The 72,089-nt window shown below is 32.3% G+C and overlaps 2 protein-coding genes and 1 pseudogene across 2 annotated transcripts; all 3 read left to right on the top strand.

Moving 5' to 3' along the window:
• Nucleotides 1-7,439: 7,439 nt before the first annotated feature.
• On the top strand, nucleotides 7,440-8,849 carry LOC102615134 ((-)-germacrene D synthase-like; annotated as a pseudogene).
• A 13,785-nt stretch (nucleotides 8,850-22,634) lies between these two features.
• LOC102614827 ((-)-germacrene D synthase-like) lies at nucleotides 22,635-25,483 on the top strand. Its single transcript, XM_015529363.3, has 7 exons — nucleotides 22,635-22,851; nucleotides 22,995-23,271; nucleotides 23,642-24,017; nucleotides 24,124-24,342; nucleotides 24,449-24,587; nucleotides 24,674-24,922; nucleotides 25,026-25,483. Exons 1-7 carry the CDS (start codon nucleotides 22,717-22,719, stop codon nucleotides 25,317-25,319), a joined length of 1,689 nt encoding a protein of 562 aa, XP_015384849.3. The 5' UTR covers nucleotides 22,635-22,716; the 3' UTR covers nucleotides 25,320-25,483.
• Nucleotides 25,484-35,679: 10,196 nt separating this feature from the next.
• On the top strand, nucleotides 35,680-38,466 carry LOC102631048 (alpha-copaene synthase-like). Its single transcript, XM_052434542.1, is given in 8 exon segments — nucleotides 35,680-35,855; nucleotides 35,969-36,099; nucleotides 36,144-36,277; nucleotides 36,647-37,022; nucleotides 37,106-37,324; nucleotides 37,444-37,582; nucleotides 37,677-37,925; nucleotides 38,005-38,466. Coding segments are annotated over 8 exon segments (1,671 nt in total). The 5' UTR covers nucleotides 35,680-35,723; the 3' UTR covers nucleotides 38,296-38,466.
• The last annotated feature ends 33,623 nt before the right edge of the window (nucleotides 38,467-72,089 follow it).

Below are 72,089 nucleotides of genomic sequence, written 5' to 3'. Positions count from 1 at the left end.
ATAACTTACCTCCCCGGCAATGGTGCCAAAAACTTATTGTGCACATTTTATTGAACTCGCAAGTGCACGAATCTATTGTAGAATAAATCAATGGTGACGAGTGTCGATCCCACGAGGAGGTAGATTTTAATTGTGTAGAATTAATTTTCGATGAAGATGGTTGGATTTGTTGTGGAAGTAATTTAAATTATCCTAAAATTCAACTTAAAATGTCAGGAATAAATTGAAGAGAAAACTATTATAATTGAAGCGCTTGGGTATCTGGATCCGGATCAACATGCACCATGGGCTAAATATTCTTTATTAGTGCCAATTAAATCATGACAGGGGAATCCACACCTCATGAACTACACTCTAATCAATATGGTGCTAAGGGCTTATCGTGCCAAATAATAATAACCTTATACTGGGGAGCCGGTGAAACCAGTGCGGTATCTAGACAAGATTATTATTATTTATCAACGAAAAGTCAAAACATCGACAAAAATTAAAGGGGAAGAGAAAATAAATTTACCAAATAAAGCCTATGGCACATGTTGAGACTTTACCTTCAACCTAAGCTTTAAAGAAAATTAGCTACTCATAATTGAATTAGGGACAAAATATAAATTTATTAAAATACGTAGAAAATACAAGATAGAGAATGAATTATAAAAAAATGGAGTCCAAAAATAGATTCAGAGAAATCAAATTAGGGGGGAGAGGTCCCCTTTTTATCGATATATTGAGTAAATCATGGCCATCAGATTAAAAACAGTTTGGACGCTCAGTGATTGCGCCACGTCATCAGTCAACAGTACACGGTTTGACCACGCGTCTTAAATAGTGACACGGTTTGACCATGTGGTTTGAACAGTCAACCGGTTTGAACAGTTACGCGGTTTGGTTGAAAATAATCCTATGTATATGCATGTACCGTATGCGTAATTTTTAGTCCACTAGCATGCTGCCACGTCACCGATCAACAATGCATAAGAATTCTCTCCAATGAAATTGTGACACCTCATTAGTCAATGCCACATTATCGGTCAATGACATGTCATCGATCTGTCTATGTGAATAGTGTTGTAAACAGTAACGTTGATAATACCGTACATGTAAATAGTACCGTACATGTGAATAGTATCGTATATGTGAACAATGACATTTTTCCTTTTATACTCCTCCTAAGGTTTTCGACTATCCTGAGTTCAAAAGTGATGTCCGTTTTGCCGTCTGATTTCTCGTTCATTGTGAAATGACTATGATGCCCCTAAAATACATAAAATACTTAATTAAAATAAAACACATGTGATTAAATCACAAGAATGTTAAATACATAAAAGTAAGGGTGTTAGTAAGCCTTGAAATGTAAAATAACGATTTTCTCCTTTATAAATATACATTTTCTAACACTCAATAGTATACCGTGCAAAATCTATATAGAATACACTGTCTGTCGATAATGAGCCAAAACAATCACATAAAATAGAGAAGAAAAGAAACTAAACTTACCTAATTAAGCCCATGGGTCATGTTGAGACTTCACATTCAACCCAAGCTTGAAACTAAACTAGCCACTCATAATTGAACTATGGTTAAAATGATATGTGAGGTATAATTTTCTTAAATCTAGCAGAATTTATTTTTAAGCTAACAAGCCCCTTGAGTTTATAATATTTAATTTTAAGAAATGATGACATAAGCAATGACATAAGGAATGATGACGTAAGCATTGACATAAGCGATGATGTAAGAAGAAGTGTAGAGAAAGTTAAGGAATTCTAGAATTTAACAAGACATTTATGAAGGATAATCTCATATTTACTTAGATATTTAATTCTAAGTAAAGATGATATAATCAATGATATAAGTGATGATGTAAGAGAAGGTTATAGAGAAAAGATAAGAATTCTAGAATTTAGTAAGGTATTTATGAAGGTTAACCTCAACCATTGATCAAGAGTTATGGTGGCAAAATCCTAGCCATCCATTAGCCTTAAAAAATCCTATAAATAACCCCCACCACCTTTCATTTTGAATGCAACTTAGAAATTTCATTCTCTTCCATTCTAAGTCATAATAACAAGAGTAGAGAAATATTTAATTTAGAAAGGTCTAGAGAAATCAAGATCAGGAGGTAAGTAACACTTCAACTGCAATTTAAGGAAAAAATTACTTTTATACTTAAGATCAGTTTTCATAATCCCTTTATATTATGATGGTTGTTAGAGTGTGATTAGTTATATTATAAATCTTTATATGGTCGGCCCTGCCGCCTAATATGTGATGCTATGGTCGGCTCTGCCGCCTAATATGTGATGATATGGTCGGCTCTGCCGCCTAATATGTGATATTTATACTTAATTATGCTATGGTTGACTATACTGCCTATACTAAAGACTCTTGTCTTTAAATAATGTTGTATGTTGATTTTGTTATGCATCGAGGTTATAAGTTGCATTGGATGTATTCATATCATGAACTACATTATGAAAAAGACATTTCAGAAAATGAATTTATTAAAAATAGGTGGTTGTACTATTAAATGGCAAAGTTCTAAGGAGGGCAAGCCCTCAAAGCTAAGTTGTAAGAAATCTTTTGGGGACAGCGATACGTAACGCCCAAAAGTTCAACTAATGAGGCCTAAAGGAATAATGTTTAAAGAGTAAAAGTGCCAGCCTTGTAGTGCAATGTACCTAGGGCCCAAATAAAGTTGTTTTGTATTTTCTAAGTTTATTTTAAGAATGGTCATTCATATGCATCATAATTTATACATGCTCACTAGGTCTTTACATTGCAGGTAACGATGAGTAGGGCAAGCTGGCGCCAAATCCTAACCAAGACGAAGTGCATATGGGCATAACCGACCTTGGGATTTTATGATGGGCTCAAGCTTTGTGTTAATAAAAAAATAAGTATCTTGACTTTATGTAATAATTAAGTTTTTAAATAAACTAAAAAATTTCTATATGACTTTTACTTTTCTGTAAGAAAGTTTTTATTGGATTGTACTAAACTTTTAAAATTCGTATTTATATTAAGAGTACTGTGTTTTTAAGAATTTTTAAGTAAATAATATAGTGGAGTGTTACATGATAAATTTACTAAAATATGTACAAAACACAAGATGAGGAGAGGATTATAGAAAATGGGGCTAAAAAATGGATTTATAGGTGTCTAATTAAGGGGGGAGCGCTCTATTTTTAGATACAATAGGTTAATCATGGCCATCGGATCAAAATAATTCAGACTCTTAGGATTGCGCCACGTGTCAAGTTTTGATTAGCTGGAATACATCACCAGTCAACACCACATCAAAATTTCAGTCTAATAAGATGCTGCCACATCATCGATTAATGTCATATCAGTATTTTGGTCTAATAGCATCCTGTCATATAATTGGACAATGCCACATCATTAGTCCAATAGGATGCTACCACGTCGTTAGTCAATGCCATGTCATTATACCATATATGTGAACAATGCCTACTTGTGAATAGTATCGTATACGTGAACAGTGTCGAACACCTGTTGTTAATTTTACTTTAATTGCTATGGTATCAATGTGCAAGTGTACACAACAAGTAATAAAATAATGAGTATTCAAGATCGTCTCCACAGGGATTGATGCTATCAAACTTGCTATAGCAATTTCAACAGTGCAATCTATGTTCTAAATTAAATCAATACAACTAAGACTACCAAATAACTTAATAAAATAAAATCTCAATAATTAAAAAAAATATAGTGAATAGAGTTTGCACGTTAAACACAAAGGTTAAATCAATATGAATGGAGTAGTTGAGTGATTAAAATCTTTTGATGGTGTTGGCTGTTTTATTCATGTCAAGTTCGGTTGCTGCGGTATTTACTATAGCACTGGGCAAAAACCAAGTTTATCCTCAGAGGTAGCATGTTAGATGTCTTATATCTTAATCCACCATAACAGTGACCAGTTGCTATGGTAACATAAGATATAACATTACAGATTTAGGTTATCTTTACCCTACAAGGTGAATCTCTATATCTAGTTCGTCACAAATCTTAGATTAAGCATGCCCTTTTTAGGACTCAAGTTAAACTCAATTCAAGACCAAGTATTGTTCTGATATGTTCACTAGGATAGGCCATTTTGTGGTTCTTTCCTAGTTTGTACCATTAAATGGGTGGTCAACCGAAATAATGACTTTTAATGAATACTATCAAAGCAAAATACTATAGTAAATATGTAGCAACATTTATATTCAGTCAATTAACCATCAAACTAGTTTAACATTCAACAACAAATAAATTTAGTTCATAATATGTGAAAGGTAAATAAACAACCAAGTTCTAGCCATTGAACACATCTTCAATGATCAATGAATATCAAATAAACAAGAAAAGAAAGAGAAATAACAGATTCCAATCAATTTTGCAAGTTCCTCTACTGGTGCAGCATTAAATTCTGATCAGGAATTTTGTATCTTTGTTGTCTCTTTTCTGTTTTGATCTTGCTTGACGGCCTCCCCTTTTATTTTCATGTATGCCTCCTTTTATATTCGCAAATTAAGGTAATTGAAAACTTTTAGGACACGCATATTCAAATTAAGAAACTGCAGATCACAATATTCTGAATATGTTTCCCGAATTTTCTGTCAATAGTTGAGAGTTACTACAATAATGGTTAATAGAGCAATGACTACAACATTTTCATTGTTCCAGACTTGCTCTAATTTTTCTATAGCTATGCTCATTTGTCTTTACAAGTCCATTGCAACAACATCCTTTTCATAAAATTCAAGTTTCCAATTACCTACAATTAAGCATATGTTTTAGGCATACAATTATTCAAGAATTTCATAAACTTTATCAAACTCAAAATAAAATGAATGTAATGCAAATTATCATTAAAGTGCACTAAAAACACATCAATTACTCTCTAAGTAGTCTTGATTTAAGCCTAAAAGTCTCATGATAACTCTCATTTCATAGAGTTATCAATACTCTTTTATGTTCTTCCTAAGTTTTTTTACTATTTCGAGTTCAAAATATCCCTAAAATACATAAACTACTTAAATTATAGTAAAAACACTTAATAAAAACTTAGAGGATTTAAACACGTAAAACTGAAAATATTAGTGAGACTTGACGTATAAAATGACACTTGCATAAATATGTATTCTCCGGTACTCAATAGTGATCATATAAATGCAGCTACAGAAGATGAGAATTCTCCAATTCTAGCTCAAGTTTTTTATGGTAATAAGTACGAACAAAAACCATTAGTTTACAACTCCATTAAAAAACTATTAAGACATAGAAACCACATCTCATATTTAAAATCTTGTAGACCAATCTTGAAATTTTTGTCCCCAGACTTGGCTGAGTGATTTTCAAGTACTTGACTTGGGTTTAAGTTCCTAAGAGAGGTAAGGTGTTAAAAAATTGATTTAGATTTCTAAAACAAGCTAAGACATAAAATTCATAAGAAATGAGAATCAGGGAGTATTAAGTTGCAAAAATAACTCAACCCAACAACTAGCTCAATAGTTTAGAGTTGTCCTAGTCTTACATACTTAACCTAAGTTCAATAATCAGTCGATATGGATATTTTTCCTGACACATACCATCTTAATCCTCAATGTTCAAAGAGTTTCAATGTTTCAAACATATGCAATGTGAGAATAATGTTGTCTTTTACTATTAGGGTGTCTTTTCTCAGTCAAGTCTATGTAATGCACAAGCATGAAGGCACCAAAAACACATCATGTAGCTTTTACAGCACAAGAACCTACGCCAAGAATTAAACAACCATTTTATCTCAAAACTAAATAGTTGTCAGAAAGCAATAGAAAATAAGTATGTCTCTTCAAGTTTCATCCTCTTTTACTCAAATTATCCAATGAGATTATGAGAAAGATGATACTCGTCGCTTTGCAAATTTTTATCCTAGCATTTAGGGGATCACTTCATTTCATATCCTAGTGATTCCATGGTAAAATGTGTACAATAATAGTAGTATTGCATACGTTAATTTGTGATAACTCTACGAAATGAGAGTTATCATGATACTTTTAGACTTGAATCAATCATACTTAGAGAGTAAATGACATGTTTTTATTGCATTTTAGTAATGTTTTGCAAGAACATCCATTTTACTTTAATTTTAATAAGCTTTGTTTGATTTAGAATAAATTGTGTGCTTAGATCATATGCATAATTGTAAGTGACCGGAAGCTCATGAATCAAAGAAAGAATGCTACTACAATAGGCTTGTAAGGATAAGGAAAGAACGTGGTGTAAGAAGAATTGTAACAAGTCTGAAACAGTGCAAATGTTGTAGCAATTACTGCAGCAATCATGGAACATTGACAGAGAAAAATTTCACGCGAGATACTTAAAAGATTCTGATCTGTAGTTTCCTAATCTGGAAGATACGCGCCCTAGGCTTCCATTTACCCTAATTTCCAGCCATAAAAGAAGTACACACATTATGGAAAAAAAAAAAGAGCCGTCGACCAAGGAGCAAAACCGAAAATAAACAAGAGTAAAACAGAATTCAAGAGCAAGATTTAAGGCTGCATCGGAGGAGAAAATTGTAGAGATCAATCAGCAAACCAGTCTTTCTTATTCTTTTTTTGTTTTCTCACCTACTCTTTAATCTTGGGGATGTGTTTGATGGTTGTAACTGTTTTATTTATTTTTCGTTTGCAAACAATAAGCTAAATTTATTTATGGTTGAGTGATAAACAATCTTAATGGTTCATTGATTGATTATATGTGTTGCTGCATGTTTGCTATAGCACTTTGTCTTAATAATACTTATTTCTACTCAATCATTTCGGCCAACCACCTATTTAATGATACTAGCTAAAAAAGAGGCACAAAAAGTATCTATCTTAGTGGAACATATCAAAGTAATACTTAGTTTTAGATTGAGTTTCTTGAATTAAGTTTTACTTGATTCCATAAAAGTCATGCTTAATCCAAAATTAGTAATGAACAAGATATAAGGATTCATCTTGTATGAAAAATAAAACATCGATTGTTTAATGTTATATTTAATATTCGTGTAGCAATTGGTCACTGTTAGGTTGCATTAGATATAAGATATCCAATAGGCCATGGCTGAGGATGGATGACAGATTCTGCCCAGTGTTGTAGTAAATGTTGTATCAACGGTTCTGTAATTGAAATAATAGTCAATGCAATTAAGTGAGTTTATCCACTCAACTACTTTATATTCCCACTGGTTTAATCCTTAAGTTTCACGCGATATTTTTCTTACTACTTTTTACTTATTGCATTTTTATTTTGTCTTAAGTTAGAATAAAATTGTACTGTTAAGATTATTGTAGCAAGTCTGATAACATCAATCCATGTGGAAACGATCTTGAATACTCATAATTATATTACTTGTTGTGTATACCTGCACATTGACACCAACAACATTTGAATTTATCACAACAATTTGTATGCCCAAATGTAAGAAAATATATAATGAAACTCTGTTAACCTTCGCAAAGTTAGCTTCTAATAAATTGCAAAATCTTTACCAGAAGGAACTCGATGATATTTCAAGGTAAATAACTAAGCTCTAAAAATGATTTCCATTCCGCTACGAGCACATTTCATAAAGCTTTTGAACTTTGAAGGAATATTAATTTCTAAATGGTTGTGGTTGTCTCATTTAGGTGGTGAAAAGGATTAGACTTTTGTACAAGCTACCTTTCATAAGAGAGAGAATTGCAAAATGCTACTTTTGGATATTATGAGTGTATTTCAAGCACCAATAATTGTTTACTAGAAGAATATTAAAAAAGTGGTTTCCATGACTTCTGCTATTGATGACATCTATGATGTGTATGGAAAAATTAAAGAACTTGAGCCTTTTACTTCAGCTATTGAAAGGTTTGAATAGCTCATCATTAATTTGGATCTAGTCCTCAAGATTTATTAACATTTTTGCTATCAGAATTCCCATTATTGAAATGGGCTAGCAATTTCTTTCTCAGGTGAGATATCAGTGCCATAGATAAACTTCCAAAGTATATGAAACTATGTCATCGAGGCCTTCTTGAGGTTTACAGTCAACCAAATAAAGAATTGGCCCCTTAGGGAAAATTATACCACCTCCATTATGCAAAAGAAGTGGTGAGTAGTCTTCAATATTTCATTAAAGATTGATACTCGGAATTACTTCCTTTTTAATTACTAACAAATACGTGATATATTTGGTTTCTGATGATTAGATGAAGAATGTTGTAAAGATTTACTTCTTTGAAGCTAAATGGTATCATCAAAATTATGTATCGTCAATGAAAGAGTACATGACAGTTGCATTAGTTACTAAAGAATCATGTGACGGTTGCATTGTCAACCACATTTTTTTGTCGGCATGAGAAACGTTGTAACTGAAGAATCATTTGAATGGTTATTAGCAATCTTAGATTTATTAAGGCTTCTTCTATACTTTGGAGACTCATGGATGACATAGTGTCATACAAGGTAAATATATAATAATATTGCCTCCATAATTAATAGTGTGATCTTTAACTTTCTCTTTAACTAAAAATATATTATATGTATGCATCTTTGTATATGCATATAGTTTGAACAAAGTAGAGGGCATGTTGCCTTATGCATTGAGTGTCACATGAAACAATAAGGTGCAATAGAAGAGGAACCATGCAATGAGTTACGCAAACACGTTTGAAATGCCTGGAATGATATTAGAGGACTGCCTACACCCAATTCTTATGGGAATTCTTAATCTTACACACGCCATAGATGTTATTTACAAGTACGAAGATGGCTATACTCATGTTGGCATTGTGCTGAAAGATTTTGTTGTTTCTCTACTTGTTAATCCTATGCCATTATGAGCTTGGATTTGGGATTTTGTTAATCTAAACATTTAATATATAAGGGCAAAAATTTTCACAAAATTTATTTAACTTCGCCAATGTCTTTTTTTTTTCTTTTACATTTGGATACAATTATTCACTTTAATATATATTAACTGTAATTATCAATATATGATAATTGTTTGGGAAATTATCCACCGACCACCAATTTTTTCAGACTTTTTAAAAAATACACATATCTTTTTTTTTTTTTGGCTGATTTACACTAGAAGTTACATTTTCTTGCGTTTTTCCACTTCTGTTTGCATGTTGTTGTAACCCTGTTGATGTCATAGGGGTAAAATCATCATTTCACCTATATACTAAAAATCAACGTCATTTAAATGTGGTAGAAAGAGAAAAAAAAGCACAAAAATATTCCAGATTATTTTTTTAACTTATTATCTAATGTCTAAATTGCAAAGAAAAATTGAAGTAATTTTTTTCATTTAGTTAGGGTGAAATAGTAATTTTACATTAAGGGGTAAAATAGTTATTTTATTAATATTCTATTAACTTCTCTCACGGATTTAGACGACAGTGTAAAAATGATACGTTTTATAACTTAAAATGGAAATCAGCAAAATAAAAAAGATATGTGTATTTTTGTAAAAGTCCAAAATAATAGGTGGTTGTTGGATAATTGCCCCAATTATTTTTACAACATGCTTGATAGGTTTAGAAAATTTGACAAGTAAAGCATGGAACACTCACTTATAAACCAGGAACACTCATGTTGCATCACTTATAAACCAGGAACACTCATGTTGCATAACCAAGAATCAATAACAAATTATGCGGAAGCGTATCTGAACCCATAATGCTTAATTATTCTCTAGAGTTGTATGATTGACCTTTCAAATCAACACATTCTTCAAGAGAATCTTTGAAATTTTTCTATGCTCTCCCTCTGATGATAAGATGTCAAAAAGAATAATAAGATACGTATGACATGGGGACAATAACCTCTTATATAGACAACTTTTTTAGTTCTCTTTAGGTATTTCTATTTCAACCCATCATAGAAATAATAATTACCCTTAAGTATCTACACATTAGAGGCTCATATCCTATTAGATACATTAAAGCTCATATTACTGAAAATCTTAATAGATCACTTTTAATTGGGCTTACTCTTGTATGACAATCCATAACACATAATTATTTACATACATGCCCAAAGTTGGATTAAAGATTCAACAATGCTTGATCAAAAGTCTAACAATCTCCCACTTGGGCTATAAGTGTAACATTATAATTATGCTTTGTAAAAATAATCGTATGCTCTCAACCTTACTGTCATTACCGAGATGTATTTGTAGAACTATATTAAGGATATACACTGCAATCTTAAATGTTTTTCCCCAGAATTATTCTGGCAAGGTGGAATGACAAATCATACTCCTCACCATATTCTTAAGCGTTCTATTTCGTCTTTCAAGAACACTTTCATAATGGACAAACTCAGCATAGTGTACTGTGAGACAATACTACATTCCTCTAGGAATTTAGCAAATGATCCTAGACGTTGTTCACTTAAACCATCATATCTGCTATAGTATTCACCATCTCGATCAGATATGATACTTTTGACTCTTTTGTTGAGTTAGTTCTCAACTTCAACCTTAAAATTTTTAAACATATCCAAGGACTGTGACTTTTCATGGAGGAGGTATATGTAGTCATATTGAAAAAAATCATCTATGAACGTTATGAAATATTATTGACCATTCCAAACAACCGTAGAGAATGGCGTATAAATATTCGTATGTATAAGTTCTAAGACATCCAAAGTCACATTGATTTCAAATCTCCTTTTATTGGTTTCTTTCCCTTTGATATAGTTAACACAAATATTAAAATTTGTAAAATCTTAGAGGTTAAGAATTTCATTTGACATAAGTCTCTATATTTTTCGTCTGAAGATATAACCTAATCTCATGTGCCATAATGCAGCCGAATTCTCATTAGTTAATTTTCTTCATAAACCTCGTGTACTTAATTACAAGGATTCATTAAATGAAGAAATTATATTAAACATATAAAGATTATCATTGCCTGCCTACAAATTAGGACTAACCAATTTTGAATAATGAAATAAGTTGAATTTTTCCTTTCCAAACAAACAAGAATAACTAGATTTGTTCAAAGCAGAAATAGAAATTAAATTTCATCTAAAATACAAAACAATAAATGAAATAAGTTGCCTGACAACAAATTATGACTAACCAATTTTGAATAATGAAATAAGTTGAATTTTTCATTTCCAAACAAACAAGAATAACCTGATTTGTTGAAAGCAGAAATAGAAATTAAATTTCATCTAAAATATGAAACAATAAATGTTTCATCAAGATCCAAATAAAATCCAGTCTCTCACATACATGTATCTTTCATCACTAATTGGCTTTCGGCAACTCGGACAACCTTGTATAGACACAGTGATACGAGTAGTTGCACCAAAATCTATCTACCATGCATGTCTAGTTACCAAAGTTAAGTTAATCTCAAAACAAACCAAACTAAGAAGCATACCTTTCTTAGCACCCTCTACATGATAATCAGTGCAATGCTTCTTCCTAGGCCCTTCAGCTCCACAGAAGAAACAACTAGTACTTTCTAAATCGCCCAATTTCTTTTGTTGTTTTCTTTTTAGGTGTTGTCTGTAGCTTCCTTATTCTTATTCCTTTTCTTACCCTTGTCCTTGCCCTTAGAGGTAGAGGCTAGGTGAGCATTTTTTGTCTTATCTTTCTTTAGCCTATCCTCCTCCTAAACGCAATGTGATATGATTCAGAGACCATGTCTCGTTTTGACAGTTATAGCTCACCTTAAACTACTTAAATTGTGTTAGTAAGGATATCAAAACCAAATACACTAATAAGTCCTCAGAGAGTTCAAACTTAAGTGCTCTTAACTTAAAAGCAAGAGAATACATCTCCATGATATACTCCTAGATATTACCTTTACCCATATACCTCATTGGAATTAGGTTCGTTAAGAGCCTACTAATTTCAATCTTTTCGTTCTTGACAAACCTCTGTTCAATTTCTACAAGAAACTCCTTAGCCATAGTTGCCGTTTCAAACATTAAGCCCCTGAATGCTTTCAAAATGGCCTTCTTCATGATCATAATATATGTTTGATTTGATCTCTCCCATCTTTCTATTTCCATTTTATCATCAGGCGTACTCTCATCTGTAAAGGTAGAGGAGAATTAACCCTTAACGCAAAGTCAAGATCTATGACTGCGAGAACTTTTAAGTGGTTCTCTTACCATAACTTGAAGTTAGAGCCATTCAACATATGAATAAAATTGATGCTGACAGTCATATTACTAGTAAACACAATTGAACAAAGAACAACAAATAAAACAAGCTCATATTAGTCATAAAACAAAAATAAATTCAAATAAAGGTAAAATCTCATCTCAAGATGTCGGACACTCTATTAATATTATATCTCTGAACAAAATATTAACTTGTAAGTGATATCTTGGTGTAGTAATCAAACACTGATAATAAAAACATCTCAAACAATGATTATTTCTTAGGCCGATTTATTACTCACATATAAAACCAAATAATTATCATGTGTTTGTTACCACATGTGCATATGTAATTCTATCAAATATAGACCTTCCTTTAGGTCAATCAATATCCACAAAAATTACATGTACACAATTGTTTATATTCCAAAATAAATTAATTTCCACAATCGATATCACTTTGACGACATGTTGTTTCAATTAATTCATCTCAAAATATATATATATATATATATATATATATATATATATATATATATATATATATATATATATATATATATATATACACATAGCAATATTTGAATTCAAAATTACACCAAAAATTACCAAAAAAATAAAAAAATTCGTGTCAAAGTACGGTCAACGATTAAAGTCAACAATCAACTTTGATCATTAATAATAAATTGTTGACCTGTTCAAGACTGGACCTATTCGATTGACCCGAACCAGACTTAAACCAACCCTCAAATTAAAAATTCAAAAATCCTATTTTTTTTTCTTTGTGCTATAGCCATGGCCACGCCTTCTTCCTTCTTGGTCATTGTTTCACCTAACTAGACTGCAGCTTCCTGCTGGTGTAATTGTCTCCCTTTTCTTCTTTTTAAAGGTTCTGTAACTAAATCTATTGTGGTCGATCGTGCCTATTCCGAATACTAGTTACCATCGGCTTCAAAATCATAAGAGCTGATTTTTTTTAATTAAAAAAAAATTTTAATCCTTTTAAAAAAAATACAATGTTTTTCAATTTCAATGATACCAGATTCAAGAAAACTCAAAAATTTAATTAGTAATAAAAAAAATAAAATTGATTCTCAATGATTTAAAATGAAAAGGCTCTCATACGACTTGTTTGAACAAAAAATTCCTTTGGTGAAAACCATTACCTATAAACCACGAACACTCATATTGTATTACCAAGAATCAATAACAAATTGTTCTCTAGAGTTGTATCGTTGGCATTTTAGATCAACACGTTCTCTTGAAGAATCCTTTAAATTTTCTCCATACTCCCTCTCTGATGATGGGATGTCAGAAAGAATAGAAAAATACGTGTGAACTTGGGACCATAACTACTTATATAGACAACTTTTTTTTATTGTCTTTAGGTATTCTTATTTCAACCTATCATAAAAATAAAAATTACATTTAAATCTCTACACATAAAGGTCTACATCCTATTAGATATATTAAACCTCATATTACCAAAAATCTTAATAGATCACTTTTAATTGAGTTTACCCTTATATGGCAATGCACAACACATCATTATTCATATATAAGTCCAATGTTGGATTAAGAATCCAACAATAGTGGGTTAAAAATCTAATAATTTGTACTAATTTATCTAAAATTCATCTTTAAATAAACTAAAGAAATGTAATTCTCATAGTAATATATAATCCAATGTACTATTGAAATTATTGTGTTCTTTGGAAAATGTTGGATCATATATATGTGTCATAAGCAAAATAGTTGAAATTGTTTTATCTTAACGATCTTAGTGGTCATTGTTTTAATTAATTTATTAATTATTTATTAGGGGTGGATAATACATTCTATAAAATCAAAATTACTCATTCAATTATAAACAATTGGGCTTTTAGTGGATATATTAATAATTATATGGTCTATAAGGTTGAAACTTTTGGAAATCAACTTAAACGTTTCCATAATTTCAAACAAAATACGGTCTATTCTAAAATCTTGTTTTGAAATTTCTAAAAGTAAACCGGGCCGTACCCCACCTATCCTATACTTACTACGCCTGATCCTACGATCACCGGATTAGAGTTTAAAAAATTATTAGGTTTTTTATTTGAAAAAAGGAAGTAAAAATAAAATTAAATAACAGACAAAAATGTGGGAGATAAAGAGTAATGGCAATTATTGACTGACCCAGTTGGCTAATCACTTTTCAAGCCCCAAACGCCTGTAGACTGACTAGACATCATCCTTGGACATCCGAAAATTTCTCACTCGCGTGATAGGCTATAATTACCTGACAATTATTGGATTTCGTTGCACACTTTTTGTTGTTCCTTTTGGACCGCAAGGATCGATTGCACCGTCCATGTTAGATGGGAAAGAATGAAAGGAGAGAAGAGGAGAGGACAGAAAAGAAAATGACAGGATTTAATTTTCTTTTATTGTTTGATTTAAAATAGAATTTATTGATTATTCTCTTTTTTTTCTTCCTTTTCTCTCTTCGTTCTTTTTTTTTTTTTTCCCAAACCAAACATAACATTAAGAGAATATCACACAGAGAGAATAATATTCACTCAACTGTATATCTTTAAACTTTATGAATTATTAACAGATTTTTTTATTATTATATCTTTTGACTATACTAAGCAATCTTAAAGTTTTTAATAAATACAAATAGAATATTAAAAAATAAAATAAAAACGTAATTTAAAATTTTCAATAATTTTGATAAAGTCATTTGTTTTCATCTATTATCAAATGGTATATGTAGTGGTTAAAATAAAAGTTTGTACAATCATTTTTAAAATTTTAGGGATGGATCGGCACATGCACTTGAACAAATCTTGTAAATGCATCTATTTTGTTTAAATTATAAGAATGGTTGTCGTTTTTTTTTTCTAAAGCTTTTATTAAAGAACCATTTTTATTGCCAAGACCAGAGTCATTCTAAAATTATAAAAATTATTTTTATACTCTAGTAGCAAAAATTTTAATTAGGGAACTTAAACTCAGTTCTTTTTTTTTGGGGGGGGGGGGGGGGTAAATAGTTGTTTATTTATTGAGATTTGTTAAAATCTACAGATATTACATTGAAGCCTTTTGCAAATTTAAATGCATGCAGTTATAATATGCATTGTTGTTGGGCTTTATACCATGTGTTGTGCTTTTAGTGGTTTTAAAAAAAAATTACATGCAGCTATAATACAATTTAAAGTTCTACCGAATCATGATGGCTAGTTCAACAATCATCCACTAATATTTTAGGATTATATGTGGAAAGAGAATTGTAAAAATTTTATAGAAATTCAAACTTGCGCCCTTAATAAGTCTACCACTATACCGAGACTATAATAGCGTCACAGTTAGCTCATTAGTGTAAAATCTTCTTTTGTAGTGTATCTTTTTTTTTCCTTACAAATGAATAAAGCTTTTCCTCGTACGGCTGAAGCTTGCCCCAGAAAATAAAAATAAAAATTTCCGTTGTGGTTCCAAAAATTTATGCTCTATGATGTGTTTTTAGATAAAAATAGGCGGGACCTTGCTACGTTACAGACTCTGTATGTAACGTAGCAAATGGGAGCATCCACACGTTGCAGGAGAGAGGAAAATTTGTTGGAACTTAGCTGATACAAGGCCTGTTTGCATTGAGTTGTTACATACAGAGGGTGCGTTTGGGATTGAGGTTGGGCAGCTGTAGCTTAAAAGCTACAGCACTAAAGTGTTTGGTAAACACTAACTGCTGTAACTTTTAAGCTATGTTGATATGATTTTTCACTTGTATAATATAAAATTTATTATATCTTTAATAATTTTATCAAAATTATAATTTAAAATTTATATTTACTATATATTATTAACTTTTGTTTCATAATTACAGTTTTTTTTTCACAACAACTGTAACTTAAAAGCTACGTCACCTCAATCCCAAACGCGCCTAGAGTCTATAACGTAGTTTTGTCCAAATAGGCGTCTCGTCAAATCACACACTTATTAATCATTCTCAGATATTATTTGTTGTCCCTTCAAACAATGGGAGGATGCTGGGGACCGTGGCCGATAGGACCAGGGCTTGTACAAGCCTTTAATTTTAGGGAGTAGGTAGGCAAATCCTTAACATCAAAACAAAAAATGCTCACACACGTGAAAATTATGCACGAAATGGTCTCCACCGCACATGGTCGGTAGGGGCAGACTAGCGTGCAGACTGCCAGGGCCGTGAACCTTTAAAAAAAAATTTAAAAGAAAAAATTAATATGCAAATGTTATGTATTAAATTACAATAAATGTTGAAAAATATTCTTAAATTTATTAGTATTTTGAATATTTTTATTCTTTTGTATTCTAATATTTATTGTAAATGGTTTAACCACTAATACCTCAAAAATCTTACAAATTTATTATAATTTTTTACAATTGATTTTTCCTCATAAGTAATAATAAATCATAATTCTCTTTTAATATTCAGTTCGCAAATACATTTTTTTCTGCTTATTTTTAAATTTGTTATCATTCCAATCTTTGACAATGTTAGCTTATTATGTCATTTCTTTCTTGAATTTCTCAACTAATACTTTATTATTTTTTATGGTTTAGATGGGGAGAAGAAACCTCATCCATTGAACACTAACATTTGCTCATATTCTAACTTAGGATTTATTTGTCTTAAAATTGTAAGTCTTTAAAACCGTACGGTTTTAAAGTTTTCTCGGACTTTCCCGCACTTTAAAATTCCTGACCAGATAACTACTATACGACTTTAAAGGCTTACAGTTTTAAACCTTTAAAACTATGCAGTTTTAAAACTTTATGGGATTTTAAAACTTTATCGTACTTTCTCACACTTTAAAATTTTGGACTGGAACATTTATATATATATATATATACACACACACACACATTACCAATTATATGACAAGCATTGGTTTTCGTTGCCCACTTTTTGTTGCTCCTTTTACCACAGTCCACAAGGATCGATTACCCACCCATGTTTCATAGGAAATAATGAAAGGAGACCGAGACAAGCGAAAAGGAGAGGAAGGAAATGAAAATGACAGGAAAAAAGATCAAATTTTTATTTTATTGTTTGATTTGAATTTGGAACACAGTCCACAAGGATCGATCACACCACCCATGTTTCATAGGAAATAATGAAAGGAGACCGAGACAAGCGAAAAGGAGAGGACGGAAATAAAAATGACAGAAAAAAAGATCAAATTTTTATTTTATTGTTTGATTTGAAATAGAAGTCATCCATTATTCTCTTATTTTTCTTTTCTCCTTTTCCTCTTTTCGTTTGCTCTTTTCTTCTTTTATTTCTTTAAACCAAATATGACACTAAAAGAATATCACATAGAGGTAATAATATTTACTCAAATCTATATTGATGGTTGTCGAAGCCAACAAAAATAAATTCCTACTCTAAATAAATTGTGTATAGTGATTGAGCAGGGTCGTGTCCACAGAGATCGGTAATTATTTAAATCCTTTTAAAACGTAAAACATAAAATGGGGGTTTTGTTGACAATAATAAAAATCAAATTAAAATAACAAGAATGCAAATTAAAGTTGTAATTCAAATTGGAGAAGGCTCTGGTTGAAGGAATTAATTCAGCTTGATTCGACTACTGATCATTGATTCAAATATAGATTATTATTACTTATGAATAGACCGATTATAGCTATTGAGACCCTCTAATAGCCAATCTCTCCTTAACTAGTCGATAACCAAGGTACGACCGTTGGTTATTTCCCTAATCAATAGATAACCCTAGATACGATCATAGGATTTAATCAATTGACAGCCTGAAAAACCAGAGAGACCAAAATCCTAATCAACACATATGATAATTCATTTAAATTAGATTGTTTATTCTCATAACACAACTCACTGCTATGTTATTTGTCACAAACATTAAAATCTTCATACGATGAATCCTTTAATTGACAATAGATTAAGTTGATAATTAAATAGTGGCCAATTACCTAATTAACAAACATAATCATGAAACTAATTCAGAGAATAAACAAATACTCAAAAAGTAATAAAACAATTAAAACATAAGAAAGATCTCACAGTAGTGATGAATCAAAGCTTCATTATCCTTCAACCAGAAAAATAAGTTTAGTTCTTCATAGAGAGAAGAGAAAAATTAGATCTAGGGTTTCTTTCTTTTTTCTCCAATCAAAATCCCTTTCTCACAATAGATTCCTCCCTTAAATACTCTCTCTCTCTTCTCTTTTAGAATTCTATTTAAAATAAAATACTAATATCTGAAATATTAAATTCGTAATTAAAAAAATAACTAAAAATACAAAACACGTTAAACTAAAAACTGCAGGTCCGCAGTTGACAGCACGCGCCCACGCCTTATCAACAAAGTTCTTCTGACTCTCTAAATTTCTCCAAGAGAACAATCATCTTTAAACATCATCTTATAACTCAATTTTATCACGAATCAATAGAATTGCACCTACAAAAGTAAAACACAAGTAAATCACTATTATTAAGTGCAAAACATCGATATTAAGAGAAGTAAATAATGCAAAACTAGTGCATAAATTGCACTCTAACATATATCCTTGAACTTCATGAATTATAAGTAGACCTTTTTAGATTATTATTATTGTACCTTTTGACTATACTAATTAATTTAAAAGTTTTTAATAAATACAAATAGAATATTAAAAAATAAAGTAAATAACATAATTTTCAATTTTCAATAATTTTGATAAAGGCATTTTTTTCTTAATACAATCAAAGGGTATATGTAGTAGTTAAAATAAAAATTTGTAAGATCATTTATAAAATTTTAGGGAAGGATCAACACATGCACTTGAGCAACACGTGAGCAAATCTTGTAAGTGTAGTTATTTTTTTTTTTCACGCGTTCATATTTTGGTTAAATTAAAAGAATTGTTGTCGCTTCTTGTAGTAGAGCTTTTATTAAAGAACCATTTTTTTTTTACCAGGACCAGAGTCATTCTAAAACTGTAAAAATTATGTTTATATTCTAGCAGTAAAAGTTTTAATTAGGGGACCTAAATTTAGTTTTTTGTTTTTTACGGTTTAGTTGTTTATTCATTGAAATTTGTTAAAATCGATATATTACAATTGAAGCCTTTTGCAAATTTAAATGCATGCAGTTATACTCTGGATTGTATGTTGGGCCTTATACTATGTGTTGTGTTTTAAGTTGTTCAAAAAAAAAAAAATGCAGCTACAATAAATCTTCCACTAAATTTAGGATTATCTACCTCATTCGTTTATGAGGAAAGAGAATTGTAAAAATTTTATAGAAATTTAAATGTGTGCCCTCAATAAATCCACCGCTAAATTAAGACTATAAAAGCATCACAGTTAGTTCATTAGTATAAAATCAGTCTTTTGTAGTGTATCTTTGTTATTACCAATCAATAACGCGTTTCCCGGTGCCGTTCAAGTTTGCCTATTAAAAAACAAATTATCTTTTTGTGGTTCACAAAATTTAGGGTCTTGCTGCAGTGCAACGGCGGTACTGTACCATAATTGCATCCAGCCGTTGAATCCACTTGGATGGATGGATCCATTGGAATTCAACGGCTGAGTGCAACGGTGCCACCATTGCACCATAATTTTCTCCTAAAATTTAAGCTCTATGATGTGTTTTTATAATAAATTATTCTTTTAGATAATATTTATTCCTCTCAAAACAATGGGAGGATGATGGGGACCATGGCGGATAGGACTAGAGCTTATACAAGCCTTTAATTTTAAACTTAATATAAAAAAAATGCTGGCTTGCACGTGAAAATTATGCACGAAATGGTCTCCACTACATATGGCCCGCAGGTGCAGATTAGCATGGAAACCAGCAGGGCGGCCGTGGCACCTTTAAGAAATTTGAAAAAAAAAATAATGATATGCAAATATTATAAATTAAATTATAATAAAAATCGAAAAATATCAGTAAATTAATTAGCATTTTGAAATCTTTAAAATTTTGTATCTTAATTTTTATTTTAAATTATGGTTTAATCACTCATACTTATAAAAATCTACAAATTTATTATACTTTTCTTATAATATATTTTTCCTCATAGATAATAATAAATCATAATTACTTCTCTAATTTAATATCCAATTAAAAAATATATTTTTTAAGTTTCTAAATTTGTGACAATGTTAGCTTATTATCTATATGCAGTTTCTTTCTTTAATACTTTATTTATTTATTTATTTTTAATGGTCTGGATGGGAATAAAAAACCTCATCCACTAAACACCAACATTTGCTCGTTTTCCAACTTGGGCTAGCGGGAACAATTCGCTTTCACTGTTAAGCTTTTTGCTGGAATTGTATGTACTTTGGCTACTGGAATATTATCAGTATTTGTTTAGTTGGTTTCACTTTTTGTTGTGTTTGGGATATCTTGTATGCTGGCTTTGCTTTGAGAGTATGGTTTCATGTTTCATTATTACTTCCCTTAAATACTTGTATTTTTATTTTTTTTTGGGGGGTTCTTAAAAAGAAAAAGGAAAGCAAACCACTCTTTAGCTTAACTTAGTTGGTTGATACTTGTCTTTTTTTTTTTTTTTTTTGAATAGTGAGATTGAGTCTATATAAAGTTATATATAATTGTGGGAGTCAAATTTAAAAAAAAAAAAAAAGAGATAAAATATCATGTTGATTAACACTTAACAATTTGTTGCGGCGTGAATTAACGTCCCGACGGGTTCAAATTTGACTCTATAGTTCCTGGCTTTGGGCTTAAGAATTTGTTGTGCAACGGAAGAGGAATCATGCAATGAATTCTGGAAAATGAAAGGCTTAAAAGGTCCAACTCTTGTTGATTTCCATTCCGCGGCCTGTCAAAGTTGAAATATTCTGTTGCTTGTTTCTTTAACCTCCAAGACTGCAGTGACAACTTTTGAGAAAGATAGTAATGAACGGTATAAAAGGAAATTAATCAATTAAACAAATTGATGAGTCATTTTTTATTTAATTAAGTTAAATAAATAAATTTAAGTTTGATGTTGATTTATAAGTTTCAAGTTATTTTCACAAGTGTTTTATTTGCTTGCAATTATAAAACACTAATTTATCATTCTTATATTAGTTTATTTGTTTCACCTTCTGTTCATTGGTTTTATATGTAAATTGTAAAATTTATATTTATCATGGTATTGATACGGTATTTTTAATCACGACATCATAGAATGTTCCTCCTTTTAATCCTGGTTTTATTTTTGGCTATTAAATTTTTTATGTGAAGATAAAGTTAATTTGACCATTTTACCCTTCTTATGGAAAAGGATCAAATTGGCCAATAAATGTGTGGTATTGCTATTGCATGCGCCATAATATTTCAACCATTTCGTTTGTAACATATATCATGCAAATTTGTTGAAAGAAGCCTAGTAGTTTCAATAGTTATATTTCACCAAATATTGCTATTATGCTATAAGAGTTACGTTTTATTTATTTTAAGTGGAGAGAACTTGACCCAATAAAGATGAAATAACTTGAAAAAAAATTCATCATTAACTCTCTAACTAATATTAGTTTAGATCTAGAAATATTATGATAACTCTCATTTCATAAAGCTATTAACTCTCAATTCTAGAAATGTGTGATGTATTTAATGCCATAAAAGGTTTTCAATTGATAAAGATAAATAGAAGCTTCCCAGAGCAAACTATGGAACTCTTTACTTTAAGCTCAACTTTGGATCCAACTGATGGGTTTAAATTATTTGATATAGATCGTATTTGTTGTCATACTGAGAAATTTTATCATCATAATTCCACTGCAAATGAGATTCTTGTTTTGAGAAGAGAACTGGGACATTATAAATTCGATGCACATTCTCATCCACTTTTTCATAAAGTTATTTCACTTTTTGATTTATGTTGACAATTAATTGAAACAAATAAGTCATAACACTATTTCTTGATTGATGGACTAATTTATCTAGTGTTGACTCTTCTCATTTCTACAGCCATAACAAAGTGTGCATTTTCAGCCATGAGCCTTATGAAGACATCACTTTACAGTAAGATGGAAAATTAGTCTCTTTTGGATTGTATGATTATCAATGCCGAAAGAGAAATTACAAATATTATTGATTCAGATTCTATAATTGATGAGTTTCATTATTTGAAGCTGCGAAAAATACAACTTTAATAGTATTTTTATTTTGAATTACGTTTTTATTTTCAACTTTTTTTATATAATTATTTTGTTTAGAATAAATATTATTTGGAGTAAGGCTTCTAATGTCCCCCTCTTATTAGGTATTTTATTTTCTTCTACTTACAAAATTTTATGTTCACTTAATTTTAAATATAATTTAAAAAAATTAGCCTGGATACTTTGAAGCCTGTGTCCGCCTTGACGTTGAAAGAGTTTCAATGTTTCAAACATGTGCAATGTGAGATTAAGGTTGTTGCTTAATCTTAGGGTGTCTTTAGCAGTCAAGTCTATAAAATGCACGAGCTTGAAGGCTCTAAAGACTCACACCATCCAGCTTTTGAAGCACAAGAAGCTACGCCAAGAATTGATCAACCTTTTTACCACAAAACTGAAAAGCCTTCAGAAAGCAATAGAAAATAAGTATGTCTCTTCAAGTTTCAGCCTCTCCTACTAAAATTATCCAACGAAACGCTGAGAAAGATTCTACTCGTCGCTCTGCAAATTTTCATCCTAGCATTTGGGGAGACCGTTTCCTTTCATATACTAGTGACTCGATGGTACAATGTATACCATAATGGTCGTATTGCATACGTTAATTTGTATGCGGAGATGTAGGCATGCAATACACACACACACACATATACGGTCTAAAACGTATTAATTCCTCTACTAATATTTCTCAATTTATTTTCTTCCTCAGGAAAAAGATGATGGCAGTGCAAAGCATCAAGAGCTGAAGGAGGAAATTAGAAGGATGCTAAAAATCAACAAGCCTTCACAGAATAATCTGGACTTGATTGATGCAATTCAGCGTTTAGGAGTGTCTTACCATTTTGAAAGTGAGATTGATGAAATCTTGGGAAAACTGCATGAGGCTCACCAAGACTGTGGTCTTGGGGATAATGAAAATGATGAGCTCTACTATATCTCTCTTCAGTTTCGATTGCTTAGACAACATGGCTATAAAATTTCTGCTGGTATTTCTTTTTCTCACTTATTCCCCTTGTTAAATATCTTGTAAAAAACACATTCATCTTTAATTACAACCAACTTTTTGGAGCAAGAAACTCAAGCGTTCAGCTCTCAATTGAGATGCTGCCTCGCTCTTCACGCGTATATAAATGCATTTGTTATTTTTGTTTAGTCTTTTGTATGATGATCATCATGCTTTTACTATAAGTTAAGCCTTATTTTGTCCTCTAGCCAGCGGTTCTATTTTACAATTTATGTAAACATCTCTCGAGTTTGTTGAGGCTTTTCTCAAGATGAAAAAATAAAAATAAATTAGTACTACAGTCGGTACAACCAGTTTTTGTCCAACCACTAAAAATTTAAGTGGTGTAGCAGATGTGTTCAAAAGGTTCAAAGACAGCGATGGAAACTTTAAGACATCTCTTGCTAAAGATGTTCGAGGAATGTTAAGCTTGTTTGAAGCCACGCATCTCGGGGTACATGAGGAAAATATACTGGATGAAGCGCTTGCTTTCACCACTAGTCAGCTTGAGTCAATAGCGGCTCATCAAATCAGCTCCCCACTTGCCGAGCAAGTAAAACATGCCTTAATTCAGCCTATCCACAGGGGTTTACAAAGGCTTGAGGCAACACATTACATTCCTATCTATCAAGAACAATCTTCCCACAATGAAGCTCTATTGACCTTCGCAAAACTAGATTTTAACAAATTGCAAAAGCTTCACCAGAAGGAACTCGGTGATATTTCAAGGTAAATAACTAAGTTCTAAAAATAATTTCAATTCCACTATGAGAATATTTAACTAAGCTTTCCAGTTTTGAAGAAATATTAATATGTAAATGGGTGTCTCATTTAGGTGGTGGAAAGAATTAGACTTTGCGCATAAGCTACCTTTTATTAGAGACAGAATTGCAGAGTGCTACTTTTGGATATTAGGAGTGTATTTCGAGCCCCAATATTCATTTACTAGAAGAATATTGACAAAAGTGATTTCCATGACTTCTACTATTGATGACATCTATGATGTGTGTGGAAAAATTGAAGAACTTGAGCTCTTTACTTCAGCTATTAAAAGGTTTGGATCGCTCATCATTAATTTGGGATCTCATGCTCAAGATCTAATATCGTTTTTGTTATCAAAATTCCCCCTATTGAAATGGGCTAGAAATTTTCTTTCGCAGGTGGGATATCAGTGCCATAGATCAACTTCCTGAGTATATGAAACTGTGTTATCGGGCCCTCCTTGATGTTTACAGTGAAGCAGAGAAAGATTTGGCCCCTCAGGGAAAATTATACCGCCTCCATTATGCAAAAAAAGCGGTGGAGTACTCTTCAGTATTTCATTAAAGATTCATTCTTAATTGCTAACAAAGATCTGATATATTTGGTTTAATTCTCATGATCAGATGAAGAATATTGTTAAGAATTACTTCTTTGAAGCTAAATGGTGTCATCAGAATTATATACCAACAATGGATGAGTACATGACGGTTGCATTAGTTACCTCTGCGTACCCAATGTTGTCAACCACATCTTTTGTTGGCATGGGAGACATTGTAACTAAAGAATCTTTTGAATGGTTATTCAGCAACCCTAGATTTATTAGGGCTTCTTCTGTAGTTTGCAGACTCATGGATGACATGGCGTCACACGAGGTAAATATATATGATAATATTGCCTCCGTAACGAATGGTGTGATCTTTAATTTTCTCTTTAACCAAAATGTATTATATCTATGTGTTTTGTATTTGCATATAGTTTGAACAAAGCAGAGGACACGTTGCCTCAAGCGTTGAGTGTTACATGAAACAACATGGAGCGACAGAAGAGGAAGCATGCAATGAGTTTCGGAAACAAGTTTCAAATGCCTGGAAGGATATAAATGAGGACTGCCTACGCCCAACAGTTCTGCCAATGCCACTTCTGATGCGAATTCTCAATCTTACACGCGTTATAGATGTCATTTACAAGTATGAAGATGGCTACACTCATTCCGCAGTTGTGCTGAAAGATTTTGTTGCTTCTTTGCTTATTAATCCTGTGCCGATATGAGTATGATATTAAGCCTATGTTTTCAACTACTCTGCTGCCAAATAATTAATCCTGTGCCGTTTGAGCTTGGATTTTAAAAATAAATTGAAGGGTGTGATCCCCCGTTGTAATCACACTACACTTAAATAGACAAGTTATACTAAAGTTTTTATTGTTGTTTTTTAATTTAAATTATCAACCAGTTTGCACGATTAATAAATTAAGTCCTAGGAAGATATTAATTATTATTGTTGTTAATTATTGCTGTTTCCCATTCTGGTGTGATTATTCTTTTCCATTCTGGTATGATTATTGAATTCAAAATTATTTATAATAATTTTGGTATGACTATTAAATTCAACAGTAACTATAATTATTGTTTTTTCAACTATAATTTAGATTTTGTCAAACTTATAGAGAGAATAATTATGTAGATAATAGCTTGACTAATTTGAGGCTTCAGTATGATACTTTTTTTTTTTTTTTTTTTTTTGTGAAGTGATCCGCCTGCTGAGATTCAGAAGTTTCTTTATTAAGATTCCAATGGTTTTCCTAAGTATAGATTTAGTTAGAGATGATATGTGGTTTCTCTATCTTTTGTTTTTTGCCGCTCTCTTTATGAGCTTTTGTGTTATGATTGTGCTGAAAGATTTTGTTGCTTCTCTGCTCATTAATCCTGTCCCATTATGAGCCTGGATTTGAGCTTTTGTTAATTTAAACATGTAATATATAAGGGCAAAAATTTTCACAAAATTTATTTAACTTCCACGAAGTCTTTATTGTTCCTTTACATTCGGATACAAGTATTGACTTTAATATATATCAGCTATAATCATCAATATATGATCATGTTTTACAACGTGTTTGATAGGTTCAGAAATTTTGACGGCTACAAAGCTCGGTAAATCCGCTAAATAAAGAACATGAGTTATTTGTACTAGTTTATCTTTTAAATGTAATTCTCATAGCAATTCTCATAGCAATATCCAATGAAATGTACTATTGAAATTATTGTTTTCCTTTGGGGATATATAGGTCATAAAAAAATAGTTGAAATATTCAAATTAACTTTATCTTGACTGCCTTAATGGTCCTTCTTTTAATTTATTTAATGCTTGTGAGTTATTAGTTTTTTATTAGGGGTGGATAGTACAGTTTATAAAATCAAAATTACACATTCAATTATAGAGAATCGGGCTTCTAGTAGATATATTAATAATTAATAGGTCTATAAGGTCGAAACTTTTCAAAATCAACTTCAGCATTTTCATAATTTCAAATAAAATAAGGTCTATTCTAAAATCATGCTTTGAATTTTTCGAAAGTACGGTGGGCCCTACCCCACCTATCCTATACTTACTGGACCTAATCCTATGATCACCGGATTAGAGTTAAAAATTGAATACTTTTTATATAAAAAATTGTACATTTTAAGTAAATTAATGCAAGCTCTGGTAGACACCTGGGCGGATTAGTTTTCACCAGAGGGGAACACTGCATAAAGGAAGTAGAAATAAAATTAAACAACAAACAAAACGTGAGAGAAAAGCGTGACGGCAAGGACTGGCCTGGCCCAGTCGGCAAATCCCTTTTCAAGCCTGAGATGCCACTAGACTGACTAGACGACACATTAGCTGCAGATTGAAATGGTGAGGACCAATTGTGCATATCCTTGGACATCCGAAAACTTCTCACTCACATGATAGGCTACAATTATATGACAATTATTGGCTTTCGTTGCCCACAAGGATCGATTACACCGTCCATGAAATAATGAAAGGAGACCGAGAGAAGTGAAAAGGAGAGGAAGGAAATGGAAAATGACAGTAAAAGAGTTAGAATTTTAATTTTATTGTTTTATTTGAAATAGAATTCATCCATTATTCTCTGGTTTTTTTTCTCCTTTTTCTCTTTTGGTTTCCTCTCTTTTTTTTTTTTTAATTTCTTTAATCCAAAAATGACATTAAAAGAATATCAAATAGAGGTAATAATATTTACTCAATATCCTTAAGCTTTATGAATTATTAATAGACCTTTTATTGTTATTATTATTATTATTATTATTATTATTATTATACCTTTGACTAAACTAATTAATTTTAAAGTTTTTAATAAATACAAATAAAATTTTTAAAAATAAGTAGTTAAAATAAAAAATTTTACGATCATTTATAAAATTCTAGGGATGAATCACCACATGCACATGAGCAAACCTTGTAAGTGTAGCTATTTTTGTGTCGTGCATTGATATTTTGTTTAAATTAAAAGGATGGTCGTCGCTTTTATTAAAGAACCATTTTTATTACTAAGACCAGAGTCGTTATAAAATTATTAAAATTATGTTTATACTCTAGCATTAAAATTTTTATTAGGGGACTTAATTTTTTTTTTCTTTTTGCGGTTATAGCTATTTATTTATTGAAATCTGTTAAAATCGGTATATTACAATTGAAGCCTTTTGCAAAGTAAAATGCATGCACTTATACTATGGATTGTATGCTGGGCTTTATACCAGGTGTTGTGTTTTTAGTTGTAAAAAAAAAAAAAAAAAATACACGCAGCTAATATTTTAGGATTATCTATCGAATCACAATGACTACTTCAAAAATCATCTTCCACTAATAGTTTAGGATTATCTACCTCATTCGTGTATATGGAAAGAGAATTGTAAAAATTTTATGGAAATTTAAATTTGTCCACTCAATAAGTCCACCGCTAAACTAAGACTATCACAGTTAGTTCATTAGAGAAAAAAAACAAAATCAGTGTCTTTGTTCTTACTAACCAATAAAGCTTTTCCTCGTACGGCTGAAGTTTGCCTTAAAGAAAAAAAAATGTCCCTTTGTCGTTCACAAAGTTTTAGCTCTATGATACGTTTTCATGAGCAAAGCTTATGTTACAAAAACTGTAACAAACAGCCGGTACATATGGGTAGTTAGATTTTGATATTTCTTAATTTTTTCAAATCAGTCCTCATTAATTTTGTATAAACCAATGATTTTGTCGTTCATTTCTTCTACATCTATTTTAAAACTTTTTAAAATTTTTACTATATTTTTATAAAGATCTAAATGATTTTCATATTAATAAAGATGTACAAGTTTTGAATATATTTTGCATCTATATTTATAATTTCTTATCTCTCTTAAAACATAAACTAGATTTTTCTTTCTTTATATATATATATATTGTAATCTAAATTTAGTATCTTGAATTATAAGAGATATTATATGTCATAAAACCTTATAAATCTAATGAATTATTAGAAAGATGGTACAATGACTAAATGACCAGAACCTGTAATAATTTCACAAAATATAAAAATAATAAGTTACCACATTCTAGCTATATGCAAAAATGATTTTTTTAAATGAAAGATTCCAATCCTTTGATCCGATCAATGACTCAGACATGCGGGGAAGTAATCAATTAAATTAAATTTCACTAATTTATTAAATAAATCAGGAAACCTTAATTTATCTATAAATGATATAGAAAATGCAATTAAATATTAGAACTAATAATTTCAAAGAAGAAAACATAAAACGAATTAAAAAGTTAGGAAATCAAATGAGTAAAGAATTTAATAAAGTTAAACAATTAATAAAAGACTTCAACAATGAAGATCATGATATATTAAAGTAAAAAATCATTAATATAATGAATGCAAACTCAATAAATATAAGATTAAACAAGTTGGAGATTCAATTAGATAAAAATAGAAATTTATTACTAAATTTGGTATAAAAATAAATGGAAAACTCCAAAAAAATTGAAGTCCTTACAGTGTTGCCTGGTTGTAGCCTGGAGTTTAAAATAACACTTTAAAAGTTTTGACTTTTTTATAATTATCAACTTTTATGAGGATTTAAAAGTTTGGGTAATTTTTAAAAACCTCCCTTGAGGTTTGGGCTTGTTGTAAGTAGATAACGAGAATTTGTTTATTTGTAAAACAACCCCTACCGTCAGTTAGTTTTTACATTGTTAATGACTGTGCAAAGACAATATTGTCCCTAATGACAGTTTATAGACTAACATAACTAAAAAAATGCTGAGATTGTTGGCACGAAAATCACAAATCATTTTTGTTCCCTAAGGATAAACACTCGCATGAAGATACAACAGTCACTTGGCACTCGAAAAAAAAGAACCTGCACCACCAAGACCATATATTTCATTTTTGCAAAATAATCATTTTTGGTTGCTTAATTTTGGAAGTATAATAATAATAATAATAATAATAATAATAATAATAATAATAATAATAATAATAATAATAATAATAATAATAATAATAATCACAAAAATTAATTGAAAACTTGACTAATTATCTTTGGTGGAGAATTTTAAACCAAAACCGACTCAGGAACTTACAATTGATCAAAAGGAAGCTAATACTAATAAAAAAGTAACTGATCAAAAATCATTACGCATAAAAAAATATTGAATTTAAACAACTAAAAATGCCATCGGAAATTGAAATTAATTATTTAACATATAGCATGAAACAAATCTTCACTATTGGTGCTAGGCGGCTGTCGTTCAGCTTGGATCTAAGAGGTGGCTGTCGGTCAGCTTCGAGACGGCGCGTTTGAAGTCAAATAAGCTGCAGTAGAGGCTGCAGGGGGGCATATTGCAACGAGGTTGCGGTGGAGCAAAGGTCGTGTCGCGGTGGTGAAGAGGTCGCGTTGTGGTGGCTTGGCTTCACAGTTATGGGATAGCTGGGCTGGCTAGCCACCTGGGCGGCTGTGTGTGCGCTGTATTTGATTGTGTTTTCACTTTTTTGATCTTTTCTTGTGTGTTAATTTAGATTAGATTAGTGAGTTTGTGTGTGTGTTGTGTGTTTGCAATTGATTTGAATAGATATTTAGGTTAAAACAATTTATTGCAAACTTCTCTTTGTAAGTTTGGCTTTTATTTGTGTCCGAATAAAGTAACTGAAATGACTAGCTACTGTTCTCAAGGCAACGAAAGTTGCAAAAAAATTGTTTTATTGCAAAATGTCAATAATGCCCACAACTACCCAAACGGCAACCAAGCGGAGCAAAAACGTAGGGGGTTTGTTTATAAATAAACGAATTCTCACTATCTACTTGCAACAAGCCCAAACCTCAGGGAAAGTTTTTAAAAATTACCCTTAAAAGTTTATAGCTGTAACGTACAGCTGATGTAAGGTAAACTTTGTCGTTGTTTATGAGGGAGCCTCTAAGTTACAATAATTGTAACATACATCTCTCATGTGAACCACACAAAATTATAAGATCTATAATTTGTGTGGTTCACATAAGAGATGTATGTTACAATTATTATAATTTAGCATTTGACTGTTTATGATAGATCATTCGCTTGGATAATATTCATTGTCCTGTCAAAACAATGGGAGGATGATGGGGACAATCGCCAATAGGACTAGAGCTTATACAAGCCTTTAGATCATTCGCTTGGATCATATTAATTGTCCTGTCAAAACAATGGGAGGTGATGGGGACAGTGGCCGATAGCATTCGAGCTTATACAAGCCTTTCATTTTAAACTTATTAACAAAAAAAAAAAAAAGGCCGCTCGCACGTGAAAATAATGCACGAAATGGTATCCACTAAACATAGCCGGCAGGTGCAGATTAGCATGGAGACCAGCAGGGCGTCCTGGCACCTTTAAGATATTTTAAAATAATGATAATAATAAAGTCAGTGCTGAGTTACGTTTAGACCACACACATCAACAATAACAGATTCTATCAATGTGATACTGTTGTTATGTGTAGTGTAAGTTACATTAAACGTAATTTAAGGGGCTCCTAATAATAAAATATAAATATTTATGTATTAAATTATAATAAAAGTTGAAAAATATCATTAAATTAATTAGTATTTTGAATATCTTTAAAATTTTGTATCTTAATTTTTATTCTAAATTATGGTTTAATCACTAATATTTCTAAAATCCTACAAATTTATTATATTTTTCTTACAATTTATTTTCCCTTGTAGATAATAATAAATCATAATTCCTTCTCTAATTTAATATTCAATTCAAAAATATATTTTTTAACTCAGCTTCTAAATTTGTGACAATGTTAGCTTATTATCTAATTTTTTTCTTTAATTTCTCCACTAATACTTTATTCTTTTTTATGGTTTGGAGGGGAATAAGAAACCTCATCCATTAAACACCAACATTTGCTCATTTTCCAACTTAAACTAATGGCGACAATGCGCATTAACGGCTAAGCTTTTTGGTTTGCTGGAATTGTAAGTACTTTGGCTAATGGAATATTATCAATATTTGTTTAGTTGGTTTCACTTTTTGTTGTTTTTGGGATATCTTGTATGGTGGCTTTGCTTTGAGAGTATGGTTCCATGTTTCATTTAAGGCTAATGCTAAAATACATGCATGTAACTTACAACATTTTCATATGAATAGTGAATGGTGTAGGTCCACTCACTATTCATATGAGAGGGTTGTAAGTTACATGCATGTAACTTAGGGGGACTTCATTTAAAGGATAAGGCTCATTATTACATCCGCTAACTACTTGCACGTTTTTTTTTTCTTCCAATTTCCCTGTGGTTCTTAAAAAGAAAAAAGAAGCAAACCACTCGTCAGCTTAATTTAGTTGGTTGATACTTGTCTTTTTTTTTTTTTAATATCGACTTTGAGTCTTCTTATAAAGTTGTATATAATTGTGGGAGTAAATTTTTTTTTTCAAAAAAACAGATAAAATAATGTCCGTTTCGGCGTGACTTAATGTCCCGACGTGCTAAAATTTGATTCTATAGTTCCTGGCTTTAGGCTTAAGAATTTATTGGCACAACGGAAGAGGAATAGTGCAATAAATTTCGGAAAATGAAAGGCTTCAAAAAGCTTATTCTAGTTGATTTTATGAGGAATTTTGACTTTTGAGGGGTATCAAAAGGCTTACTGTAGTCGATTTCCAATCTGTGGCCTGCCAAAGTTGAAACATTTTGTTGCTTGTTTCTTTGACCTCCAAAACTACAGTGACAACTTTTCAGAAAGATAGTAATGAATCATGTAAAAGGAAATTAATCAATTACATTTATTTGGCCTGGACTCATGTTTCAATATCAATTAATTAAAACTTTCTATATCAATCAATTTATGATTCAATGTCAATCAATTAAAAGTAAATTGATGAGTAATTTTTTATTTAATTAAATCAAATAAATAAATAAATAATTATTTATTTAATTAAAGTTTGATGTCTATTTATAAGTTTCTTGTAATTTTCACAAGCATTTATTTTGCTTGTAATTATAAAACACCAATTTACCATTCTTATATTAGTTTCTTTGTTTTACCTTCCATTCATTGGTCTTATGTGTAATTTATAAAATTTATACTTATCATGGTATTGATACCGTAATTTTAATCACGACATCATAAAATTTTCATCCTTTTAATCTTGATTTTGTTCTTAGCTCTTAATTTTTTCATGTGAAGATAAATTTTAATTTAACTATTTTACCCTTCCTATGGAAAAGGATCAAATTGCCCAACAAATGTGTGCTATTGCTATTGCATGCGCCATAATATTTCAACTATTTTGTTTGTGACATATATCATGCAAGTTTGTTGAAAGAAGCCCAATAGTTTCAATATTTCTGTTTCACAAAATATTGCTATAAGAATTACGTTTTATTTATTTTAATTAAAGACTACAAATTAAAATAGATAAATTACGTAGTACCAATAACTCTATTATTTATTGTAAGTTTATAACTTAGCTATTTATGGTGTGCTTACAATGTGGGATGACCACCTTTCAATTTTTAGAAACAAAAACCCAAATCCAAGCTCATAATGGCATCAGGGTTATTAAGCAGGGACGAAGTCGAAAAACACTAAGCTTGAGTCTATTATGCTCTGTAGGCACAGGATTAATGAGCAGAGAAGCAACAAAATCTTTCAGTATTAGTGTAGCCATCTTAAAAGTGAGAATTGGCATAATTAAGGAGTGACATTGGCACTGCATTTTGGCGGAGGCACTGTTCGTTTATATCCTTCCAGGCATTTGAAACTGCTGATTACAATTCATCAAGGAATACTATCAAAGAAAAAAAAAATGTAAAAGACCTTTGTATGATTTCAGGCTATTACAAGAATCCATGACCGAAGATTTTAAGAGTGGAAACCGAGTCACAACTGATACAAGCTCGAGCAATTATATATGCTTAAAATGTATGAATTTAAAAGGTGAATGCACAATTTTTTTATTTGCATATACTCATTATTGAATGACTGATGCAAGCCTTATAATTATTTACTTTTTTGGATAAGAAGAATTTTGCGTTCTTCAAAACACAGCCTGGCTGCACAATTAAACCTACTGGTTGGACAGCTTCAATAGCAAAAGTTTAATGATCACAGAAAAATTATCTAAAATTTCTTCATGATTTAGCCACCAACTAATCCAGAAAAAGTATTAGGATTGACTTTTATGAAATCAACAAAATAAGACAGAAAAAGAAAAGGTGTTAGAAACTTGAATTTTATTAGGTTTTAGTGAATCTTTACCATACAAAAGTTCATAAGTCGACCTAAATTAATAAGGTACGTGGAATGGATGTGAGCCACCAAAAAACTAATCTTCTAGAAGGCAACCACGTTTTTGAAGTTCTTGCCGCATTTTCCAAATAAAAACAATATTTTGAGAGAAAAGACGCTATTATCTATTGAAGTTTGTCTTTTATTAATGATTGCCGATAGATTATACCTCAAATAATATATATTGAATTATTTTTTGTTGGCATTGAATAATTTGTTGGTAAGGCGTCCTTTACTAAAAATTTTTGAAATTATCTAATTATTTTTTGAAAGTTTAAGGTTGCAATTATTTATTCTTTAAAAATAAAAACTTTAAAATATTTGTCATTATCTATATAATAAGGGCCGGCCTAAGTTACATTTAATGTAACAAACGGCTGGCCTGTAAACTTTCGTACAGCCCCCTATACTCTATATTATTTATAATTTATTTATAAATATTATAAAAGTTTTTAGATTGTAAAATTTTGTTTAGCCCCTTACATTCAATTTTATTTTATTGGAATCCTAGAGTACGGTTTCGCCCCCTATAATTTTAAATTTCTAAAATAACCTCCATTTAATTAAAAATATAATAATTATTAAATGAATTATTATTATTATTATTTTATTATAAGCATAAATATAATTATATTTTTAAATAGATTATTATTGTTATTATTAATAACAAGAATAAAAAGTATTATAATTAATTAATCTATTAACAACAATTAATAATAATTTTTCATTAAGTTATTAATAATATTTATTATTATTAATAATTAATTTTTGAATAATAATAAGAATAACAATAATAATAATTAAAATACAAAATAATAATTATGATAAAAATTAACTAAGGATTTTATAGCAGTTTGTTACAATTTAAGTCATTCTGATTTTGATTTTAAGACAAAATAAACACATAAATAATAATACAGCTCATTCTAATTATAATTCCTGCAGTTCAAGTAAATAAATTATTCTGATTTCAATTCCTCATTTTGATTCTTTTTTTTTATTACATAAGACTATTGCTCAGATTACAACTCATATTACATGAGAGTATAACTGATATTTACCAATCAGACTATTACTGGGACCAACTTACATCAATGCTAATGGAGCTCTGCCCAGATTTTAACCCTCACAAATATTCGAAGGATGTCCACTCCTCACTCATGGGTAAGGAAGAGTACTGCCTTCACTCAATTTTTAATTGAGGAAGGAAATACCCCCACAATGCTTTTGTGGGGGTTCGAACTGCTGCCCTCCAACTTGGAGGGCAGCAGCCCTGACCACTCGGCCAAAGGCCGAGTGGCCTCATTTTGATTCTAGCTATTCTGTTTCTAACTCATTATGTTTCCAGCTAAATTTGATTCTTGTTTTGTGAATGCATTATAAAATTCATAATACTTATGAATAAATTGTAAATTATATAGAGTGGTCTAATTAAATATAAAGTGGTTTACAATTTTATTGTAAATTGTAAATAATACTTATGAAGAATTGAAATCATAATAATTTATTTGCTTGAACTGCAGGAATAATAATTAAAATGAGTTGTATTACTATTTATGTGTTTACTTTGTCTTAAAATCAAAATCAGAATGAGTTAAATTTATATGATAGGTGTATAAAAAATAGTTGATCAGTAACGCATGCATGCCCCACATTTTACATAATTACAACATGGATTATAATCTTTTCACCGGTGAGATATTGCTGTCCCTTCAATTTAAAATTAATTTCCTACGCAACTCCAATTATCAGAATCTCCTATAAATACCAAAGCTCAGACAAGTCCTTGAAGCACACCAAGCCCAAAGGAATTATATCATCATTTAGCTAGCTAGGCCTAATTAACCAGAGAATAAGATAATGGCACTTCAAGATTCAGAAGTTCCTTCTTCCATTCTGAATGCTACAGCCGGCAACCGTCCCACAGCTAGTTATCATCCCACCCTCTGGGGGGAAAAATTCCTTGACCATTCTTCTGTTGACGACTCTGTGGTAATTAATAATGTTCATATTCGAGTACTTTCTTGGCGTGTATTTTCATAGCAAAAGTATCTAACTTACACTTTTGTCAATGAACATGTCAACTTTCTCTCTTGCGTATGTAGGCAATGGATGCCACAATTGATCAAGACGAATTTGAAGCACTTAAGCAAAAAATAAAGAACATGTTAATCTCACCAACCGATAAGTCTTTCCAAAAATTGAGCTTGATTGATGCCGTCCAACGCTTGGGAGTGGCTTACCATTTTGAGAGGGAGATAGAAGATGAACTAGAAAAACGGCTTACCATTTTGAGAGGGAGATAGAAGATGAACTAGAAAAACTATCTCATGATGAGTATGATGGCAACGATGTACACACCGTTGCTCTTCGATTTCGGTTACTCAGACAACAAGGATATCGCATATCATGCGGTAATAAAATCTTTATCATAGCTTATAACTCTTCTTTAATCTCTATGTATTTCAGACCAAAACATTTATATAGTATATTTGTCTCTATTAAAAATCTAACAAATTATTCTTTACTTTTCAATTGTTATCCATGTCAGTTTTACATAAAAAAACAAATAGAATTTAATCTTAAAGGGTAAGATCCAACGTTTTAAAAAAGTTCTGAAAATTCAAAAAGATTAATTGGCCAATTGGCTAAACAAATCTAGAGACTAGCTAAATGGGAGTTTGCCCTTTTATACATATCGCTACCTGAACTATATGGTTTAAATCAATTAAGACCATTATGTGAGATTGATATCAGTCGAATTACTCTGACTGGGAAAGCAGATATTTTTGGCGGTTTCAAAGATGATCGAGGAAAGTTCAAGGTATCCTTAATTAATGATTTGACCGGCATGCTAAGTTTGTATGAGGCTGCACATCTTCGCATTCGCGGGGAAGATATCCTGGATGAAGCCGTAGCTTTCACTACTTCTCACCTGGAATCAATGGTTACTCAAGTAAGCCCTCAGCTTTCTGATGAAATACTTCATGCGTTGAATAGGCCCATCCGCAGAGGCTTACCAAGGCTAGAGGCAATCTATTACATCGACCTCTACTCGCAAGATGATTCAAAGGATAAAGCAATATTACTAAAGTTTGCAAAACTAGATTTTTCCATGCTTCAAGTAATTCACCGCAAGGAGTTAAGTATCATCACAGAGTAAGTTCAAAATTTTTAGACGATAACTTCAAATTTAACTGAATAAATATTTACGACTAGACTGACACTACTTGAATTTTTAGGTGGTGGAAAATTTTAGATGTTGAAATAAATCTGCCATATGCTAGAAACAGAGTTGTAGAATGCTATTTTTGGGCAATGGGAGTGTATTTTGAGCCTCGATACTCCTTTGCAAGAAAGATATTGTCCAAAGTAATTGCAATGGCATCCATTTTAGATGATACCTACGACGCCTATGGCACACTTGAAGAACTTGAGCTCTTTACAAATGCTATCAAAAGGTCAAGTTCACGAAATCTACTCAACCTATTCAGCTCAGTTAATTGTATGTATCTTTAGTTAAAATTAAATTTCCTATTTATATTTTCTAAGATGGGAGGTTTTGTCACTTGATTTTCAGGTGGGATATTAGCAATATAGATGTACTTCCGAAGTACATTAAACTGATTTATCAAGAACTCTTGGATGTTTTTGGTGAAGCTGAGGAGCAAATCTCAAAGGAAGGACGGACATATTGCATGTCATATGTCATACAAGCGGTAAATTATATATATATATATATTGGGGCTGGTGCCAAAAATGGCTTTCAACCTTGCTCTTATTACTATTAAAGTTATAATATTTGTTTACCAGGTGAAGAAAGTAGTCCAAGCCTACTTTGAGGAAGCCAAGTGGTGCAATGAAGGTTATTTTCCAAAAGTAGAGGAGTATATGCAAGTTTCACTCGTGACAACTTGCTATCATATGCTGGCAACGGCTTCTTTTCTTGGTATGGGAAAGATTGCTGATAAGCTGGCCTTTGAAAGGATCTCCAATTACCCTGAAATTGTGAAAGCCTCCGAAGTTATTTGCAGACTTATGGATGATATAGTGTCTCATGAGGTACAGTATATATTAATATTGATGCATGGTTATAAATTCATCGTCTTATTATTATTATTGTTAACTTCTGTGTTTGTAGTTTGAACAAAAAAGAAAGCATGTTGCCTCGGGTATTGAATGTTACATGAAGCAGCATGGCGTCTCTGATGAAGAGGTAATTAAAGTATTCCGCAAAGAAATATCAAATGGATGAAAAGATATAAATGAAGGATTCCTGAAACCAACAGAAGTGGCAATGCCTCTCCTTGAGCGCATTCTCAATCTTGCACGGGTGATGGATGTTATTTACAAGGATGATGATGGCTACACCAACTCTTATGTGATCAAAGACTACATCACCACATTGCTTGAGAAGCCTGTTCCCTTCTGAGTAGTTTCTGCGATGCAGATTACATCCTATATAAACTACTAGTGTTGTCTTTTGGAATAAGCTCTGCAATTTATTCCTCAAGAGTACTTATGTGCTGCTGTCATCACAATTATCAAATTCTGCCCTACAATTAATAAAGGTTTACTTGTATTCCTGTACTACAATTAATAAAGTTTTACCTGCATATTTTCATTGATTTGCACCATAACACTGTAAATCTTACCACACTGGATTTCAACATCTACCAAATATCTATTCTTAATTCTATCTCCATTTTAATCTCGGTTATCACCTGTGCTAAGGTTCTTGACCCTCCGGAATCCAAAAATAACATTCTTTTACTCATCTGGAAATGCGAAAATACTAAAATGACCATTTTCCCCTTAAATCTATTGCTAATAATTTTTTACACCAGGTTTTGACAAATCTTAATAAATTGGGCGTTTCAACTAGAAAAATTAATATTTTATCATCCAATAGATACATGGCGCATCAATTAAGAGTCCAATTGGGACTCAACTATTGAGATCCCCAACATTACTCTTTGGTAAAGCACTCGTAACTTTGTTCCTGAAGCTAAATAGATTTTCCCTCCCAACAAATGGTAAAAGAGCATTATATCCACTCAATTGATACAGTAAAACCTTTTCATAGTTATAATGTTGTGATCAACTAATTTTATTTCTATGAGAAGGTTATAACTAGGGGTGGGCATCGGATCGGATTTGGATTTGAAGGCAAATCCGATTGGATGAAGTTTGAGCGATCTGATCGGATTTGGTTCGGATCGGATCGGATTCGGATCAATCCGAATCATCCGATCGGATCTGCACTATAAACAAAAAAAAATAAAATTAAATAAATAAGCTAAAGTGCTAAAAAAATAAGTTTAACTCATGTTCGGATTTGGACTTCGGACTTCGGAATTCGGATCACCAGTGCAGTCACCACTCACCAGTTCACACTTAATATTGTTCACTCACTCTCAGATCTTACATCTCACTCTCAGTCACAGACTCACAACACACTGAGCACAGGTCACAGCCAACTGAGCCAAGTACCAACTCAAAGTCTCAAACTGTCAAACACTCAAACTGACATTAACAAAAGACACAGGACTCAGCGAGCACGAGCAGCAGAGCAAAAGCAAAATGCCAAAACCAGCTTCATCCCGTCATCTGTCTTCAACCCATTAACGAGTAACGACCACGCCAAAACTCAGCTCCCGCCGGCCCACTGACACCAATCGACTGGAAGCTAGCCGATTTCGACTGAAACCCAGGCGAACGGAACCTAATTAATCGACTTAAAACCAGCTGAAACCCAGCTGACAGCTGCCTCTTCAACCACCCAAACTGATCACATCCAGCGCCGGCCAGTTGCCACGCCAAACGCTGATAATCCACTTCCACTATTTCTCGAGCACCTAGCAACTTTATTCATGGTAAGCAATTAAACCCGACCCATGACAATTGAAACTTTGAAAGTTAACACAACTCACTTAGAATTTCATGCTTCTTTTCGACTTTTAGGGATTTTTTTGTTGCCTTGCGGGTAAGTTGGTAAGTGGTAACTGTTTGGAAAATGAAAATCCGAAAATGCCACCAAATGGTTTGGGCCAAACCCGAGAGCAAGCGGCTAGCCGCTTGCAAACTGTCCCCAAACCCGTGAGCAAGACATGAATTATTATGTTTTTCCTTTTATTTTTTCTAATGTATGATTATTCATTTGTAATATTAGTTGAGAAAGACATGAATATGTATTGATGTAAAATTCAAATTTATTAATTATTAAATAATCATCATTATTTAATGTATGATTATTCATTTATAACATTAGTTTATTAATTATTAATAAACTAAGGAACAATATCAATTCTTTAAAATTAAAAATTCAACTTCATACCGTACATTGTGGTAGTAGAATTATTTTATGATAAGTTAATGTCATTAATTGCTTTATTTCCAAATAATAATTTGATAAATGAATTTGTATAGCTAGTAAGCTAGGCTGAAGAGATTATATATAGTCAAAAGTTATATTTATTTTTTAGTTGAAAATTCATAAACGGAAGTTACAGAACAATGATGATTGATATGATTTTTGTATTTTCAGATGACTGGACATTCAAAATCAAATTCCAATGATGATGATGAAGTTGAAAGTGTACAAGTACCCACAAAAAAGACAAATACAAAGCGGAAGAATCCAACTCAGAGACGACCAATGAAGAAAAGATCTGAGACATGGAATCATTACACTGTACTTGAGGACAATCAATATAAAGCAAAGTGCAACTATTGTGGCAAGATATATCAGTGTCATCCTAGGTTTGATGGGATTAGCAATATGGGAACTCATTTAAAAGTATGTGAAACATACTTGAACGTGAAGCGAGAGCAAGATGAAAGACAACAAAAATTGGCAGCCGAGAGTGGTGAAGGAAATGCAAGTAATATGGTTTTGGCCAAAGGATGGAGTCAAGAAGCTTGTAGAAGGGCAGTTAGTAAAATGATTATCTTGGGCGAGTTGCCGCTTAATTTTGTTGACAACAAAGGGTTTAGGCATTTTTGCAATGTAGCTGTTCCTCAGTTTATTATGCCATCTCGGAGAACTATTAGTAGAGATGTTATGGATATGTTCTTGGAAGAAAAAGGAATTTTGAAGAGTTTGATATGTAAGAATAAGCATAGAGTGTCTCTTACAACTGACATATGGACTTCAGTTCAAAACATGAGTTATATGGTAATCACAGCTCACTTTATTGATAGTGATTGGTGTTTACATAGGAAGATTATTAGTTTCAGCGTGATTGAAGACCATAAAGGGAAGTCCATTGGCAAAAAGATTGAGTCTTGTTTGCTTGAATGGGGAATAGAGAGGGTGTGTGCAATAACTGTTGATAATGCGTCGGGCAATGATGTTGCTATTGATTATGTGAAGAACCAAATGCTTATGTGGAAGAATGTTGATGCACTTGTGTTGCGGGGTGATTACATGCATGTGCGTTGTTGTGCACATATCTTAAATTTGATTGTCACTGGGGGGTTAAAAGAGTTGCATGCCTCAGTTGCCGGTATTCGGAATGTTGTGAAGTATGTAAGATCATCCTCTTCGAGATTAAAAGCATTTAAACAGTGTGTAGATCATGTGAAAGGCCCGAATGGGACTGTGGTTTTAGATTGTATCACTAGGTGGAATTCCACCTATTTGATGTTGATGACTGCCTTGAAATTTCGGGAAGCATTTGAGAGGATGGCGGAAGTGGATAAACCGTATGAAGCATACTTTAGAGAGGAAGAAAACGGGAAAAAAGGGTGAGGCCATCTGAGCTTGAAGATTGGGAACATGCCGAAAGAATTGTGAGGTTTTTAAAGATCTTTTATGATGCTACATTGACTTTTTCAGCCTCTTTGAGTGTCACTTCTAATCTTTGTTACGATACAATTGGCTTAATCGAGAATTCATTGAGTGCATTAGAAAAAAGCAAAGATGTTTATGTGCATTTGATGGCTTCTAGTACGAGGGAAAAATATGACAAATATTGGGAGTGCACGGAGAAAATCAACGAAATCTTGATTATTGCCTCAATACTTGATCCGCGCTGCAAAATGGATTTTACTAAACATATTTTTAGTATGATTTTTTCCAATGATAGTGCAAAGATTGAAGAAATGGTCGCAGTGATGAAAGGCTTGTTGAATTCACTTTTTGATGCATATAGTGGATGGAACTCCTCACCACCATTGCCTAGTGAGAGTTTTCGTAGTGGCAGTGCCAGTGGTGGTGGTGGCGGTTCTAGTTCTTCTCCGCACCTTATAGATGACACGGATCGGCAACAAGGGTACATAATGGAACATGGTGATGAAACTTTACGAGTTGCTCGTCCTTTTCTTGGATATGCTAAGAAAGTTTTAATTCAAAACGAGGGTAAGCTTGTGACGACCGAGGTGGAAAGATACTTACTTAACCCGATTGAAGATCCTAGTAATGATAAACTAAATGTTTTATTATGGTGGAAGGTGAACGGGTCGAAGTATCCGATATTGCAGAAAATAGCAAGGGATATCCTTGCAATTCCGGTATCCACTGTGGCTTCGGAGTCCGCCTTCAGCACTGGGGGTCGTATCATTGATGAATATAGGAGTTCTTTAACTCCCACTATGATTGAAGCATTGATTTGCACTGAAAATTGGTTGCAGTCTAAACTTTTTGCCACTCCTATCTACGACCTTAATCAAGAGTTGAAAGATCATATATATCAAATGGAGTTACAAGAGGGTAACTTTTTTATATTACATTTTATATAGAATACCTTTTAAATTTATTATAACACATTTTTTATATTATTCATGCACTAATTATAAGTTATTATGTTTTTTTTTTCATTTTAAAGAGTATGTACAATCACAAGCTTCAACAATTACAAGTTACAACGATGGGTGCTAGTATTCGTCATGATATTTGAATAGGTAAGGTAACTCTTAAATTTAATAAATCTTTTGGTTTCAAGGTATTATATTTATAATTGTTTTACTTTTGGTTTTAAGTCAATTGTAACATGATAATTGTTTGTGATCTTATGTTAGGAAAATTGAAGTTGGTAGTTGGAAAGCAAAAGTTAAGGACTCATCAAAGTGTGTTGTGAGTTTAATTTGATGTTATTGTACTTTTGGTTTGAGGAACTTGTAGTCTATCTAAATGTTTTTAGATGATAATTTTTATTTTGGTTTATTTTATTGTTGGATGATATAATGATAATATTTATTTTTTGATTTTGTGTTGTTTATTTATTTGGAGACTTGGAGTAATGTTTAATTGTTTATTTTGTGTTGTTTGTTGGGAGACTTGGAGTAATGTTTATTTTGTGTTGTTTACTTGGAGACTTAGAGTTGGAGCAAAGTTTATTTTGTGTTGTTTATTTAGAGACTTGGAGCAATGTTTATTTTATGTTGCTTATTTGGAGTCTTGGACTTGGAGTAATGTTTATGCACCTAACTTGTAAGAGCATTACTAATTAAATGAAATGGGAGTGTTTGTACAAAATGAATGCATATGAGAATATAAATGGGTCGTTGATTATAAATTATTAGATTATTAGATTTGATTACTTAAATGTTTTCATTTTAATGGTTTATAACTTTATATTTTTTTTATTTTTGTGAATGGAAACTTTGCATCGGCTTGTTTTCTTGGTATATGTCAATGCCATATTGTCAAGGAAACAATACAATATAGATTATTAGATTGTCATTTGTTAGCTTGTTTTCATTTTCTTTTTTTTTTAATGGTTAATAAGTTTTCATTAATTATAGATTTCATAATTTTTTTGTGAGAATTGTGACAAAGGTCCAAATCCGATTTCAATCCGAATTAATCCGAATCCAAAATATAATCCGAATCCGAAATCCAAACTCATCCGATCCGAATTATTCGCATCCGATCCGAATTATTCGGATCGGATGAAAATTCGGATGAATTTTTTTTCAATCCGAATTATCCGAAATCCGATCGGATTCATCCGAATCCGAAATTGCCCACCCCTAGTTATAACTTAAAAGAGGTATAGTTAAAAAAATTATTGTTTTTATTAGCTACCTTTAGTACAAGTGATATAGAGGTAAAATATGCATTATATTAATAATTTAATAATAGAGCAAGTCAAATAATATGGATAGGCATTGACAATAGGGATAGATATAATTTTAAAAAACACGCATATATTTTTTGTAACATACAGATAATTATTACTATATGGAGGCAAGTTCCTTAAAATGAAATCTAAAAAAATTATAATTTATTATAATATGGAATTTATTCTTATTTATAACTAGTTCAAGTTGGGATTAAGATTTTTATAACTAGAGATGGTTTGCCAAAGGTGTATGTTGACCAGCTTGAAACCTCTTCAGTATGGAAATAATTGAACTACCTAAAATTTCTTCTATTTCCCAACCGTTGTGGATGGAGTCCATATGCATAATTCAACATAATTAATTTAGTATATCTCATAAAAAATTCCTTGGAAATTATAATTTCGCCCGTCAATCTTGACTAAATTTCTCTTTAGATTGTTTGAATAATTATATTAATATGCTTTTACTTGATCACAAATTTAATTAATTATATATTATAAAATTAATTAATGGTTGTTTGTGCTAACAAGTTAATGTCATGTCTCTTTTAGCGGGAATAGGCTCCTCATTATTTTAGGAAAATTTATAAAAATAGCCATAAAACTTTTGCATTTTTCAATTTTGACCTCCCAAAGTTTTTTCTATCATAACTAGCCAAACATCCTATTTTTGGACTAAATTACCTTCATCACTTTCATCAAATTTACAAAGGCATGCCACTTTTTCAATTCCAACACAACTAAATACGGATCTTCCTTAACAACTTAACAAACTTCATCACTCTCAACAAACTCCATCACTCTCAATAAATCAACAAATTCCATCAAACAAGCATTGCATAATTGAAGATATAATTATCAATTTGAGAGCTTCTTAAGGTTAGTTTATGCTCTTACCATAACCTAAACTTTTAATCTATTGATTTTATCATTTAAGTTCGAAATTAAAGTGGGTTTTTGTTGCAAAAGTTGTTATTTTTCATTAATAAAACAAAGTGATTTGTTAAAGTACTTAGTTTGAGTTGAGAAATGAAGATAAATAATTGAAACCCTTAAAAAATCAAGCAAAAAAAAAAACCCAGAACAAGTGAGATAGGCGCCTGTCGCACATAAACCCACTGGTTTTTTGTGAGATAGGCGCCTGTCCCACTGCCTGTCTCACTTGTTTCCACTGGTTTTATGTGAGACAAGCACTTGTCCCACTGCTTGTCCCACTAAATTTAAGCTATTTTCTGAAAATCATTACTTGGGCTACATGTGTCCATTTTTGGCGTATAATATACCGTTTCGAAGCTTACGACGAGACAAATTAAATCTAAAATCATATACTTCATTTCAGCTATATAAATGTAGTGCATATTCACTTTATCTATTTTGTAGCATGTAATCTTATATCTTTTGTTTTTTTATATAATTTTTAGGTTTAATGGATTTCGTTGTGCTTCAATTATGTTACCACGGTTGATGAGAGACGTTAATAGATGGTCGTACGGAGTACGTGAATGCCAAGAATACAACATTTTTAGTTCGAAAAGATTGTAAGTTTGAGCAATATCTGGCAAGGGTATATGAAGTTTTACAGATAAATTCTAACGAATATAGTATGACGATGAAGACAATTTTGAGGTCTAGTAACACAATGTATCGTGCATGTTCACTACCTATGGACATATTTAATGATGAAATGGTTAAGGTTGTGCTACACATGGGCTCTGATGTGGTCAATTATGGATGCATCCCTATATTTGTCACCACATCTCCTCGAGTTCCGACCGAAAATCTTGAACCACTTGTGGAAAGTGAAACTTCGTTTAGAGCAAATGAGTCTGTCCTCGATATTAAGGAAGAGGTATTACCACAGCAAATGTCGTTCTAACAACGTTACTATCCACTCAACGAAAACAATGACATCATTGATGAGAACGACATTACGTTAGTGGATGTTGAAGAAGATGTGTTACCATTAGGGACATTGTTAGGGCAACATTACTCTCCATTTCACAATAATGATTATCCGCAGTTATGACGTCCGCAGTTATGATAATGCTTGTTTGGAACCATTCAATAGTATGCAAGGCATGAACTCCAATATTGAAGTTGATGATAAGGGTATTGGTCATTCCAATATTCTTATCAATGATGAGGATGAGCATCGGTATGATATTCCTATTAATAATAGAGACAACCAACCTATTCTTCCAATGGCCCGTTCGAGGAGGAGGATAACAGTTAATCCCCTCGTGAGTCTTGCTCCAATTTTGCCTTTAAACTTGGTTGCTCCAAACTTAGTTAGAAGTTGTAATTTAGCTGACATTGGTGTGGGTAAGTTGTTCGCTGAGAAGAATGAGTTAATACTGGAATTGGGCAAAGTGGCCTTGCGGGAAAAGTTTGATTTCAAGATTGCACGATCCATAACGACACACTTTGAGGCCCACTGTTCTTCGGAATCATGTAAATAACATCTTCGTGCAATGAGAGATTCAAATGAGCAGAATGTCCCTTGGGTAGTGAGAAGAGTTGACAATGTTCACACGTGCTCTAATGAGATATTGCCTAGTGGTCTCCTTCAAGTAAGGAGTCGGGTTGTTGGCCATCTTATCGCAGATAAATTTATTTAGGACAAACGGATATACACGCCGAATGACATTAGAGCAGACATGCAGGATGAATACGATGTCCAGTTAACATATCAGCAAGCATACCGAGCTAAAATAGTCGGTCTTGAAATAGTACGAGGGAGCCCTGCTGAGTCATACAATTTACTTCCCAAATACTCTCACGTTTTGACCAAAACGAATGAGGGTACAGTCACACACCTCGAGCGGGATGGAAGCGGGATGGAAATGATAATTTCTTATAATACATTATAGCACTTGGATCTTCTATCAAGGGCTTCACGTAGTACAGTAGGTCTGTGATCGTTGTAGATGACACTCATCTAAAGGGGCTATATCGTGGAAGCATGTTTGTAGCAACATATCTGGATGGTAATAATCAACTGTATCCGTTAGCTATTGGGGTCATGGATTCAGAAAATAATGATGCTTGAGAATGGTTTATGATAAAGTTACACGGAAAGATTAAGAGAGCCATTTTGAAAGCATTTCACACTGCTGCTTATGGAATTTATTTTTACCATGTCAAAGGCAACTTTAAGTCAAAATTCAGGATGTCCAAAGCTCTTTGGGATCAATTTGAGCCAACCTTTATTAATGCAGCAAAGGCATATGGACATGAAGAATTTAAAAGGCAACTTGAAGGGTTGTGGATGCTTCACTTAGGCGCAACTGATTACTTAGAGAATAATGTGGGTACGCGTAATTAGGCAAGGTTTGAATTTGAAGGTAGGAGATATAGTATACTTACCGTCAACATTGCGGAAAGCGTGAATTCTTTAATGAAGGAACTGCGAAAATTTCCTGGTACTCACCTTGTTGCTCACTTTAGAAAAACATTACAACAATGGTTTTATGATAGGAAAATTATGGCTGAATCGATGAGCACTCGTCTAACGACGTGAGCAGATGAGATAGTCAGCGAAAGGAGAATTTTGGCCGAAAGAATGACTGTTCATCCTGTGTCTCAGCATTGATTCCATGTTTTGGGTGGTGGTATAAAGAAATGGATAATTGACATTTATGAAAAGACTTACTCTTGTAGATTATTCCAACTCGATTAGCTTGTTTGTGCGCATGCAATTGCTGCTTGTCTGACCATCCTCGTGGATTACATAAGTCTTTGCTTTGATTATTACTCTAAAGATTCATTGGTCATGGCATATGCAGAACCAGTAGAGCCGGTTGGCGACATGACAGATTGAGACATACCAGAAGAAATCCAGGAAATCAGAGTTAGCCCACTGATCAAAGCATCACCACTTCATCTTTTTCCAAAGTTAAGAATACCTTCTATCGGTGAGGATGTTAACCGAAGAACTGTGAGATGCGGGCGATGCAGCCAACTAGGTCATGACCGTAAGAGATGTAAAAATTTCATTGTGTCGAATCCAAACTAACTGTATCATTCTAACTAATTATGGACTTTGAACTCTTATTTTGGTGTATTTTACAATTATATATAATGAGGTATTTTATTTTATGTTCATTTGCATAATAAGTACTAAAATAGATCAATAATTACTTATGGCTAAACATATGAATTTAAAAAAAATTTGTATCCATTAAAATAATCTACATCGATACATCAAGTCTCAACACAGTACAATGACTTACAAGGCAATATCGCTTGTAAATATATCTACAGCAATTTTATTCCTGAAGTAATGCCCATGGCTACCATCGAAATCAAGTTTAAGCCCAAACATCAAATACATTGTAAACATCAACATAAAAACACCACAATCACCATTTCCAGGTTCTTGTTGGGGCACATCCTTAACGATTCTTACTTTCCAAAGGTTAGCACTCTGCAACTCTGGTAAGATGTTCTAGAATCCAACATCTTGAAGCTATTGAGTGAAGACGACCTGAAAAGGCTTGAATTTATGCAAATATATTTTTTCGTCGCGAAAGCTAACCAACAAGTCATAAATCCGCACCCTCTTCGTGCGAAGGTTCGCTCGAGCAAGTACCCAATGATTGTCGCCGAAATTCACATGGATGAATATCTACATACATAAAATATTAAATTATCATATTTTATACATAGCTACCATAAGATTGAGTGACAATACAAACCACATCGACGTCCGTAAATGGTTTCGACATGATATCTTCCTGCCCATCCATATAGATGTTTAAGTTGTTGCCATATTGTAATGAATGGACATCACAGCTACCATTGTTACATAATTACTTTAGGAACACCTATTGCACGATGAGTAAGAAATTAATAAGATTTTGAGATATTGTAAGCATCGACATTATAGTTAATGATTATAGAGTTCGTAAACTCATTACCCAAAAATATGTATCTGTACGCGTGATGCGTTGCGGTAATGCATTTGGAAATTGTCGTTGCTTCTCACTGATCAAGAGGTAAAATGTGTGAATATGCTGTGGAGGGATTAAACCAAGTAAATTTAGAACATAATTTAGGCCAGCGAAAAGATGAACAATATTGTAATGTGTTGACCATTAAGCACACTTACCTCGTTACTAAGTCACCCCATCGAAGCATTGCCCACGAGTATTTCAAAGAAATTTCGGGACTGTTGGACGAGCCGATCCAGGAAAATTCTACCGGCAAACCACTGATCAAACTCCTCACATAGCCTTGAATCTTCTAGTCCCCTAAACGGATTTATATCCACACTCGATCTGTCATCAAACTCATAGTCCGTAATTTTGAGTGCTGGTAGACGCCTGACATCCTAACACTCTTGAAAGGAGGAATCAAGTAAGGACTGCCAAAGATATACGACGGTCTGTATGGTTGTCCAAACTTACACCAGGAGGTACCTCCGTGAATATCTGTACACTGTCACCACTTATGTCCCCATAAAGACTGTACAACTACATAGGGGTGTGATCATCATCATTACTAGCATCAGTGTTCGTACCGTAGCCAGTATCAGCGTTCGGACCATAGCCATCTAGGGCCTGTCGATTCGATTCGATGAATATATTAAACTAATTTCGATTTTGAAAGCAAAATAACATAACCGAAGCGTGTGAAACTTGCTCACCGTGTACAAGCGCCCAAACGGAGAATCACCGTACGCGCCCTTAGAAGAACCCGCGCCAAATGAAGTCATAAACCCCATGACCGCTTCTTTATACCTTTGTGCGTCTCTGTGTTCTGCCTGAAGTTATGACCTCAGATCTTTAATGGAATTGTGTTATGCCTGAAGTTCCGACCTCAGTTCGTGAATGGAACACTCTATTCTGTCCAACCGTTGAGTAAAATAATCATTGCAGAACTTTGTCCTTGCCTATTATCACGAAATAAGAAAGTAATGAGAAAGCACTAAAGTTAGTTAGATTTGATGAAACAAAATGATCATTTAAGTTCGGAAGTAACCTCCGGCTCATGTGTGTCATCTGAATCGTGTGCGGATTCGTAATGGTCGTCGAAAGCAAAGTCATCCTCAATGGGACTCTGCTGCAGTTGTGTTTGGCTCGTGGTGTCATGATCTACCTCTTTTGTCCCTGTAATGGATGGCGCGTTAATTAAAGGCTGGTGCTATACCAAGTAAAACAAAAAAACAGTAAATAAAAAAAAATTTCAATTTTGTTTATCTTTTAAATGATGCTGTAAAGGATACCCACATTACGAACCCAACTTGGCATATATGGCACGTAATCCTCGACACTCTTCCAATAATTTGTGACTCTCTCCTTTTCATCAGGTTCGATGGTTTGTAAAATGTTGTCATCCTATCGTAAAGCATACCAAATTTTCAATTAGTATAATCATCTAGTATTTAATAGTTATATACATACAATTATATATAAATTACTTACAAGATGCTCATTGAGGTATGAATAGACTTCACCGAAGTTTATATTTGAAGAAGCCATGGGCTTCCATCGTACGATCCGAGGACCCTTCCTCTTAATTTTCACCACCCACTGTAATGGTAGTTCTCCAATCGCTTCAAAAATTCATGCCCTCAACAAGGAAAGATATAAAGTCAAAAAACGTTTCATTAAATATTCATCATAACAAAGTTAAGTTATAAAATAAATAAATTCTTCACTCACATGCACTGCAGACGTAAAGCTATAAATATTGTATTTTTCAATTTTATATGAGGGATTTTGTGCGCATTCCTTCTTAAATTTATTGGCTTTGTCGTTCATTTCATTATCAAGGCTTTCATATATTGTTTGCCATGACAAACGGCCCCACGGATGACTTCGAAAGTGATTTATGTCATTTACCTCGTTAAGCAAATTGAAATTGATTTGACAATGATCTTTTCTCCTGTTTAGTACTCTACCAACAAAGTAAAACAGGACAATTTTTTAGCGCATTGGTGTCATCCATAGCCCTGAAGTCTAAGTCCACAAATCTTTGCTCGAACTGGCCAAGATTTATCTCGTGAAACCTGCCGGCAAAATATTTCTTAAGTAATCTATGCATTGTTTTATGTTTTATCAGCACAACATCTTCGTCATAGCAAAGTCCCATTACTAGGCACCACTCTCCAATCGATAGCCGTACCAAATGGTCACCAACTTAAAATCATAACTAATCTTTGTCATTTCCAGTGCCATGGGACACTTGCCGAAGCAATATATTATGGACAATTACGCCACTGAACGGATAGCGTCGGCATTAGAGGAAATACCTAAATATATCATCTTTGAACAGTTTCAACTGCCGCTTTATTAATTTTTCCTAGATGGCATTAACAATGACATCTAATTTGCACATACTCGTGATACGTCCGGGAAAATGATCGCCATAAGGTATCTTCATCATTTCCGGTTCTTTCCTCGGTTCGGGTGGATTATGCAATGCTATTTTTGATTTGCCCATTTATCTATTACAAGTTAAAAATATTACATGTTAATAAATTACCAACAAAAGCAGAAAAAAAGGTGTTGTTGTCACAGCAAGAGGTGCTGCCTCATAGTACGACAGGCACCAAGCGCGTGGCCTGTCGCGCTCGAGATAGCGCGCAGGTTGGTGCGCACACGTCGCGCACTAGATGCACACGACTTGTGCATCCTGTGCCCGCGGATAGGCCTATCACACGCGAGATGCGCATCCCGCGCGCTCAGATGGACCTGTCGCATGTGAGATGCACTCGACAACCGCATCCCGCTCGCATGCCAGCCTTTCCTTTCCCACATGCATCTCACCCACCACCGTTATTAAACACCAACAACAGCCTAAAGACTCAATCCATCACCAATGCCACCAACACAACACAACAACAACAACAACAAAACACAACAATTTCAGGTTTTCAATAACTCACCTAGGGTTTTCAATTTTAGTCTTTGATTTTGGAGATCTCCGAAGATTTTGAACGTGATGTAGCTTATTTCAGCCGCCGACGATGTATACGGGATTTCGGTGATGAGATTTTAGTGAGAGGGGGAGGAATTGGGCTTGAGAGAAATGTGAGAGTGATGAGGGTAGTTTGGTCCTCAATTTTGGGATTTGGCTAATGTTGATTGAAAAAATTTTGGGGGGTTAAAGTTGAAAAATACAAAAGTTTTGTGGCCATTTTTATAAATTTCCCATTATTTTATGTCCCCTAATTTGTTCGTAATTGATGTTTTCTTTTCTTTATTGATTAAAATTCTCGCTTTAACAAGGACATTCATACCGGAAAACAGAAAAGAACAAACATGTCAATATCTTGTTTTTTCATATGAAATTTGTGCTTGAGCATCTCGTTGTCCTTGCTTATAGGCGAAGCTTAGGTTTGTGCAACAATTTTAATATACTCGCAAGCACACGAATTTAAAAATAGAATAGTGGTAACGAGGTCGAACTCACATAAATTGTTATAAATTGAAAAGTCTAATTTAAATCTAAAATTAATATTAATCCTAACCTAATTGAGCAAATTGAGTTTTAAGAGAAATTAAACTAAGAAAACAATTAAAGCAAAGGAGAATTCAATAAGACAAAAATTACTAAGGTTTTAGAATCCACCACTATTCAACTAGTAATTATCTAATTGTTAATTAATCCCCAATTTTAGAGTGGCAACTTGAAATCAATCTATGTCATCTCATGGATATAACAATTAAGCCTAATTAATTAAATCTAATGTAAGTTCTTTTTCTGCTTAATAGTATGATATCTAAACATCCCATGTAAGCATATTGAATAACAAAGAGTCAAAATTTTCCTAAGCGCTCTATGTAAAAAATTTAATGAAAGACATAGAATCAAAGATAATCATATATAGACTTTATAGATCCAAGCATAGATATAGTCAAATATAAATCCTAACAATCAATAATGCATGACAGAATTGGTGAAAAAATTTAATTACATTCAACCAATCATGTGACAAAGAACCATAAACATTAAAGAACATATGTAGGGAAATAATTAAATAAAAAGATAATTATTTCATTGAATATGGTTTCATCATTAACCTTAGTATAAGAAAATTAGTTAAATATACTTAGATTGAGAGCAACAACTAAAATAAAATAAGCAATGGAGAAACCAAACTGCTACTGCTGCTGCCGCTCCTCTTCTCTCTTACCGAATGCCCCTCCCTTGCGTGTCTTCCGTCTCCCCTTAATTCAGAAGTTAAAGTTACTTTTTATAATGCTTAGCCACTGAATCCTCTTTGAATACTAATTAAAATCCTTTTCCAATTTTAAAATAAATCTTCCAAATTAATGCCACCATAAGCCATAGATTTGTTTCCACTTTGGAAGTTGAAAAACACTTTCATGTGCACTCCAATTAAGCTAAAGCCACCTATGTTATGCTTAATTTCTCTTCACGTGGCTGTCTTACCTTACTCCTTTGCTTGCATAATCAACACTTGCCTAAATGATGACATGAAGTAAATCCTTGTGCTTATCCCTTTTTTTGTCTTCACGTGCTGGATCAATTAATTGCTTTGATTTCATTGGCTTGGATTCCATTAATTCTTGCATGTATTTTCATCTTTCAATTTAATCTTTATTCCTTCTCAATTTAAACTTTTTCATTCTCTTTTTATCCATAATCTCCAATTAATTCCCTATTCAACAAAATAATTTAATTAATTAAAAATTAAAAGTAAAAATATCTAGTAATTATATAATTAAGGATAAAAAATGTATATATATTATATGCTCATCAAATACCGTCAAACTTAGATTTTGCTAGTACTCGAGCAAAACTAAAACTAAAAATAAAAATAAAAAGAACGAAACAAAAAGTAAATCCTAACTTAACCACTTTTACAGGTGATCGCAATTGCATTTACCGTATGCAATAAGCCTTTAAATCCCTAGGCAGCCCTAGTGGATGAGTTATAGTATCGTGAGGGTTTGCGATGATACCCACAAATATTTTTTTAAAATAAAATAGCATAAAAAGAAAAACAGACTTTAAATAAAATATAAAACTAACCTCAAAGATTGCATAACTTATATAGCTAAAAGAAAATTTCAAATACTGGCAAAGTTCTAACTTTAATTCAACAGTCAATCTCATCTCTCTTTTGATTCTTATAGTATGTGTGTGAATCAATTCAATTAAAAATCATTCTCAAAATCTTCAATATCAACACCCTTCGCCTTGAACAAAGAAAAGAGTAGGTCAAACTAATCTTATCATCTTGAGCTCTAATTTTTTTTTCCACAAGCTTTTATGTGCATTTTCTTCTTCTTTTTTTTTTCATTTCAACACATGCACTTTATTTCTTTTCTTTTTTTCCTTTTTTTCTCTTTTTTTAATAACCATAGCAGGAGCTGTCACTCTAACCCTTAAGGTAGCTTTCTTCTCATGGTGGATTATCCTCTACATACTGATGGTACATAGGCCCAAATTTCTCAAGGATAGCTTCACTCTTAAGGGTTATAGGTAGTTATTTCTAACTTTGGCACCTGTGTATATTATTTTGTATTGTGAAGATAAGAATCGAGATAAACAGTCATTTACTCTATCTAAAATTCTCAACTCAAGCTGCGTCAATCTCAGATTTCAAGTCAAAATTATTAAAGAATATTAGTGCTCATAGTGTCTAAAGAATCTCATTCAAGATTAATTAACACAAGAACCAAATATAAACTAAGACAATATTCAATCATTTCTATAAACCATATTCATTGTCAATCAAGTTCTTGTCATTGACTTTTTACATTAAAAAAAACATTTTTTTTGAATTTTTTAAATTTTTTTGGTTTTTTTATAACAAATAAAGCACACATTATTCCCACCCCCAAATTTATTTGAAACATTGTCCTCAATGTTTCATAAATAAAAGATATGCATGCAAAAAGATGAAAAAGAAAAAAATATAAATAATAAAAGAAAAAGTTGGAGAGATCACACTTGAATGGGCTGGAAAAGCTTAAAAGAAAATGACAAATAAAAAAAAATATTAGAAAAGAAAAATACTAGAAAAGAAAAACAAATAATGAAAAGAAAGCCTACTATTTAAATAAATCAAGAATTTAAAAATGGAACTAATGAATCCTAGTAAACACGATCATCTAAAAGTATCTCCTCAACTTCTGGTGTTCTTAACTCTAAAAATGGTTTTAATCTTTGACCATTGACTTTAAATAACTCATAATTTTTTAGGATTTTTGACACAACTTAAAAGTAATTTTTAACTCCCAAGTATAAGAGTGTCTTGTTGTATTATAACTCGGTGAGTCCGAGGTCGATCCACAGATAAAAGATTTAATTAGTTTACTTTATTTTAACTTAAAATTAAAATTAAAATTAAAACTTAAATATAAACAACTTAATTTAAATGAAACTATGAAATTGAACTAGTTAGGGTTATGGATCCACTCTTAGAATTAAATAAAACTTAATAAATTCTTTTTTGCCCTTTTTTTACATTTATTGCCCAAAAGATTAATTATATAAATTATTATTATTTTCCCTTTAATTTTATGATGGATTAAGTATTTATTGTGCCAAAATTTAATTTGTCTACAATAAGTCAAATAATCATTTTACCATACCTTATATTAAGATATTAAGAATTTATTGTGTCAAATTCATTTGTTTGTCTACAATAAATCAAAATTTCAAAATATAAAATATGTATAAAATTAAATAGAAAATAATTTAATTTATAAAATTAAAAATAGAATTTGCTTAAATCATATTTATTTCCTAAGAGTTTCACCTTCCCCTAACTAATATTATTTAGTTAAGCATAATTAAAATAAAAAGAAGTAGTAAAATTGAATTACTTATAATTAAAAGAAATAAAAACAAATAAAATTGGAAATAAAACTAATTTTATTTATAAAAATAATTATACAAAATATTAAAAACACACCTGAAAATCAAGATTACAAGGAGATGGAGAGAATTTGAGAAGAAGAGAGTTGTAGAGAGATGATTAAAACATAAAAATGAGGCTCTATTTATAGAAAAATAAATTCATAATCCAGTGCTTTGCGGTCCATCATAGGCTTCATGCATGTTCTCCTCACAACCTTTAGATCAAGATCCAATGGCTGGTCAAACATCAAAAGTCAACATCACACGTGGCATCGTTTGACTCGTCCGATTTGCCCAAAGAACGGTTGAGATTTAGCGGGTTAATGGGTGGATCGGGTCGACCCGAATACAAATATTCGGATCCTCCAACTTGCTTCACCAACCATTGCCACGTGGCACAATCATGGCCATTGAATCATGAACGGTTGAGATTTAGTCAAGATTGCCAGCTATCCCATGCACTCATATCTATTGTAAGCTCATTTCATCATCCAATCAGTGCTCGGTCAACAGGAAAAGTCAACTTTTTTTACACAAGCCCAATTTTAAGCCCATCTTGACTGATCTTAAGGTTTTCGGACCTCCAGAATCCAAATTGGACCTCCGTTTATTTGTTTGGAGCCTCGAAATATGTGAAATTAATATTTTTCCTAATAAACACATAAAAATACACAAAATTAAATATATTGAAAACATAATTAATAATTCATAATATATTACATAAACACAAATATAAATTATAACATAAGCATAAAATAACATATTATCGCTTGATAATTAAACAATTTTTAATACTAATCAATTTTCAATCTCAACTGCTCCACAAGGGTAGATGGTATGAACTATAAAAGGATCAGACCATCTAGAATGAAACTTACTAGGAAAGAGATGTAATTAGGAATTATATAAAAGTACTTTCTGACGTGGTATAAAGGATTTTCTAAAAATGTGCTTGGCATGAAAGACTTTCATTCGTTACTTGTAAATCTTAGCATTTTCATAAGCAATTTTCCTTATCTCTTCAAGTTCTACTAGTTGTAATCTTCCCTTAGAACCAGCCTGCTGCATGTCAAAATTGAATTTCTTGATAGCTCAATTTGCACAATGCTCTAGCTCTACTGGTATATGGGATGTTTTTCCATACACAAGTCTATAAAGGTGACATCTTAATTGGTGTTTTAAAAGTTATTCTATATGCCCATAATGCATTATCAAGTCTCAAAGACCAATCATTTCTATCTAGCCCAACTGTCTTTACTAGAATTTGCTTGATCTCTCGATTAGAAATCTCTACTTGACCACTGGTTTGAGCATGGTATGGGATAGCAACCTTATGTGTAATGGAATATTTGTCCGAAAGAATTTTGAAAGGTTTATTTCAAAAATGGGTACCATTATCACTGATTATAGATCTAGGGAAACCAAAATGAGATAGGATATTACTATTCACGAATTTCACTATGACCCTATGATAATTGGTTCTACATGGAATAGCTTCAACCCACTTTGACACATAATCAACTGCAACTAATATATACTGATAACCAAAAGATAGAGGAAAATGTCCTATAAAATCAATACCCCATACATCGAAGATCTTAACCACAAGAATAGGATTAAGTGACATCATATTCCTCTTTGAAACGCTACCCATGTGTTGATACCTATCACACAAAGAACAGAAAACTAAGCATCATGAAAAAGAGTAGGCTAATAAAAACCACACTTTAAAATTTTTAATGTTGTCTTTTTAGTGATAAAATGGCCTCCACAAGCTTGTTCATGACAAAAAGAGATGACACTTTAAATTTCATTCTCTGGATCACATCTCCTAATAATATGATCAGCACAATATTTGAATAAGTAGGGATCATCCCAAAAGAAATTCTTCACTTCGAATAAGAACTTTGTTCTATCTTGCTTGGTCCAGTGTTCTAGGATTTGACATGTAACAAAATAATTAACTATATCAGCAAACCATGACAAAACATTTACACTCATAAGTTGCGCATCTGAGAAAGACTCATTTAAAGGTAATGATTCTATAATAAATTTAAGATCAAGGCGAGACAAATGATCTGCCACAACATTTTTAGAACATTTTTTATCTCTAAATTCAATGTCAAATTTGTGTAAAAGTAACACGCAACGGATCAATCTTGCCTTAGCATCTTTCTTAGCGACCAAATATTTCAAAGCACCACGATCAGTAAAAATAATCACTTTACAACTTATAAGATAAGATCTGAATTTATCTAGTGCGAACACCACAACTAGTATTTCTTTTTCTGTAGTTTAATAATCCAACTGTGCATCATTGAGTATCGTACTAGCATAATAAATGACATAAGGCAAACGATCTAATCTTGTCCTAAAACTGCTCCTACAGTATAATCAGATGCATCACATATAATTTCAAAAGGCGAACCCCAATTAGGTGGCTGAATGATAGGTGAAGAAGTCAACAATTTCTTAAACTTTTCAAAAGCATCGAGACAAGAATCATCAAAGATAAAAGGTGCATCTTTAACAAATAAATTATATAAGTGTCTAGAAATTTTACTAAAATCTTTAATGAATCTTTTATAAAAACCAACATGTCCAAGGAAAAATCTTACTTTTTTTATGGATTTGGGAGGTGGAAGATTAGCAATTAAATCTACCTTGGCTTTGTCAACTTTTATACCTTTGCTGGAAATTATATGACCAAGAAAAATACCTTATTTTACCATAAAATGATATTTTTTCCAATTGAGAACCAAATTCTTTTCCTTACATCTCTGCAAAACTAATGTTAGATGATGCAAAAATTCATCAAACGAATCTTCATAAATAGAAAAATCTTTCAACTATATCAGAAAAAATACTAAGCATGCATCTTTGAAAGGTAGCAGGTGCATTGCATAAACCAAATGACATTCTCCTATATGCAAAACTTCCAAAAGGGCTAGTAAAATTCATTTTCTCTTGGTCCTCTGAAGCTATAGGGATCTAGTTATAACCTACATATCTATCTAGAAAATAATAAAAGTCATGACCTGCAAGTCTATCAAGCATTTGAACAATAAATAGAAGAGGAAAATGATATTTTCTTGTGACTGAATTCAATTTTCTATAATCAATGCAAACACGCCAACCTGTAGTTACTCTAGTGGGAATTAATTCATTATTAACAATAGTAACTTCTGTAACATCATATTTCTTAGGAACAACTTGCACAGAGCTAACCCAAGAGCTATCTGAAATAGGATAAATAATTCCTGCATCTAATAATTTAATTATTTCAACTCTTACCACTTCTTTCATGTTAGGATTTAGCATACGTTGCATCTCCCTAATAGGCTTAGCATTATCTTCAAGATGAATATGATGCATGCAATCCACTATACCTTTAATATCAGCAATAGTCCATCTTATTGCCTCCTTATGATCTTTCTGAATACCCAACAACTTACCTTTTTACTCAAGATCGAGGGAAGAAGAAATAATAACAATGTGTCAAATTCTCCTAAGAATACATATTCTAGAGTGTCAGGCAGTGCTTTGAGCTCCAATTTTTGTTGTGTCTCTGCAGATGGGCTAATCTTCTTCTCAGAATGAGGCAGTGGTTCTGACTTTATATTTCATTTAGTTGTGTCCATATTGGACTTCCATCAAGTAAGGCGTTGACTTCTGCAATTACACTGTCATCATTAGAAGATAAATAAGAATAAGTCAAACATGCCTCTAATGGATCATCATTGTGCTTATAAATGAATGAATCTTTTATTAATTCTTCTATCACATCCATTTCAACAAATTCATCTTCTTTTTGTGGCTGCTTGGTTACATTAAAAATAGTTAATTCCATGGTCATATTACTAAAAGATAGCTACATGTTTCCATTCATACAATTAATAAGAGCATCAACTGTAGCTAAGAAAGGACAACCTAGAATAACTAGGGTGTGTTTCTTAGGATCCTGTAGAGGCTGAGTATCAATAATAATAAAATCAACAGAACAATAAAATTTATCAATTTGTATCAACACATTCTCTACAATACCACAAGTTACTTTCATTGACCTATCAGCAACTTGCAAAATAATAGAAGTTGACTTTAATTCACCTAGTTCAAGTTGCATGTAAATAGAATAAGGCAAAAGATTAAAACTAGCTCCTGAATCTAATAATGCTTTATTAAACAATTAGTTCCCTACAACACATGAGATAGTAAAGGAACTTGGATTTTTAAATTTTGGTGGTATTTTACATTGAAGTAAATTACTAGTTTGTTCAATTAAAAATGTTTTTTTGGTGACATGTAAGTTTCTCTTTTTAGTGCATAAATCCTTTAAAAACTTGGCATAAGAGGGAACTTGCTTAATAGCATCAAGTAAAAGGATGTTTATACTTACCTGCTTGAAGATTTCTATAATCTCACATGTTGAAGTCTCTTCCTTTACCTTTGCTAACCTTTGAGGGAAAAGGAGCCTGAGGAATGTAAGCGGCTAGGCCACTTTCTTCTAGATCATTAGGTGATGAGTCTTGTGATGGAACTAGATTTGAAAAAGCAGATTCAGATGTCTTTGTTGTTAGAACCTCCACCTTGTTGTCAAATAACTTTCCTATTCTCAAGGTCATAATAGATTTTTCCTCTTCATGCTGATGGCTTAAACTTTATCCAACTTCATATACTCCTTTGGGATTAGGGGATTGGATGACTTGGGAAATTTCCTTTTTCTCTCCCAGATACAGTAGTTGCTAATTGACCCAATTGATGTTCAAGCTTTAGAATAGCTTGAGTGTTTAATTGAAAGGCTTGTTAGATAAACTGAATGAAACTTGAAGTGTACCCTCTAAAGAAGATTTTCTTTGTTAGGGCGCAACAAATTGGGACATGTGCTGTTAGGCAGGGAGATATACTTGGTTAAAAGGGACAAATTGTTAATTGAGCATGCTAAATTGTTGCCCTCCTTTGTTTGATAATAGCTGATTTTGTTTTTAAAAAAAAATTAGGGTGATTCTTCCAATTAAGATTATATGTGGGTTGAATATAGACTATTGAAGGTTTTCTCATATGATTGTAAGACATGTACCTGCTCAAAATAAGCCTCTTGATAGGCTAGAAATAAAGGATAATTTTGTGCTGTATGAGATAGGTTGGAACAAAGAGCACAACTCTCATTAGCTACACTAGGGTGATGATTCATTGATTGGTTCAGAATTAAAGCATCTACTTTCCTAGAAAGTGTAGCTAGAATAGCTTTCACATCAAAATCATCCTTAACTTTATATAGATTCTTTCTAGAAACTTAAAATAATTTTTCTCTTTGATTTAAAAAATCCCACTATTGAGAATCCTCATAAAGTGAATTAAAGAAATCTCATGCAACCCCTTCATGTAAGTTCAAAAATCTCCCACCATTCAAACTCTACCATAAGTTAAACCATTATAAAAGTATTATATAAGTCTCCATTTCTTAAAACCACGGTAGGGACACTTGAGGAGTAAATCATTGAATCTTTTCCCAACACTCATAAAATTGCTCGCCCTCTCTTTGATAAAAATCGCATATCTCTCTCCTAAGGGCATTTGTTTTAAACATAGGGAAAAACTTGGTGAGCAACTTATCACTCAATTCATCCCTCGTAGTAATAGACCCAACAAAAAGTGAATTCAACCAAGCTTTCACTTTATCTTTTAATGAGAAAGGGATCATACAAAAACTAATTGACTCATCATTAAAATTTTGAAAACGAAATGTAGAGCATATGTCAAGAAATTCCTTAATGTGCAAATATGGATCCTCTCTCTCTAACCCATGGAAAGATGGTAAAAGCTAAATGACAGAGTGCTTAAGTTCAAAGTGTGTTTCTGTAGTTTGTGGCAACACAATACAAGATGGTTGGTTGACTATAAGTGGTGAAAAATATTTTCTAAGGGTTTTCTCTGCTTGCACTAGTGGTAGTATTGACAATATTCTATTTAGGTCATCCATCACTTGAGAAGAACTAGCTTGATTACTATCAAATTTAGACTCTTTTTTTTACTAAATGATTTGTCGAATCACGATCCCAAACACTCGTAAACTAACTAGACAAACAAAGAAAAATAAACCAACAATTATGAAAATAAACGAAACTTAAAAGAAAAGAAATCAAACAACCAAACAATGAATTTAAAGTCTAATTCTAATTTTTTTTGTTTTTCTTTATAAAAAACTAAAAGACAACCTTAATTATAACAAGTGGAAGAATCAAATTAACCTAGGTTAAATTGACTTTGGCACAATCCCTAGGAACGGTGCCAAAAATTTTAATATACTCGCAAGCGCACGAATCTAAAAATAGAATAGTGATAATGAGGTCAAACACACAGAGATTGCTATAAATTGAAAAGTCTAATTTGAGAATGAAGGGGGCGGGGGGAGGGAGCGGAAATGAAAGAGAAGGGAAAAAAAAAAAGAGAGAGCAAGGTAGATAATTAATTAGTCTGAGAGATTAGATTTTGAAGAAAAAAGAATTAGCACATCTCAAAAAGCTGAAAGGTTACATTGTTTAAGATGAAGTGGTTAAACTTTTGATTATTTCATGTTACACCCAAAGATGATGATGATGATAAACTTATTGAAATAAAAATAATAAATATAATCACAACATTGATTGATTATTATAACGTTTTCCTTGGTAAGATCTTGATGTCCCACCTATATGTTAAAAACTAATTTCTTATATAGTTCCAAGGATCAGAAAATATGTTGTAGATACAAAAACTCATATAAGTCGTTGAAGCAAGTTAAGGTTAAAGGAATTATATCATAAACTAGCTTGCCAGCCCTAATTAACAAGAAAATGGCTTTCAAGATTTTGAAGCTCATGTTTCATCAATTCATAATGCAGCAGGCTTCAACCGTCACTACAACAAAAAATGATATTTTTTAAGGTATTTGCCCTCGGAAATGCACACATACCCTCGGAAAAAATCATTTATGAGAGAATCATACTGTTGATCATCATCGTATTAAGTCACATCGAAAAAACACAATTTCTAATGAGTTTTTAGAGAAATTTTTTTTTCGACAGTATTGCTGTCGAAAATGTCATTAACTGCCCTCGAAAATAATCCCTTGGAAATCAAATAATTATACATTTCCAACTACTTTTTGTCCTTGGAAATACTAAATAGGCAGTCGAAAATGTGCATCCATTTTTTTTAGTGTTCTCCTTTATTTATTCAATAATATTATTTCATGCACTTTTTTCTTTTCATTTTCCACAAAAACAATAAAATCTAAATTTAATTTTTGAAGTTTCTATATTATGAATATAAGATAACCAACAAATTAATAATACACAATGCATTAAAAGTAGCTTCATAAAAATCAATCAAAAATTCATAAAAATCAATTTGATGGTATCTCTAACATAAAAGTATCCCAAATGTATACACAAATTAAATGATCTCAAAACTTGAATATTTTCCAATGTCTTCTTCATTATCTGAAACATTTTTCTTAACTCCTAAAATACCATTGAAGAATATTATTAGGACTAAAAATCCCATTAAATAATAAAGAAGTTCATACAAAGGAATTGAATGTAAATTGCTATGTCTAAGCCATGAGCTCGTCATGGTAATATAGTTTTTTTTAATAGTTATCACTAGATTATTGTGGCATTAAAAAAAAAAAATTAGCTCACACATATCAAGCAAGAAACTAGGATGGTTGTTGAAAAGAAAATACTTAAGTTTAGGCATGATAAGCACTTGCTAGCATTGAGTGCCTATTTGGTATAACCTATCTAATGGGTATAAGTACTTATTTAATTCCATAAGCTCATATAATAAACTTTATTGTTGTTTGGTTTTTTTTTTTTTTTTATAGATCTTTTAGAGCTTAAATAAGGTTTTTTTTATATAAATATATAGGGAAAACAAGCTATTTTGCCTCTACTAGCAAAAGTTCAAATTCTGGGCTTTTGGGAGTAGAGGTTGAAAAGTTTTTTTAAAATGTTATTTTAAAATAGCTAAAATATCCTCTACTTATTTGACAATTTTATTTTATTATTTTCATAACATAATTTAAAAAAACTTGTCTATTAAAGTAATTTCATAATTTTTTAATAAAAGCTTTCATTGACAGTCAAACAACTAAAATATTTTAGATAAAAACTTTATTTATAAAAGCTTTACTGTCAAAAGCTCTACTTGAAAAGCTATTCCAAACGGAGCCTGAGTTGAACAGGAGCAGCAACTAAGTATCTGTGTTCAGATCACAAGTATTTTCTAGAAGTTGGAAAAATAAAGTGAAGATTCAGTAAAGTAAGAGAAGTTACCTCAGCATAATGAACTAGGAATAGTTACATTAACATTTCATTATGCCCAGTGGTATTAACTGAATCACAATATCCTTGTTAAGTCACCATTCACCAAAAACATCAAATATTAAAAAATTAAGATTGCAATAGGAAAATACCTCAAGAAGCTGCATGGTAATTTCCAGCACTGCAAGGCATAATTCACACCATCTAACATTATTGCATGACCAAAATGATAAGAAACTTTTGTTAGATCTACCTTATCTAGGCAGCGGACAGCCAGCAAATTTGTTGTACAACAAAAAAATTCTAGGCCTTTGTGATGGTTCAAAAAATTATAACAACATGACTTACGTGTTCTAACTTACTGCTACAAACTTGACCATATAAGATGTACAATAGTACCAGTTGAGACAAATTTGTTTAATCTCTCCATAAAAGTTATAGAAATTAGCACATATAAAGTGCACGTTTCTTTTGCATGTACCTAGTACCAGGTTTTCCAACTTTAAACAAAGAACTATATACTTTTCTTAGTTCATTGAGGGTTTTCAACAAACACCTAACTGTTAAACAAGCAGAAGCAAAAGAAAGTAGAAGAATACATTACATCGACTTTAACAAATATATAAACGTACATAATTCACTCAATCAATCACTAGTAATATATAAAAGTTTGTCAAATTTTCAGATTAAATCCTATTTAACAACTATGTAACATAATTAATTCACTCAGTCAATCACTAGCAACATAGACACCATACCCTAATCCAAAATAGCTAAAAAAATAAAAGGACTCACCTACGTTGGTACCACAGTTTTTGTCTATATATTTAATGTAACCATTAGATTTTAAAGCAAGTAATCCAACACCGAAGAGATGGCCACATTTCTGTTAAAGCAAACCGGAAAATCAGTCAAGAAAAGGTAAAATTACTTGTAACAAAACTCACCGTCAGTTACTCAGCTTAGCTCTGTGAAAATGCACGGTTGTCTGTTGCATAAGGATTGTATAGATGTAAACCCATAGTGATTGTGTCTGTGCTCATCGCCACCTCGAAGTCGCCAAGGGAGCTTCCCCTTCTCGGCCGTCGTGTCGAACATGAAAAAACCAAGCTCCACCGGCGCTCTCATTTATCACTTTTGCATTTGGGTTTAATGGGTTTCAATTATTGAACGAACAGAAGAAAATTTTGTGAAAGAGAGAGTGTAATTCTCAGAGATTGGTTAGGCATGGAAGGTTTAGTATTCTTTTCTTAAATCTTAAATTATTTTGGTTATTTGGGTGCTTGTGAATTTTATTTTCTTGTGATGAATTTATAAATATTTTTAATTAGGATTTGTCTCAATGAAAAGTTTAGTTTATTTTATTTATTTGTAGATCAATGAAGTTGTTTTTGGTATTATAAAACTGGGTTATTTGTAGGCATTGCAAGAATATTGACATATTATGCCATGTTTGTCAATTTGAATAAAATCTGAGAAAACTCATTTGCTTGTTCTCATGTAGCTTTGAGATTTGTGAGTCACTTTGTAGCGGATTTGCAGCATGGTTTGTTGTCGAAAATGGATTGGCTATGAAGGTGAAATGATGCTGAAGATAAGTTGGAATTGAATTCATTAAAGTGGTTTGAGCACTAAGGTAATCATCCACACTGTAATACATTTTTAATATGCATAAAAAAGAAAGAAATATGAAGTTTTATATACATGTTTACTTGTTTTAGGTGGCTGATACTTTGTTTAGGTGCCATCTTTTTCCTTTCAACCAGCAAATACCAACGACGGCTGTGTACTGCACATGGCTAGTTAGCTACATAGAGTTTGTTAATTTGATCATTGAAGTATAAATTGAAAAAATGGCATAATATTTATGTTTCAACATTTAACCGCTTTTCATTGAGGTATCTACTTTATTTGCTAGTTCATTTTTTATGGGATTGTGTGTTTTTTCTCTTTGACATGCATTATACATTTATCAATTTTACCAAGATAAAAATTGCATAAATCTGTTGAAATGTTTCATTCGAGGATTGGATTAGAAGTTCTTTTTTTGCAAAACTTAAAAAAAAAATTATTTTTTTAAATGCTTTGTATTATGCCTTTTTAATTTGTTAAAAAAGAGAAAAAAGAGGGCAATCATTTATTTACAGATTGAAAAAGAAAACAACTTGATCCCTATCCCTGACGTCCCCCCATCGCCAGTGATATGGACCTATAAAGTGCACCTCAGTACATTGATTGAGTTGTTATCTAACCCCTTGATTGAGTTGTTTGATTGTCTGGGTATTTTTAAATTTTTTTTTCTTTTTCTTCTTGTTCTTAGTGGAATTTTGATTTATTGGAATGCAAAAATGACGATTTTTCATTTTTTTTTTCTTGGGGCTTGATTGTGAGTATAATCAAATTACTTAGCTGAATCAAAGAAATGGCTATTATTGGTTAGCTGGGAACTATTTTTATCTGACTGACCTCTAAGCTGATAATCCTAATCCATTATGATTTATTGGTTTTATCTGCAGGTGGATTAACACATTGAAGCATCACTTAGTTGCTGTAGATTAGTTTTCTGCAAGTATTATTTACTTCAGTAAATTTCTGAGGGTGATTATTGTTAAATCTCACTTAAATTCCATTCATGTGAGCAAGATACAATTTTGTCTTAATTTTCTAAGAAACTGTTATATGGTGGAAATCTTATTCGAATTAAGATTGGCGTGCCTTCTTCTTGAATTTGCTCAGTTGATGAATTTCAGAGAGTTGCTTGTATTCACTGTTGTTTGAAGACATCCTATATGGTTTGCTATCGTGTTTAAATCTCGTTTAATTAATGCAATTATTGCTAAGAAACTTTAGGAAGGGTCGGCTGTAACGGTTGTAAGTTGCTGTATCAATTATTCAATAATTAATTTCAGCCGTTAAATTGAACGAGAAAGTATCTAACGGTTTTGTTGAATAAAGACAAAAAGTATGGTATGGTTCCACTGTTATAACATAGTTAGAACTAAATAAAATAACACAAAGACGAAGGTAAAGTTAAGAGAGAGACTGGTGCTTACATTTAACAGTGGACGATTCAAGTGAACAATGTGAACCATCCGATCTCAAAATCGAAAAGTCAAATAATTGTAGGTTTCTCTTTACTCGTTCAAAACAACAAATGGATATAACTTCATCATACATTTAAGTTGAAAATAATTGAAAGCAATGGAATAGAAACGACCGGATAGAGATTGTTGTGGGCGAGGGAGCTTGACGATCGTAGCTGGCGAGAGCTAGCTTCTCGAATTGTGAGGCGAGAAGAAAGCTCGATGATTATTGCCGATGAAAAGATAGCTTCATGATTTCTGCCGGAGATTAAAAAAAACTCGACGATCGTTGTCGGCAAGGGTGAATTGGACGAGGCTGACATGGAAACATTCATTTTTGGTTTTTTAAATTATTTTTATAGCTTAAATTTATCTTTTTATTTTGTTACGTATCGTGCGTTTGTGAGTTAGTCACATGTGACTTCTACGATGGGATTTTTTAAGCGTGGCGTTAAATCTAACTTTACCAATTTTAAGAGTAATTTTGAGCTCCACATTGCATTTTCAACAAAAAAAAAAGTTCCTTCATCACTAAGGCAAATTTACCTTAAAAAAATATATAAATTTTTCAAATTTATCTGACAGTTTGTCAATGCCTTTATAAAAAGTACTTATTTTCAAGGATATACTGCACGCTCGAAAATGTCTGGTCGGTAATACAGCTATTTCTTATAGTGCGTCCCAGAGCTAGTCATCATCCTACACTCTGAGGAAAAAAGTTCCTCAAGAGTATTCTTCAAATGACTCCGTGGTAATTATTAACTTACATCGTCTAGTACTTTCTTGCAGTATCTTCCGTAACAAAGGTATCTAACTTGCACTTTCTCAATAAACCCATGCAATTAATTCTCTTGTGTAAACAGGCAATGGATGCAACAACTGATCTAGATGAGTTTAACGGACTTCAACAAAAGATAAGGAACATGTTAATCTCGTCAACCGATTAGACTTTCCAAAAATTGAACTTGATTGATGTCGTCCAACGCTTAGGAGTGGCTTACCATTTTGAGAGAGAGATAGAAGATGAATCAGAAAATCTCTCTGCTGATGAATGTGATGCATATGATGGCAACGGTCTACACACAGTTGCTCTTCAATTTTGGTTACTCAGACAACAAAGATATCACATCCCATGGGTAATAATAAGTTTCTTCATCATATAAAAAGAAAAAAAACTTAGCCATTGATTAAATGTTTAGAAAAAATTAGCTCAGTACTCAATCCTAATCTATAATTCATTATTCTTTTAGTCACTAAGATTTAAACTAATTACCCAGTCGGCCCTTAAATTTTCAAACCAAAACGTCCTGTTGTGTATTTGTCCCTATTAAAATTTCTCCTTTTTTTTAATGAGCCTTGACAATATGAGAAAAATTTGTTGATCTGAAAATTTTATTAAATGTAGTTAGGAGAGGATGTGATGAGCATTACCCCTTAAAAAGGATATTGATCGAAAACAAGAACAATGCAAAGCATGCATGCTAGAAAAACAGCAAAACCTTGCATTAAGACATCGTTTGTTTTTTTTTTTTTTTTGAAATCTAAATAGATCTGAATTAATTTGAATTCTTAATAGAGCTAAATGTCTAAACATAAATGATATGTTTTCTTTTTTTTTTTTTGTGTCTGAATCGTTAAAAATAAATATTAAGTTATTTATTCTTTAACTTAAAAAAATCTAAAAACTAGAATTTTTACATTTGGGCCCTTACAAATTGTAAATGTTAAACAAATAATAAGCACCTCACAGAGCATAAATAAGATAATATATTATCATAATATAAATCATATTCAATTGGATACAATTCTATATTGTTATATGTTAATCAAATTTATTATAGTTTATTATGTTTTTATATGAAGAATATTTGTAAAAAATTATGAAGATAAATAATTTTAATTTTAAGAAAATAAAAAAATAAAGATAAAAATAATAATAAACTACCACTATATATTATCATAAGTTATATAGAGATTGGTAATGTTTGGGGTATTAAGATTTAGCCAAGTTGAGGAAAGTTTCGTTATCTGGTCACATGTATCAAACACTTACATGGTCGGATGTAGCAAACATGGCCAGCATGACTCGAGCAGACCATGAGCTGGTCACATGATTTTCATAAGCTAAGACAAGGAGTTCTTTTTAGGAATTGGTCTTTAACGTCCAAGCGTGTTTAAAGCATGATCAGGCATTACAACGACTGACCAATAACTACGTGAACAAATATATTAACTCACACACTTAAATGACACAATCAATGCATTTAATTAGATAACGACCACAATAAACGAAGCTCGCAGTCGTCTATAAAAGCGGGAAAAAGATCCAGAAAAAGGGGTTGGACCTTCTGAACAATATCTCATCTTTCCCATAAAGAAAATCACACAAAATCACTGACTTGAGCGTCGAAGGGTTAACGCCGGAAAAATCCGACATCCCTGAAAGGGAGCGTGATCAAGTAGTACTTCAGAATCCAGATCGTGTGATGGTGTTAGAAAATGGAGCTACGTCGTTTGGCTCAGGTGATTGACGAGCTTTAGGGACGACTAAAGAAACTAGTTTGGAGAATTATGTTGGATAGTGAGTCAACTCTCCCTGAGGAGATTATGAACATGGACATCCCTAGAGACTTTCTATTCCCGGACATCAAATATTCTACGTTCATAAAGTCATAACAATCAAATACTGATGTTAGAGCAAGATGAAGAGCATACTACGTTCATAACTAATGTTGGCCTAAACTATTACAAGGTGATGTCATTCGGCCTTAAGAACGTGGGCGCAACATACCAGAGGTTGGTTAACAAAATTTTCAAGCCACTAATTGGGAAAACAATGGAGGTTTATGTAGATGATATGATCACCAAGTCTAGGAATCAAGTAGAGCATCCGAGGCATCTAGAAGAAACTTTTGAGCTCTTGAAGAGGTATAAAATGAAACTTAACCCAGAAAAGTGCGTGTTTGGGGTCTCGTCGAGAAAGTTCTTGGGGTTTATGGTAAGCCATAGAGGAATTGAAGCTAACCCCGAGAAGATACGCGTTGTGATTGAAATGAAGTCTCATTGCACAATCAAGGACATGCAGAGTCTTACGGGAAAGTTGGCGGCGTTAAACTAATTTATATTGCGAGCAACTGACAAATGCCATGTTTTCTTCAAAGTAATGAGAAAAGGCAAGAAGATGAAGTGGACGATGGAGTGTGAAGAGGCATTTCATCACGTAAAACAATATTTGCTCAAGGCAACGTTATTGTCGATGACACGAGCGCAATTATAGTGAGGGAGGAGGCAAGGATTCAGTACCCCATATAGTACACCAGCAAAGCACTGCTTGGTGCGGAGACAAGGTATTCAGGAATGGAGAAGTGGGTGTTAGCGCTAGTGATGGCTGTCCGAAAACTCATGCCGTATTTCCAAGCTTATCCAATAGTTATGATGACTAACCAGCCGCTTAGGCAAATACTACACAGATAAGAGGATTGATCAATCCAAAGTCAAGATTTTTGAGAGAGTCAACCAGGGACAAGAAGGAAAAAAAGAAAGGAAAAAAGAAACCATGGTTGTTGTTGAATCAGCGAGTCAAGATTCAGTTGTATCGTCAGCGGGATCGATATCGGCATCAAACGGTCAGGATCATCCGAAGCAAAACGGAGGAGCGATGGTGATGTCGCTCGATCAGGGATTGTACAACCAGAACAATCAACGATCCAACGGCGGAGGGGATTTCAGCTGTTCTCGAAGCTGAATCCGATGGCTGAAGAGTTTGTGCCTCCTTCGCTTGCTAAAACTAACAACAATAATTTAGTACATTTGTTTTTGTTTTTTTCATATAAATTAATTGGATTTTGGATATCCATTAAATATCCATACTCATCCAATATCTATTGGATATTTTTAAAATTATCTATATCCACATCCAAAATGATTTTGGATGGATATTATCCAATCCAATTGAATTAGATATATGGATATCCAATTTGAATAGACCAATTTGTCATCCCTAAATCTGACCAAATTGGGACACTTTTTAGGTGTGGAATCAGTTTAAAATTTGATTGGACCAGAAAGGGCCTAGGATTAAAGCCGAGATTTAGATTGGGTTGGTTTTGCTGCTTGTCATGGCTCTAAAACCCAACCCAAAGTGCTTCTGGCTTTTATCTAACGGTGTTAAAAAATTCGGGGATGTCAATTTTTGCCATTTCATTATACTCAAAGCAAGGATCCACAAAATATACTGTTTATGAGCCATTTCAACCTTTCTTTGCTTTAGTTTCTAAAAAAAATTCATAAATTACATCAACATATACATGTATGACTCAAATTATAATCCCATTTCAGGACATTTTTATAGAATGCGCCCTGTCAAAAAAGCTTAAACACCCAAGAGTGATGGAAAAGGTGGAAGTAGAGGCAAGGAAAGACTTTCAAAAGGAAAGAATTGTTGAGGAAGCATGCCGTCATGAATTACAACACTTAAAGATAGTTGTTTGGGGAATAAAATAGGGTAACCATGATCTCCTAAAATAAAAAGTGAGCAAATGGTTGATAGGCTAATAGAAGGTAATTCTAGTGACCTTGAGTAGACCATATCGACCAGGTGGTAATCTTGAGACTACGAGCAGACCACCTCGACCAGGTGGTAATCTTGAGACCATGAGCAAATCATTTTGACCAGGTGGTAATTCTTAAGACCATGAGCATACCACCTCAACCAGGTGGCAATCTTGAGATTATGAGTAAACCACCTCGACCAGGTGGTAATCTTGAGACTACAAGCAGACCACCTCGACCAGGTGGTAATCTTGAGACCATGAGCAGTCACCTCGACCAGGGGGTAAATCTTATGACCTTGAGCCAGCTATCTCGACCATGTGGCAATTTTGGTGACCTCAAGCAGACGGGTTTGAGGAGCCATTGGACCAAGTCACC

Source organism: Citrus sinensis, chromosome 9 (genome assembly GCF_022201045.2).
Source record: "Citrus sinensis cultivar Valencia sweet orange chromosome 9, DVS_A1.0, whole genome shotgun sequence".
Lineage (NCBI taxonomy): Eukaryota > Viridiplantae > Streptophyta > Magnoliopsida > Sapindales > Rutaceae > Citrus > Citrus sinensis.
Note: the sequence above shows the minus strand (reverse complement) of the source record. Positions and strands in the feature narration are given on the sequence as shown.

What these genes read in the sequence shown, in the direction of transcription:
- LOC102614827 (XM_015529363.3), top strand. Translation starts at nt 22,717, where the DNA reads ATGTCTCTTCAAGTTTCAGCCTCTCCTACTAAAATTATCCAACGAAAC. An exon ending in CATATACTAGTGACTCGATG is followed by an intron (nt 22,852 to 22,994) that starts GTACAATGTATA and finishes TTTCTTCCTCAG; the next exon opens with GAAAAAGATGATGGCAGTGC. An exon ending in GAACTCGGTGATATTTCAAG is followed by an intron (nt 24,018 to 24,123) that starts GTAAATAACTAA and finishes TGTCTCATTTAG; the next exon opens with GTGGTGGAAAGAATTAGACT.